Source organism: Apium graveolens, chromosome 11 (genome assembly GCF_009905375.1).
Source record: "Apium graveolens cultivar Ventura chromosome 11, ASM990537v1, whole genome shotgun sequence".
Lineage (NCBI taxonomy): Eukaryota > Viridiplantae > Streptophyta > Magnoliopsida > Apiales > Apiaceae > Apium > Apium graveolens.
In genome coordinates this window covers 85,394,262-85,466,350 of record NC_133657.1, presented here as the reverse complement: position 1 = coordinate 85,466,350, position 72,089 = coordinate 85,394,262, and the positions used below count along the sequence as shown (strand labels likewise).

Genomic DNA, 72,089 nt, shown 5'->3' with positions numbered 1-72,089 from the left:
GAAATCTGTGCTTGCTTTCCACCCTGTTTGTCTACAGATTTTGAATGTGGTTTTTGAGAAAGCCTTAGTCCTGATCCTTGAGGGGTATCAAACTTTGTTCCTTCTTTGTTTTTATAACAGATGCCTTTTGAAAGGCACTGAGGTGACATGTGTTTGGAATGCTGTTTGAGTTGTTGGGATTAGGTTAGCTACAGAGGGTTCCCAATTGTAATTTTATGTAGCTTAACTCTTTGCACATTCTGGTGTGCATAAGTCTAAGGGATCCTTGCAATGAGTAAGTCCATGGCAGAAACTGGTAGCCTTATAGGTTGAAGAACTTCCCTCTCTTTATCTTTAGAAATTAAATCAGAAAAAGCTCTCTTTGTTAGCTTAAAAACTGATATGATCTGACAAGCTGGTATGTCCATATTTGGAAAATAATGATTAAATATCAACTGAAAAAATCTAGCATAATATACTACATTAGCATCAGCTTTTAATCTATCACCTATGAAATACGGGATTATTCTACTGAAATTATAATTGCAGTTATAGATCAGAGAATACTCAATTTGTTGTAATATCATGGGCATAACATCAAAATTTGTACACTTGTTGTTGAATGCCATAGTGATGCAATCAAAAAAGAAATTCGATCCTTTCTAAGCCCTGACCTCTTTAGTTGACCTAGACTCTTTAGTTTTTTTTCATACCAAATCTGAGTTCATAAAGCAAGAAATTATCTTTTTAGTTGACCTAAACACCTGTTCTCCATAAAACAAGAATATTATCTCCAAAATTAACAACAGGGTTTGTAAGAGCATACCATAGTTCACTTACAACAAGCAAATCCTGAAAGATGTGGTAATCAGGATGGACACCAGTCTTTTCCAAGATAGCTGCATAGTTGTTAGGAACAAACTTAGCACCTTTATAAGTGAAATCCTTTGTTATAACTGGAGAAGCCATTGCAACTGTTTGAGAAAAGCTTAAAAACTAAGTTGGGTATCAGAATTTAATCGTGCGAGAAAAGAGAGTAAGAGAGTAGAGAGAGTAAGAGAGTAGAAAGAATTTGGTAAAAGATGAAGTGATAATTTTAAAATCAAAAAATGATTTTGTATAGCTCTGTATTTTTTTACTTACAAACAGTTCGACTTAGTGGGACACATGGTACAATCATATTGCTTTAATAAATAGTCATGTAACAGATAAATAGAAGTAGTAAAGACGTGCACGGTTACACAAGATAATGCTTATAATTACTGAACTGTTTATCCCTTTTCACCCGCCACTAATCACACAGTTGTAATCATTAAATTTAGCCACGAGGTGAATCCCAACCATTAATTGAAATAACAATTATTGACTTAAAAATTCCTGAATAAATTAAAAAAAAATCAGAATCTAATAGTCAACCTACATTCTTGAATCGTATCAGTATTTATTTCTATCATCAGAGCTTATTCATGCAAATACTGTAGAGAGTAAATTATTAGAATTTAACATTCTAAACATTTTTCACAGATCAAATAATATGAATTCACGGTATTAGTGTTTAAGACAGTCATCAGAATTTAAGAAATACTGAATCTAAGAAATAGATACCAAACTCTCATCATATATGCCTATTACATAAAATAATTTGTTTATCAGTATTTGATAAATATCCCGAGATCATTCCCAACTCATTCACCAGTCTTGTAAAATTAGCTTCACAAAGTGGTTTGGTGATAATATCTGCTAATTTCTGATCTGTAGGCACAAAATGCAATTACACTGTACCTTTCATTACATGTTTCATTATGAAATGATACCTAATGCAGATGTGCTTTGTCATTGAGTATTGTATTGGATTTTTTGTCATTGCAATAGTTCTTTGATTATCACAATATATAGGAATTTTAGAATACTCTAACCCATAATCCAGTAACTAATTCTTCATCCAAAGAATTTGTGCACAACAGCTTCCTGCAATAATATACTCAGCTTCTGCAGTAGAAGTGGAAATTGACTTTTGTTTCTTTCTAAACCAAGAAACCAACTTGCCTCCAAGAAATTGGCAGCTTCTTGAAGTCTTTTTCCTGTCTATTTTGCATCTTGCAAAATCAGCATCTGAGTATCCTATTAGCTTAAAGTCTGATTCTATAGAATACCATAACCCAAGATTCATAATGCCCTTAAGATATTTGAAAATTCTTTTCACAACTATAAGATGTGGTTCCCTTGGATCAGTTTGGAACCTTGCACAAAGAAATGTAGCATACATGATATCAAGCCTACTAAAAGCCAAATATAGGAGTGAGCCAATCATACTTCTATAGTTAGTTATATCAACTAATGTACCGGTATTTAAATTTAACTTGGTAGCAGTGGCCATGGGAGTTGTAGCAGTTGAGCAATCTTGTATTTCAAACCTTTTCAATAAATTTCTGGTATATTTAGCTTGAATAATTAAAATTCAATCTTCAGTCTAATTTACTTGTAATCCCATAAAATAACTCATTTTTACCAATATACTCATCAGATATCTGGATTGCATTAACTTGGCAAACCTCTCACAGAGTTTATCATTAGTAGAGCAAACATGATATCATCAACATAAATATGAATTAATGACAAGCCATTACCCTGATACTTATAAAACAAAGTTTTATCAATTGTACCTCTTTTGAAACCACTTTCCAGTAAAAACTGTGCAAGTGTTTCATAACAGGCCATTGGAGCTTTCTTTAGTCTATAGAGTGCTTTATCCAACTTGTAGACATGATTTTGATAGTTTGGATCATGAACCCTGTAGGCTGTTCAATATAAACTTCCTCATCAAGTTCACCATTAAGAAATGCACTCTTTACATCCATTTGGAACACCTTGAACTTCATGTGACCAGCATAGGCCAGAAAATTTCTAATGATCTCAAGTCTTGCAACATGAGAAAAAGTATCATCATAATCAATACCTTCTTGCTGAGAATATCCCTTTGTAACCAACCTTGCTTATTCTTTGTAATGATGCCCTCATTGTCCGTCTTGTTTCTGAACACCTATTTAGTACTGTAATGAATGTGTTGTAGTCTTGATGATAACTCACCAAAGCACTTAAGTAGATTTGTTTAGTGTATTTTGTAGCCTTCAACGGATAACCACAGTTATCTATCCGCTGAAGGAGTATCTTATATGAATAAGTATGTAGCACATTCTGTGCACTAGAATAGCTGGGGGGATTGGTAGTTTTTAGTTGTTTCTAAGTCATGTTGATTACTAGAAAAATATACAAGATATGTGGGTTAATTGTACATATAAAATGCCTTGTAATTTTGTAAAAGTAAAAGAGTATCAACTGCTATGGAAAGAATTTCAACTGCTAATCTACAAAGCATTAATGGATGACTCTACAAGCTTCAACGGATAACTCATATTGCCTCAACAGATAAGCAAGTCAAGCCATCAACGGATAACAGATAAATCTATGAACGGATGCTGTCAAGAAAGCTTCAACGGATAACACTAATATAGTGTCAATAGATAAACAATGAAGCCTCAATAGATAATCAACAAAGATAACAGTTGATAGGGACTTGACAGAAGCTGACAGGATCACATGGGTTGATAGTGCACAAAAGGAATGTGGCAGCCTGATTGCAGATATTAGAAGAAAATGAAACATTTCCATTTCCATGCAAGACAAGCTCGTTCAAAGATGTTGTATCTAACTAAAATTGCATTGGATAGAGAAATGAAGAAACATGTGAATTGGACTTAGCTGATAGGAATACTTTTGTTTATTTGCACATATAACTTGGTGATATAAACCAAGTGTAGAAAGTATTTTAAAACCAAGAATTGCAAGAAATCATCTAGAGAGTCTTTGTAAGCTATATCTTTAAGCACTTTCAATTTTAAGTTATATTACTTGTAAGCAGCTGTGTGCATTCTTGCATCACATAAATTTTCTCAATATATACATCTCTGGCGGTAATACAAATCCACCAGAAATTTTTAAACTCTTGCTTATTTATTTTGTGTTTCTTGAATACTTTCAAAGTCTTATTTGCATACTTGCATATTCCCAATATAGTTGTATATTTAAGAAAGAATTTTTCATAAGGAAAAAAGAAAACAGAATTCCATTCAACCCCCCTTCTATAATTGTGTTGTTATATAGTTAGGGAATAACAATTTGTATCAGAGCAAGCTCTTAACACACAAAGATTTTAAATATCAAAGCAATCAACAATATGAGTAGGAAGGATGTAGGCATAAAGATTCCAATTCTGGATAAAGTCAGCTATCATCACTAGAAAGTGAAGATGCAGCTTCATCTACTCTCTCAAGATAAAAGCTATGTCAAGTGCATAAAGAATGGACCTCATGTTCCGAGAAGGGTTGCAATAGATGCTGAAGATGCAACTGGAAATGAGCAAACTGTCCCAAAGCGAAAGTCATAATGGTCTAATGAAGAAATTAAATCAGTTCACAAAGACAAGAAGGCCATGTACATTTTGTTCAATGGTCTTGATCAAGACATGGTTGACAATGTCATTAACTGCAAAACTTCTAAAGATACCTGCGACACTTTTCAAGTGCTATGTGAGGGAACTAAGCAAGTAAGAGAAAACAAGATGCAACTTCTCGTACAACAATATGAACATTTTCACTTTAAAGATGGTGAGTCACTGAGTGACAATTTCAGTAGATTCCAAAAACTACTAAATGGACTAAAGCTGTTTGGGTGGGTCTACCAAACCAAGGATTCTAACCTAAAATTCTTGATGTCTTTAACAAAAAAATGGAAGCCAATGACAGTCTCTCTTCAAAATTCATAAAAGTACAAGGATTTTACTCTTGAGAGACTGTATGGAATTCTAAAGACATATGAGCTTGAAATGGAATAGGATGAACTGATGGAGAAGGGAAGAAAGAAAAATGGATTAGTGGCACTGGTAGCTGAGCAAGAAAGAGTGGTAGAGTCGAAGGTTGAAGTTGTTAAAGCTGCACCAAACATCAATGTTTGTGAAGGCAGATCTGACTTGAGGAAGGGTAAAGGGATGATGGATGAAGATGATGATTGCCCCATCCAAGATGACATGAATGAGCATTTGGAATTTCTATTAAGAAGGTTTGCAAAGCTCAAATTCAAGAAAATTTTTGAAGCTGCAAAATCCCACAGAAACATGGTTGATTAAACTAAATTCAAATGTTTCAAATGTGGGATAAATGATCATTTATAAATGAGTGCAGAAAGCCAAACTCAGAAAAGAAAAGCTTTGATCGTGTGGATTATAAGAAGAAATATTTTGAGTTGCTCAAAAAAAAGGGGAATGCCTTCATTACTCAAGAAAATGACTGGGAAGCTGATGAAGAGGATGCAGATGAAGACATGAAGTATGTCAATATAACTCTAATGTACAAGTCATATGAAATAGAAGTTAGCTCATCTAGCAAACAGGTAACCATAACAAATCTTTCACAGCTCACTAAAGATGAATACAATGATTCTATTACTGATATGTCTACTGAATTATATCATTTACATGTCACACTTAAATCACTAACTAAAGAGAACACTAGAATTAAATAAAACAATCAGTTTTTGAGTGATATAAATGCTTTGTTAGAAATTCAATTCATTTAGTTTGAGAAATTGAAAATTCAGTGTAAAGTTGCTAAAGATGAGTTAAATGAGTCTTTGAAGAAAGAGGAAATCCTGAGAAAGTAGCTTGAACGTGAGCAATAAGTCATTAAATCCTGGAAATCTTCTAGGGGGTTAGTGCATAGATTGCCAAAGTTTAAGGTATTGAATCATTTTGTGAAGTAGCCTTGACGAAAGACAAGAAGAAACTGGACCAAGAGTTAGTTGATGGTCTATCAATGGATGTTGAATCAACAAATGATGAAGCTTATCTGTTAAAAGACGAAGCTCATCCATTGAAAGATGATACTCATCCATTGATGGAGAAAAAGACTAGTAGTAAAGGAAAACTATCAAAGCTTAATGAGAAATATGGTTCAGTTACCAAGAATTTTGTCTCAAGAGAATCAAGTAAAACCAAGGATGTAAGGAAAGTAAATATAGGGCATCTGTCAATGAAGCAATTGAATGATAGGTTAGAAAAGATTAAGGTCGAAGAAAAATAAAAAAGGAAAACAAACAGGAATGGGAAAGTAGGGATTAACAAACATAACAACTAAACACCTGATAAGTATGCACCTAGAAAAACATGTATGAAATATGGTAGTGTTTATCATTTGTCTACTAATTGCAAATCTATTATGAATGCACCCATGTATGCATCGCTTTCTTTTCCTAACATGCCTATGACACCCATGCATGCCATGCCTGTTATGCCTCCACATAAATCACTTGCACATTTTGCTAATATACCATTTGCACAAAATCCTTATTATGCTGCATTCAATATGCCATAAATGCCATATAGCATGCCTATCTGGAATAACATGTTTACACAACCTATGCCATATTTTGTTAGTAACAATGTGCTTGATTAATCTCAAAATAGTCATGGTTTTCAAAGATCTACCCCCAAGATAAAGGTTGATTTTGAATTACCCGAGTCTAGTGGTGGAAAGTCTAAGAAATCTAAGAAGAAAGCTAACAAGGTAGGACCGAAGGAAACTTAGGTACATAAAGCAACTTGATTTGGTTTTGATGTGTGCATAAAAATAGAAAGAATATATGCTACTTGGACAATGGTTGCTCAAGTTATATGACTGGAGATTCTACCCTGCTCACAGAGTTCAAGGAAAGAGCCGGTCCTAGCATTACCTTTGGAGATGATAACAAAAGATATACTATGGGACATGGCTTGATTTCAAAAGAGAATGTCATCATTGATGAAGTTACACTAGTTGATAGACTCAAACACAATTTTTTGAGTGTCAGTCAACTATTTGATAAATGCAACTCGGTTACCTTTAATTCTGAAGCCTGTGTTGTAACCTGCAAAAAGGATAACAAAGTGGTTCTTACTGGAGTAAAAAAAGGGAATGTGTACTTAGCTGATTTCAACTCAACAAATACAGATTCAATCACTTGCCTTTTCAACAAAGCAAGTCAAGATGAAAGTTGGCTATGACACAAGAAGCTATCATATTTGAACTTCAAGACAATGAATGAATTAGTCAGGAAAGACCTTGTTAGAGGCATTCCTCAAGTTGATTTTTCAAAGGATGGACTGTGTGATGCTTTTCAGAAAGGAAAGCAAATAAAGTCATCATTCAAAAGGAAGCTTGAATCAACAATTGAAAAACCATTATAACTGTTGCATATGGATTCATTTGGAGCAGTCAATGTATTGTCAATTTCCAAGAAGAGGTATTGCCTAGTGATTGTAGATAATTTCTTCAAGTTCTCACAGACATATTTTCTCAGTTTAAAGGATGAAGCTAGTGAAATCATTATCAATCATATTAGGCAAGTCAACAATCATGTTGATCTCAAAGTTAGAAGAATCAGGAGTGAAAATGGAACTGAGTTCAAGAATTCTACAATAAGGTAGTTTTGTGAAGAAAATGGAATCATGCATGAGTTCTCAGCTCCAAGGACACCACAACAAAATGGAGTGATTGAGAGAAAGAACAGATCATTAATTGAAGCTACAAGAACTATGCTAGAGGAATCAAAGTTACCTACTTTTTTTTAGGCTGAAGCTGTCAAAACTGCATGCTACACTCATAATATTTCTTTGATCAATCAAGCCAAAGGCATGACTCCTTATCAGTTGTTCAAGAGAAGGAATCCAACGCTGAATTTTCTTCATATTTTTGGATGCAAATGTTATATCCTAATGAATCAAGCTGACCAACATGGAAAGTTTGATGCAAAAGCTGATGAAGGTATCTTTGTTGAATATGTTGTTGGGAAAACATATATAGTCTAAAATCTAAGAACCAATATAGTAATGGAATCTGTACATGTTGTGTTTGATGATAAAAATATTGATTGACTTAGAAATGAAGATTTCCATGCAAGCCTCAAAATTGATAATGTTGAGATGTATTTTGATGATAGTGATGATGAAAGTGATCAAGAAGGAATGGCAAAATAATATTCAAACTTGTTATCAGATGAAACAATAACAGTTGATGCACAAAATGCAACATCCGTTGAAAGACAAATGAATGCATTCGTTGAAAGACAAAGTGCATCATCCGTTGAAAGACAAAATTTAGCATCCGTTGATGATCATTCTAGATCACTGCTTGATAGAACCCCATCTTCAAAACAAAGATCCGCAAACCCAGGGGGAGTGTCAACTAGTCAACACTCTGTCACACATTAAGATACCAATGAGGCCACTTCATCTAGAACAAATCTACCACCTCAAAGAAAATGGACTAAGGATCATCCATTTGAACTGATCATTGGTGATGCAACATCTAGAGTTCAAACAAGGAAAGCAACTCAAGATGAATGTTTTGTTGTGCAAGACATGCCTGTACTATAAAAAGACTAAGTCAAATTGACAGCCCTAAGAATTAGTTGTATGATAATCTAAATTTGTATTTTGTACTGTATTACTTGAGTTTGTAAGAATGTCAAAGATTAGACTGGAGTATTTTTCTGTAAACAATCTCAAGCCTAAGAATAAACTCTGGAAGAAGAACAAGAAGATCATGCCTCAGAGAAATTGTGAAGAAGTTTGGAGTTGAATAAATCTGTTTTAGGAAAAATGTTCTAAGTCAAGATATCTACAAGTCACAGATAAAGTCATATGGAGAAGTCATTCGAGAACTCTAGAATGACTTATCGAGAAGTCCAAAACAACTTATAGAGAAGTCTCAGAGATATTGACAAGCCAAATAAAGACATGAAGATTGGAGATATCAACAAGTCAAATTATCATTAGAGATCTCAGAGATATCTACAAGTCAAAATGTATATAAAGATATCTGAGATATCGACAAGTCATTTCTGTATTAGAGAACTCAGAGATATCGATAGGTCAAATGAAGATGTGAAGATTGGAGATATCGACAAGTGAATTTTCTCATTAGAGATCTCAGAGATATCGACAAGTCAAAATGCTTATAAAGATCTCAGAGATATCGACAAGTCATTTCTACATGCAGAAGTTTGGAGACCTTGATAAGCCAAGTTCACATATAGAGAAATCAGAGACCTCAACAAGTCAATACACTTGTAGAGAACTAAGAGATCTCAATAAGCCATTATACTTATCGAGATGTCAGTTCTCTATAGAAAAAACTGGAGATCTCGATATAAACCTCAAGTACAGAATGAAGACAAGTTAAATATTCAAGATTATCAATCAACAAACAATCTAATCACTTAGATTGAAAAGTCTACAAAAGTATCTTGAAGAGTGCAAGATCAAAGGCCAAGATTAACTGACAAAGGAAAGTCACAGACCTACACGATTTGCAAAGAAACACTAAGCCAGAAATGAAAAGCTATAGAGATAACATAAAGTAGGGTTTAGTACATTCTATTGCATGCTGTGTAAACCCGTGTTTACTAATCTATGAAGTAAACACCAGTCCTTTGCTTTTAAATTGTATCAACCGATCTAGTTTTTCTTGTACACTCTCAAGGAAGAAGCTGAGTTCTTTACTTATGAAGAACCCATGATTTGTAGCAAGACACTAGGTTGATTTTAATATAAAATTAAGTGAGTTTTGAAATATTGTGTGCACTGTTTTATTTCAGCTAACATAATATTATTATATTTCTAATCTACTTTATTAACCAAGTAACAAACATTCAAAAAGCCTTAAAATTATCCAAAACACATTCACCCCCCTATGTGTTGTATTCATTACCTAACAAGTGGTATTATAGCAAAATTTGAAAGCAAACAGATTAAAGATCTTCGAAGAATGAATACATAGAAGATTAGCAGTATCAAGATACCAGCCTTTGATAAAACTAACTACACATTATGGAAGAAGAAGATGATGCTGTTTCTAAGGATGGCCAATCCCTTGTACATCCACATTCTGAAGAATGGACCTTTCACTCCTATGGAAAGGGTTGAAGAATCTACAGATGGATATATGGTTATCCCAGCTCATTATGGTCCTAAAGATACTTCAAAATACATAAACATTGAGAAGTAATAAGTTTTTATTGACATTGGTTTGTAATTAATTCTGATAGAGTCATTTGATAATTTCATGTACAATAATATTGTCAACTGTGACACAACCAAACAAATATGGGAGAATATAGAGATTCTGTGTGAAGGTATAGAGGAAGTTAGATCTAACCAAAAGGGAATACTAGTGTCTCAATATGAGGGTTTTACGGCTAAACCTAAAAAAAGTATAACTGCTGTCTTTGAAAGATTTAACAAGCTGATTAATGACTTGCAGCTTCATGACAAATACTATGAAGCTGAGGAAGTTAACTTGAAGTTTTTTCTCACCCTTCCTGACCATCCAGAACAAAATATTTCAGCTATAAGAGAAGGGAGAGACTTGAGCAGAATGATACTGGAGGTTTTGTATGGCAGACTAAAAACCTATGAACTGGAAATGATCCAAAGAAAATATTTAAGGCCTGGTCAAGGGAATATTGTAGATTAATCAAGTGCACTAGTTGTTAATGACAGCCAGTCATCTGATGATGAACTAGAAATCCAGACTCCAGTTGTTTCAAGTAATGAGCAAAAGAACAAGGAACCACAGAAGCAAGTTATTCTTGAACTTGAGGAGGATGAATTTTATACCTTAGATGAACTGGATGAGTTATATCAGTCAATGGATTACTTACCAAGGAAATTCTCTAACATTAGAGTAAAGAAGACAAATTTCTTCAAAAATAAGGCACAAATATCCAACAAGGACAACATCTGGAAGGCAAAGGCACAATACAACTCTGGCAGCAAAAATGGCTACAAAATAGGATCTGTTGACAGGTCAAAGATCAGGTGCTTTAATTGTGATGAATTGGGCCATTTTTCTACAGAATGCAGGAAGTCTAAGAAGATGAAAAAGGAAAAGAACTATCTTGAATTGGAGGCAAAGTATGAGGCTCTTCTAAGAAAGCAACAGGGTAAAGCTTATATTGCAGAAGGAAAAAGTTAGGATGATTCAGACAATGATGAGGAAGTTGGAAACTGTGTACTCATGGCCTTGGAGCAAGGAGAGTCATCCTCATAAAAAACACAGGTACCAACTTTTACCACTATTGATTTAAATGAGAGTCAATATAAGGAGACTATTGAAAAGATGAGCATAGAAATGTTCCACATCCATACTAGCATGGTTGTAACGTCTGGGAAATTTCCGTCTGTATTATATCATATTTATAATAAATTATGTGTATTAATGTGTCATTATGTGTAATTATCTGTCAAACCCTAGTTGCTACGTGTTATGTGCATTCTGTGTCATTTCGGTATTTTTAAGATATTTTTAAGATATTTTGTTTTTCATTTATCGCTTTCAATTCAAACATTTTACGACCCAAACCATGATTAAGCAAGTATTTCAAATAAAATAATGGGCCTTATTTTTCATCAAACGGCTTTTACCATCGCATTATTCTGAACATCTATGCATTTTATAAATTTTCTCGTTTTGCGAAAAATGACTTTTCCGGGCCCCATTGGGTGTTGAAAACCCCACAAAAATCACATTTTTTTATAAAATTATAGGACTTCTATTTCTACCATTTCTTTGTATTTTTGCATTATTCACAATTTTTGGGAAATTTTGGCATATATATTGCATATATAAAATAAATATAAATTAAATTTTTATACTCAAAAATTATAAAAATTAGGGCTAAATATTTTTATTAGGAGTGTAATTAGCCCCTTAATTTTATTTAGGGGTATTATTTTTCATAGTATAAATAACCTAATTATTATTTAATTATAATTAATTAATCATTAAAATTCTGCAAATTTTATGGAAATTCTCTGAAGAACAATTCGGGTCGGAATTCGGGTCAAAAATCAATCACCGATTTTGAACATTTCTGAGCATCAAATCGATCGATGTGAGTATCCAAATCGATCCGTTCTTTCAGTTTCTGGTATCAAAATCATGTTTTGATGTGTTAATTTTCAATTTCGATTTCTAGGGTTTATACCGATTTGGTACTTTTTGGTTCTGGGGTATTTTGTTGAAATTGATGTTATGAATGTTTGATGATTTCTGATTGATTGTTAATTAATTTTACTGACGATTGCTTGAGATGATTGTACTACATCTAGGGTTTATGCAAAATTTTATTTGATCGTGTTTGAATTTAGAGGTAACCGAGGTCCTGTAGAGTATGGGGCTTTGATTGTGTGTGTTGTAAGCTTTATTTTCGTATATAGAACATGAATTTTGGTGTACAAATCAGTAAGATTGGTATTTGGCCGGACTTTTGCTTGATTTGATTGGAGAAGGAGTTGTAGGAGTTATTAGGATTAGATGTTGGTATGGTTGAATTGCTGGTGTGATTTTGAATGGAATAGAGGGTCGAATCGATCCAAACAATTTCGTTTTGACTACAAATCAAGCTCGCCGAATTCTCACCGGTTTTTTTTCTGTTTCGCCGGGAAAGATGACACAGGGTTGGACGGATGAGAAGGACGACGGGGATGTTGTAACACCCCCAAATTCGGGGTCGGGGATCCAGGTTGTCACGAGTTCCATTTCCCTTAATAATACTTAATCTTAATAATCAACCAACTACTACGTACTGTGACCCCACAATATACACACACACCACAAGTTATAGTCTTAGAGATGAATACCCAAAAATAACACAAGTCATTTTATTCCACAATTATAAACCATTACACCTTAAGAGGGTTTCTGAATAAATTTACATATTCCTTGCCATTATTACAATTCATAAATATACATAAGTCTGGTACATTAAAAGTTGAAAGCCTAGCCTATTGGTAGACCCTACCTCAGCTACAACGGCATCAACGCCTACAGGAAACTGCGGAACGTTTCCAATCTGCTCGTGAATTGAGAGCTTGATCCTGTTCATCTTTTCTATCTGTTGTTGTGTGATGAAAGAAGAAAGCAAGGGTGAGCAACAAACCCACCAAAATAATATGTATAATAATTAACAATATATGAGCATTCTCATAGTACTCATGAAAGTCTTGGTCAAGTAAAAATGAACCAAGTTTGTTATCCTAACGCGACCAAGTCGCAAAATATTCGGTATATATACATATATACTTTTCACAATCTTTGAAATCCTCTGACATGTATAATATACACAGAGTTCCAGTTTATAACTGTATAAAAAAATATCGTTGCAAGGTGATCTCATATATCTAACCTTGTCTCAACATTTTTCTGAAAATCTTTGACATGCATAAGATAATCATTTACTAGATATAAGTTTAAAAGATGAAGTTACAAGATACTCCAATATACTTATATCTTTTCCGAATACTACTTGAACTACCACCGTTCAAGTTATAATTAGTTTCAGAAGTTCATCACACTGATGAGACTATAAGATAAGACTTGAATATATTCAATCTTTGAAATATCATTTGAAAGAAATGAAGTTACGAGATACTTCATTAAGTCCCGATATATATATACACCTATATATATATACATTTCATACACTCCTTGAAAACCTCTGTTATGAAAATTATAAACAGAGTTGCAATATCCAATAAATTTGGAAAGGAGAAAACCTTGGCATAAACCTGATATCTTGCTGATCAGGCAAAGATACCAATAAGTAACCTTTTCTACTAGTAGATGGACGAATTCCCCACTGGTCATCACCCTGGCCTCAATAGGACCTTATGCTGGACTGCCACTCAGCCACTTACGTATTTGATGGACTCCCACTGAGCCACTTACACTTTCATGGACGCCCACTGAGCCCATGTTGCTTATGCCGACTCAATAGATGGACTTACTTCCCGAACGTTGGGTAAGTAATCAATTCATTTATCAAAACAGAAACCTCGTTGCGAATATAAAATACACCACAGAGCCGGATCCCTCAGTTTTTGAGCGAGTATTTAAATCCCCTTTGAAAGGAAGATCTTAAATAAAAAAAAATGAGTTTTGGGATCCGCTCTAACTTTTAAAATCATTTTGAAGACTCGAAAATATTTTTAAGAATGTATGGAGTAATGCTGATTTAATGAAATAAATCAGTCCCGATATATTAGAAAATATCTGAATATTATTATTTAAATAATATTCCCATAAGGATAATCTCTATATAAATAATTTGAAGTAGAAGTTTTAAAACTCATACTTGAAACGAATAATAAATACCCAAAGGTATACTTATACGAAGTACGATCTTTATTTGAATAATCAAAAATAAGTTTGATTATCGAAATATTATTCTTTAATAAAATAAAGAATATTATTTAGTAAATAATCGGAGTCATAAGTCCTCGAATGAATATTCAAAATAATATTCATTAAGTAGAATAAACAGAGTCATAAGTCCTCGAATGAATATTCAAGATAATATTCATTAAATAAAATAAACGGAGTCATGAGTCCTCGAATGAATATTCAAAATAATATTTATTAAATAAAATAAAGTTATCGAATAAACCTTATTCATTTAATAGTTTTAAAAAATATATATATATATATATATATATATATATTATACTCGGTAACATCGACTCCCGGTTTTAGAAAATGTTCGCCTTTGGGTCCCCTATACTAAGGGTATACGCAATTACTGCTTATCTCTAGCATATGTATTATGTAACTTATACGCATTTGAATCAACAGTTAGATATCAATATTATGAAACAGGCATGCATATAAAACATATCAACATGCTCCAATATATCGCAAGATTTGCTAATAACAATCATGCATCTATCATAAGATAATGCATATACATATATACATCACCACAACAGTATAACGGGTAGAAAACTTGCCTGAGCGACTGGGGGTGATAAAAGGCCCGGGATGAGTCTGGTAACCTATAAATATCATATAAGTTGGAATTAAACCAAAGTCGCTTATGAATCTATACTTTAACCAATTAGACCCTAACGTTCGCTTTCGCGCTTAACGATTCACTTAGGTCGCTCGAGTACCCTCGGCTCCACTATTTTTAATAAATTAACCATTAGGAATTTTAAGGCGATTCTTTCGCGAGTACCCTACCAACTGCCTAATCCACTTTGCATAATTGTTTCATATCCCAATTAGTCATTTAAGGTCCTTAACCAAGGTTTTAAAGTAAGGCAAGGGGTAATGGTTCGGTCACGAAACGCCGTTACTTAAAACGGTCGTTTCTCCTAAACCATACATCGGATTCAAGCGAACCACATATCAAAACGAAGCTCGTAACATGAACTATCTAATCATGGCAATGGTCAAAACCTAACAGTGAGTTCACGGGTCCTAATGTTAAGAACAAAAGCAGTCTAGGATAAATCGGGCATTACGACGGCTATGTTTACGCGATTACCAAATTTAAACCATTCCAATCAATTCACAATTCAACCCACAATCACCACTACAACCAAACTTCATCCATTATTTACTTCAACATCCCCAACAACTCAAGATTTCCAATTTATACTACTTCTCAATCATGAACTAAGAGCTTACTTAAGTTCATTAACTAATAATCAAGATTTACCATTCCAAAAACATTACAAAACCAACCAATCTCTAAATTTTCAATAACCATGCTTCTCATGAACTATACTACTCATAACAAGCTCTAAACATGAGTACACATCCATTACACTTAACCCATCATCTAAACATTATGAAATCCAAACCAACAAAACTTAAGATTAAGGGTTTGAGAAGTTATACCTTCCTTGGAGAGTGGAGAATCACTTAGGAAACCTTAAGTAACCCCTAACTATCTCTACTAAGCTTGGATCTTGAAGAAAACATAAGAAAACACAAAGTTAGTTTCTTGAAAACACTATTCACCAAGAACTTTGATGAATTGATTAGCTTAGTAAACCTTGGAATCTTGGCTTCAAACTCAGAACATAACTAAGTCATGAATTATGGAAGCTAAGGAAACAAACCTCTTAATTTTTGAAGGTGTGTAGCTTGAGTTTTGAAAATTTCTCCTTTGCTTTTCATGGAAAAGTCAAGAGCAAAGAATGAGGGGGGAGAAGATGATGTTTGCTTGGTTGCTTTCCCTTTTTGTTTTGTTAATTAACCTTTTACCATGTTAAAAAAAATGAATGGCTTAAAATCAACCTACAATTCCTTCCCTTTTTGGTCATGCTTATGTCATCCTTCTATGTCATCTTGTTACACTTGTCCTTCTCTTGTTGGTGTGATGACATCATCATCCACTAACCCCTTTGATTAACTCCTAATCACTTGGCTAATGATCGCTGATCTGTTATACGGTTCGCTTAACTTTCGTTCTCGTTTATCGTTTGAGGGATCATACCCGGGATCTTATTACTTGGGTTCCCTTAACCTTTCTCAATACATTATATTCCTTTTTATGATCCCCTCTTATAATCCTTGAATTTAAATCCTTTTTAACCTGTTACCTTATACTCAATTCTTTCGGTATCTGGTAGATTTTCGGGAAAAAATCAAAGTGTTCGAATTTGGATTCTGACGATCTTTACATACATTTATATACCATATAGAGTACTAATAAGATCTCAGAATAACAATAAAAGAACCTCTACAAAGTGAGGCATGGAAAGTTTTCTTATTCAGCATAATCAGCAAAATCACTATTCATAAGGTTTACAAAAAGTCCAAAATTTTTTTGGGGTTATTACAGATGTGCAGCTGGAGTTGCGACAAATTGGTTGGCAGCAAAAACGGACTGAAAACACGTTATTTCGTGTAGGAATCGACCTCTCCGGAATCGAGCTTCGGTGGCCGGAACCTCGCTGGTTTCTGGGTTGTGAAGAACACCGGCGGGTTGTTCTTGCCAACCCGGTGGATCCTAATATTAACCCGGTTTTGATCCTAAAAATCCCTAATCTGAATTTCAGTTTATGTTTCTGAATTACAAATTAATTATTTATATTTTATGAAAATCAAAATTAATTTTTATAATTCTAAAAATTTAATAAAAAAATTAGGTTTAAATTCTGAAAATTATTACTAATAAATCCTAACTTATTTTACTAGTTTAGAAATTCGAATTTAGTTATTTAATTAGTTATTTAATCATTTATCTAATTATTTATCTATTTACTTATTATTTAGTAATTTAGTAATTAATTAATAATTAAGGATGAAAATTAATCGAATATTATGATTAAAGATTCGCTAATTAGTTAAATAATGCGAGTAACTCGTACTTATACGAGTAGTTGATCGTTGAGTTGGATTATGATACAAATAATAACTAATTATTCGATAAATAACGTAACAGCTAGTTGTATCGATTATTTATTTGTAAATAACCGATCTAATCGAGTGAGTAATAATAAATTATAAATATTTGTAATAAATTGTAACTAATCCTAATAATTAGGGATTAATTATTCTAAATACAATAATTATTAAATAATTACTTATTAATTATTTATTAATTATTTAAAAATGATTAATTATTTCGATAATTAATCAAATAGTTTTCAATAAATCATAACAAACTCATTTTAATTCCAAAAATTATAGAAAAATTATTTTTGACTCTGATTTTTCTTAAATAATTATTTAAAAATTATTTTAGGGTTTAAAAATTAGTAATAATTATTTATATTGAATAATAAATTGAATTATCAGTGTTTAATTGATATTAATTAGACCGTTAGTCCGATTTGGGTGAAACAAAAGCCCTTTGACTCAGAAAAATGAATTCTTTTCATTAAAAATGATATTAAAGCCTAATTTCTCTAGAAATTAGCTTACCTTGTTAGTTGTTTGATTATCAGTCGAAGTGCGTGCCGAGACGAGTCCGAAAAATTCTGAAAATGGGAAACGAGTCAGATAATGATCAATTGAGCGATCAACGAGTCGATTTTGATTCTAAAAATTATTTTAACTATAAAAATGATTATGTGCTTATGTGCTTAAGTGTATTATGTGGTTAATCGAGTCTTACTTGCTTATATGTAATATACAAGTCAGTCATAAGGGTATGGGTAGATAATAGGAACGATGTGAAGTCGATTCAAGATGCAATTGAAGTACGAAATGACTTAACCAGTCTATTTTTCTAACAGAAGCTAAGCCAACAAGGCAGGTCGAGTAGGTGATAGACGAAGGTGACTTAATTGCAGTAAGTCGCACAGAAGGCAAGTTTCTCCCTTATTCTATTTTTTAAATAATGATATTTCTTCAAATTCTATCACACTTGTACTCTTTTGATTCTCTTGTTCATATTTCATTTCGATTCTTGATTTATCCTTTTCATTTGAATTCATTATTCATATTCCAATTGTTACTCACAATTATTGATATATTCTGGTGATTAGAATATATCAAAGCATACCGATTATTTCGGTTGCTATTCCATGGACTGGATAGTGATACTTTGGGGATTAAGTTTACTTAATCCTAAGGATGGGGACATAACCGGATCCTTGAGATGGGCCGTGGTGCCTGGGTGCTCGATTGGATCTATATAGTAGGATATAGATCTGCACTGTATCCTGGTTGATCAACAGGGTATAGATGCGAACTTGTGTCCATTTTAGTTCGTTTGTATTCGCCAGTAACGGCCTTCTTTCTATTCTCGTGGGGGTGATATCTTTGCAGTTATACCCGGGTTACGGATTCATTTAAATTGCTTTAACACTATTTATCTTTTGCGGACTTGTTGAGCAATTTTTGGCTCACCCCTTTTTGTTGTTATTCACCTTATTGTTTTCAGTTAAGAAGGAATATGAAACCCATAAGGACTCGAGTGGTAAAGAAGTGGGTCAAGCCTCGGGATCCTCTCATACCCAAGGTGTTGATCCTAATCCAGGAAGAAAGCTTTGAGTTGCCCATACATGTGGAGTGTAGATAGTTAGTGTGTGTGTATGAATAAAAAAATGAACTTAGTTTAAAACTGATTAGACACTGGTTTGTAATAAAGAGAGTTCGTAAGATTTTAAATTTGGCTTGTAATAAAAGTAGTTAGTGGTTCTTGTTTTTATACTTCAACCTAAAAAGATCCTGGTTAGTGTTAAAGGGGTTTAGATTCATTTCTTTATTATTTGTTAATCAGATTGTACAGGTTTAGAGATTAGCTATTAACTCCTAGACTTATACCCCGGGTCTGGAGGGCGTTACAATGGTAGCAGCTAGTGAGGAGGTCAATAGGTTACCCAAAACTAATGAGAAACTTGAGAGTGAGAAACAGAAGTTTGAGCTACTGCTTATGGAGCTTGTGACAGTAAAGCAAGAAAATGAATATCTAAGTGTGCTAGTGAAATAGAAACTGTGTTAAGAGAAAAGATAGAGAAGAATAAGGTGAAACTGAAGTCATTCTGGAATGCATCTCAGCTAGTTGGTTAGTACTATGAGAATAATAAGCCATGTACAAACATAACTATTGGCTTGGATTATGATGCATTGAACAACAACAAAAAGGTTGAAGGTGACAGAGGAAAAACAATTATAAATGAAGATGCCCCAGTTATGCTGAGGAAAGTGGATGCACATCTGTTCAAGGCATGTGAATCAAATTTTAGTGAAGTTGAGTTGGTGATAAAGCAAGAGCTTGCTGATGAGGATAATGAGAAGAATTGCACAGAAACAACTCAAACTCCTACAGCTGAGAAGAGGCCCATGGTGAATCAAACTCCTAAGAAACCAATCAAGGAAGTTAGTACTGAAAATGCAGGAAAGAAGAAGAAAAATAGAAATGGGAAGGTTGGAATAAACAAAAGCAATAATTTTGCATTTATTGCAGATGCTCCCAGAAAACAATGTCAAAAGTGTGACTCTGTTAATCATCTAACTCAACTTTGCAAAAAGGTTGTTAGCAAGCCAGAAGTGGGAGCATGCAAGTACAATGAAACTAAGGCTAATGATCCCTACTCATTCTGTGACAAGTTTGATTGCATACCTTGCTGATGGAATTTACGGATGAGCGGAAGCGTGAAATAACATTTATTCCGTAAAAACCATATACCCCACATATAGAAAAATGTATAAAAGGGAAAAACTGAGGAATCGAAATCATACCTAGTGAATCGAAGCTTTATAAAATTGGAGTGCTAGCAGTTGCTCCTCAGTGTGTGAAGCACTCTACCGGTATCCACCAAGAACGATCCTCTTCGATAAACCTTTTTATAAAACTGAGCTTTTATAAAAATGGAGTTTTTTTGGGAGAGAGAGAGAGAAGAAGAAGATGGAGGCTAGGGTTTTCACAAAACCAAAGTTGTGTGTAATGTTTTATGAGCCATCCATCTCATTCTATTTATAGGGCTCTCCTAGGGTTTTATAATATATCTTTATATATCTTAACCCCCACATTTTATCTTCATAAAATGCTTTAATAATAATTAAAACTATTTTAATCATTATTTCTTTTCTTAACTATTTAGAAAATAATTCTCTCTCTCTCTCATTATTTCATCAAAGAAAATATTCTTTTATGGTGTGACCCTGTAGGTTCAATATTATGTCGGTAGTAGAAATAAATAATAATAAACTTTTATTAATTATTTATATGAATATTAAAATTCACTAAATATAATTAACTGATTACTTATATTTATTCTACATCGTGAGTGATGCTTCTCAACATATCGCGACTATCCGGATAATATGAATTCACTACTTAGAATACCAAGAACCTGTCAGTGAATAGTTACCGTACAATGAATTCCTTCTACCCTTATAATATCCCGATTAAATACAAGGCATGGATCTTGTGTTAAGCCTATCAAATTTAATCATATGATTTCTTATTCATAATGCAAATTTCATATTAATGCAAATTAGAAACTCTTTTATAATTTTATACACTCTGGCCAGAGATTCCAGAACTCGCATACTAAGAATAACATAGGATATTCTCTTCCTATACTGGCAGGGGTAGATCCTCTATTGACGTTAACTATCTCTATACACAAATCCCTATGCCCAGAATAGACCTAATGGATGTCCTTTGAGACTAAGGACTAAATCAAAGCACAGTTCATTATATATAAGATACCTTTAACGATCTCAAGTCTAAGGACACTTGTACAACTATCACTCAGTGAATAACTATTGACACGTGAGTAATCTCCATTAGTTGTTCAACTTATCAAGTCATGTTCAGTGAACTTATTCCCTAATAAGCACCTACATACTAGCTATAGTGTCACCACACAAATGCCTATGAGAACAGACATCCTCCTGAAGGGAGCAAGCATAGTATGTACCAATCTTTGCGGATCCACTAACATCCGATTAGTTATCCTATGATCAGGAACTGTTTAAGTCCAGAGTTATCATCTTCTAGATCTCACTATTATAATCTCATTATAATTCTAGAAGCTTTACTCTAAACTATGGAACATCTTATTTAATACACTTTAAATAGATAAAGCCCATAAAAATATAACAAGTCTTTTATTAATTTAAATGAAATCAAATAGGAATACAAGAAAGTTCTTTCTAACTCATCATACATGATTAGATTTAGGACAAACACTTTCAATCTCCCACTTGAACTAAAGCCAATCACCCTGGTATCTAATACCCATCTTCTCTTTATGACGATCAAAGTGAATCTGAGACAATGACTTTGTGAGTGGGTCTGCTAGGTTGTTATGTGTGTCAACTCTCTCAATCTTGACATCTCCTCTTTCAATGATTTCCCTAATCAAATGAAAGCGTCGCAAAACATGTTTGGAATTTTTATGAGACCTAGGTTCCTTGGCTTGTGCTATTGCTGCGTTATTATCACAATATAACACAATAGGCTCCTCAATGCTAGGAACAACTCCCAACTCAGAAACAAATTTCCTCATCCAAATGGCTTCTTTTGCAGCCTCACTTGCAGCTATATATTCTGCTTCCACTGTGGAGTCAGCCGTTGTAGACTGTTTGGAACTCTTCCAACTAATCGCACCACCGTTCAGGATAAACACGTACCCTGACATGGATTTGCTATCATCACTTTCTGATTGAAAACTAGAGTCAGTATAACCCTCTATTTTCAACTCAGATCCGCCACCAAAAACAAGAAAAATATCCTTAGTCCTTCGCAAGTACTTAAGGATGTTCTTCACTGCTTTCCAGTGGTCTTCACCTGGATTGGACTGATATCTGCTCGTCACACTGATTGAATATGCAACATCAGGCCTAGTATATAACATCGCGTACATGATAGATCCTATTGCTGAAGCATAAGGAATCTTACTCATACACTCTCTTTCCTCAGGTGTCTTAGGAGACATCTTTTCGGAAAGGGACACTCCATGGCTCATCGGTATGAGACCTCTTTTGGAGTTTTCCATGCTAAACCTTTTAAGCACTTTCTGGATGTATGTACCCTGGGTAAGACCTATCATTCTTCTAGATCTATCTCTATAGATCTTCATACCGAGAATGTAGGATGCTTCTCCCAAGTCCTTCATAGTGAAGTTCTTCGATAACCACACTTTGACTGATTGTAGCATCAGTATATAATTTCCTATAAGAAGTATGTCATCCACATACAATACAAGAAATGTTACCGCGCTTTCACTAACCTTCTTGTAGACACATGGTTCATCTATGTTTTTGATAAAACCAAACTCTTTGATTGTCTCATCAAAATGGATGTTCCATCTACGAGAAGCTTGCTTTAAACCATATATGGTTCGCAGCAGCTTACACACTAGGTGTTCATTTCCCTTAGAAAGAAAACCCTCTGGCTGTGTCATATACACTTCCTCTTCAAGTTTCCCATTGAGGAAGGCCGTTTTCACGTCCATTTGCCAGATCTCATAGTCGTAGTAAGCAGCAATCGCAAGCAAAATCCGAATTGATTTTAACAGGGCTACAGGCGAAAAAGTTTCATCAAAGTCAATCCCTTGTCTTTGTTTGAATCCTTTTGCCACGAGCCTGGCCTTATAGGTCTCTACCTGGCCATCTGCTCCAATCTTTCTTTTGTATACCCATTTGCACTCAATAGGCTTCACATCCTCAGGTGCTTCAACCAAAGTCCATATTTGGTTGGTATACATAGATTCCATTTCGGATTTCATGGCACTTTGCCATTTCTCTGAGTCAACACTACTCATAGCCTCATTATAGGTCATAGGGTCGTCATCATCAATGATTGACAACTCATTGTCATTCTCAATAACAAGGCCATAATACCTCTCAGGTTGGCGAGACACTCTCCCTGACCTACGAATGGGCTGTTCCACAGAAGGATGTTCAGTCTGAACAGGTGTTTTTACTTGATTCGTAGTAGTTTGTGCTTCTTGAACTTCATCAAGTTCAATTTTGCTCCCACTATTTTCTTCAAGGATAAACTGCTTTTCCAAGAAGGTAGCATGTCTGGAGACAAACACCCTATGATCGGTGTAAAAGTAATACCCTAAAGTCTCTTTAGGATATCCCACAAAACTACATTTTACGGATCGAGATTCCAGCTTATCTGGGTCAACTTTCTTGACATAAGCTGGACATCCCCAAATCTTAACATGTTTAAGACTCGGTTTCCTTTCTTTCCATATCTCATACGGAGTTTGAGGAACAGATTTGGAAGGCACCTTATTCAGTAAATATGCTGAGGTTTCCAATGCATAACCCCATAGGAATACTGGAAGATTCGCATAGCTCATCATGGACCGAACCATGTCTAACAAAGTTCGATTTCTCCTCTCAGATACCCCATTCAACTGTGGAGTATATGGAGGAGTCCACTGAGAGACTATACCATTTTCTTTGAGATAATCTAGAAACTCTCCATTCAAGTATTCACCACCTCGATCTGATCGAAGAGTTATAATACTATGTTTGGTTTGTTTCTCCACTTCATGCTTATATTCTTTGAACTTTTCAAAGGCTTCAGACTTGTGTTTCATCAAATACACATATCCGAATCTAGATCGATCATCTATGAAAGTAATGAAGTATGAAAATCCACCCATGGCTTGCGTAGACATTGGTCCACATACATATGTGTGTACCAATCCTAGCAAATCAGCAGCCCTCTCTCCATGTCCACTAAATGGAGATTTGGTCATTTTACTCAATAGACAAGACTCGCATGTAGGATATGATTCAAAATCAAAGGGGTCAAGTAACCCTTCCTTATGCAATGTCCGCAGTCTATTTTCACTAATATGACCAAGTCTGCAGTGCCACAAAAAGTGATATTTTCATCATCCCTTTTTCTTTTATTAGTATGTTCAATTTGTAGTAAATCATGCTCTACGTCACATACATACAAACCATTATTTAAAATACCACTTCCATAAAGAACGTTATCTCTAAGAATTGAACATTTATTATTCTGAATAACAAACGAAAATCCATCCAAGTCTAACATGGGAATAGAAATAATATTCCTCACAATCGAAGGAACAAAATAATAATTATTTAAAATAATGGTCTTGCCCGTAGGCATATGTAAATGAAATGATCCTACAGCTTCAGCAGCAACTCTTGCTCCATTTCCCATCCGTAGAATCACCTCCTCTTCCTCAAGAGTCTTACTTCTCCTTAGTCCCTGCAACGAATTGCAAATATGAGAACCACAGGCCGTATCTAATACCCAAGTAGAAATTTGATTTAATGACATATTTACTTCAATCATGAACATACCTGAAGCAGAAGTGGTAGTCTCACTACCCTTCTTCTTCTTCAATTCTGCAAGGTAAATCTTGCAGTTCCTCTTCCAGTGCCCCACCTTGTTACAGTGAAAGCAAACAGCTTTGCTCTTGGGGTCTTCAGCTTTTGGTGGAACATGCTTTTTCTCACCTACTTTCTTCTTGTTGGAAGGGTTCTTCTTCCTTTTCTTAGGATTGGAACCTTCACCAATTAGGAGAACAGAGCTCTTCTTAGGGGGAAAATTCGATTCCGCAGTCTTCAACATGTTGTGGAGTTCAGCCAGGCTGACATCCAGCTTATTCATGTGAAAGTTCACAACAAACTGCGAAAACGAACTCGGAAGTGATTGCAAGACCAAGTCTTGGCTCAGCTCCCCATCCATGGCAAAACCAAGTTGTCCAAGACGTTCAATCAAATTGATCATCTTAAGTACATGGTCATTCACGGATGATCCCTCAGACATCCTACAACCGAACAGCTCCTTCGATATCTCATATCGATCTGTCCTCCCTGCCACATCATACAACTCTTGTAGATGCATAAGGATAGTGTGAGCATCCATATGCTCATGTTGCTTCTGTAGCTCAATGTTCATGGAAGCTAGCATGATGCATTGAGCAACATTTGCATCATCTATCCACTACGATACACAACATGTTCATCATTATGTGCATCGTTAGCAGGTTCAGTAGGCTTAGGTGAGTCAAACACATATTCTAGCTTCTCCACCTTGAGAATAATTCTCAAGTTTCGAAGCCAGTCAGCAAAATTAGGACCAATCAACTTGTGAGCATCTAGTATACTCCAGAGTGATAGTGCAGAAGACATAACGAATATAGTAAATCTGTAAATGATAAACACAATAACAACACTTAGCAAATATTCAATTTTATTTTAAAACACTATATGAATTGGGTCTTTATTCATAAGTGGCTCCCAGTAGTTTATCTAATTTATAAACCCCCTAAGTGAAAATTAGGCATTCATAATGCTAGTGGGAATAGGGATCCTACATTCCATTACACAACCTCGGCTGTAGCACGAAACATCATGTGATGTTCAATAGGCAGACAACTCTTGTCAATTACATCTTATGTTATTCCCTAATATAATTTTAGCCTCTTGAATAATTGAGTCACGGCTGTAGCACGACAAACTCAATATTCTAAGTCAAGTCTAAACCAACATTTCGTACAATTGAATCAGTCTCCAACGGCCCACGACTATAGCACGTAACGACCTTTAGATTCTAATTCAATGTACACATCTCTATGTAATAGACAAGTATTTCTTATTTCGAAATCAAAGCCCTCGGCTGTAGCACGAAACGACAATGATTTAAAAATAAGAACCACTTTCTATCATGTTGGAAGGCTATGACCGACACAAGCCCGTTGTGTCATTGGCCAATTACTACTTGATATTATTTAATTTTAGAGGGATTATATTACGTTACAATCATAATCATATTATAAAGAGATTCTTCCTTTTAAATTAAATATTTCAAATCTATAATCGATAATCAGATGATTCCCAGATCGGGTGGAGCATTGTCAAGAGGCGTCACTTAATAACCCTTTCTTACAGATAGAAATCTGTTATTGACAGAATCATCCTTTCTCTCAAAATTGAAAATTCATATTTAATTACGTGTTTCATAAACACAAGAATCTCATGATTGTATTCATAATATTATTGTCAAGGCAAGAAACGATTCCTATTCTAGATTTTCTAGAGCACGCCTTATATTGATTTAAGTTCACCTAAATCTATCATCGCATGGTAAACACAGACATATATCTCATATATAAAAATAAATAAACAAGTAAGCATGCAAGTAATATCATGTCACACATTGATATAATGATGTATGGATTTATTATAGCATTTAAAAGCAATTAAAACAATTAAAACATGCTTTAAAACACTTTCGGGAATATAAACAGTTCAAAACTTTTATATAAAAAATATTTGACCACTCCATTAGATCCGTTTCGGAAAAACGAATCCAACGATATATTGCACGCCCAAAACGGAGTTACGAAACTCCCAAAAATCAAATTTTAAAAAGACAGATGGGCTGTAACGCATTACAGGATTGCGTTCCTTTTAAGCCATTAAAGGGTGTAACGCATCCCGGAAATGCGCAACAGGGTGTAACGCATTCCGGGAATGCGCAACACCCCCGCGCGTGCGCCTCACGCGCCCGTACCTGGCCGACCGTTGCTCTGCATCAGTTTTTTTTTCCTTCTGCGTGCTAACAGTCCTGCCGCTTGTCTGCCAACCGTTACAAAAAAAAATTGTAACCCCCTTTCCTTTTACTCCCTAATTAATAACGCTTTATTAATTTATTATATTAATTTTATTATTAATAAATCAATTAACATTTAATTAATAAATTAATAAAAATCAAAATAATATGATTTCTTAAATCAGGGAGTAGCAGAAAAATACCAAATCAGCCATGGGTCCTTGTGCAAATTTTAATCATAATTATTCACATGCATAATTATTCCATGAATTTTAATTAAAACAATTTTTTTAAAAATTCATAACAAATAATCTACACATCACAAAATTATGAAAAAAATACCTAGACAATCTACAACACTTGTATAACCCAGATCAGTAGTCAAAATCTCATGCAAAAATTATTTTGAATTAATTCATAATTAAATCCAAATAAACTTGCAAAAATCATAATAAATCCATACATGCATAAAAAAATCTGAATTTTTTTATATGAATCTCTATATGCAGAACCTAGCTCTGATGCCAATGATGGAATTTACGGATGAGCGGAAGTGTGAAATAATATTTATTCTGTAAAAACCATATACCGCACATATAGAAAAACGTATAAAAGGGAAAAACTGAGGAATCGAAATCATACCTCGTGAATCGAAGCTTTATAAAATTGGAGTGCTAGCAGTTGCTCCTCAGTGTGTGAAGCACTCTACCGGTATCCACCAAGAACGATCCTCTTCGATAAACCTTTTTATAAAACTGAGCTTTTATAAAAATGGAGTTTTTTTGGGAGAGAGAGAGAAGAAGAAGATGGAGGCTAGGGTTTTCACAAAACCAAAGTTGTGTGTAATGTTTTATGAGCCATCCATCTCATTCTATTTATAGGGCTCTCCTAGGGTTTTATAATATATCTTTATATATATTAACCCCCACATTTTATCTTCATAAAATGCTTTAATAATAATTAAAACTATTTTAATCATTATTTCTTTTCTTAACTATTTAGAAAGTAATTCTCTCTCTCATTATTTCATCAAAGAAAATATTCTTTTATGGTGTGATCCTATAGGTTCAATATTATGCCGATAGTAGAAATAAATAATAATAAACTTTTATTAATTATTTATATGAATATTAAAATTTACTAAATATAATTAACTGATTAATTATATTTATTCTACATCGTGAGTGATGCTTCTCAACATATCACGACTATCCGGATAATATGAATTCACTGCTTAGAATACCAAGAACCTGTCAGTGAATAGTTACCGTACAATGAATTCCTTCTACCCTTATAATATCCCGATTAAATACAAGGTATGGATCTTGTGTCAAGCCTATCAAATTTAATCATATGATTTCTTATTCATAATGCAAAGTTCATATTAATGCAAATTAGAAACTCCTTTCTAATTTCATACACTCTGGCCAGAGATTCCAGAACTCGCATACTAAGAATAACATAGGATATTCTCTTCCTATACTGGAAGGGGTAGATCCTCTATTGACGTTAACTATCTCTATACACAAATCCCTATGCCCAGAATAGACCTAATGGATGTCCTTTGAGAGTAAGGACTAAACCAAAGCACAGTTCATTATATATAAGATACCTTTAACGATCTCAAGTCTAAGGACACTTGTACAACTATCACTCAGTGAATAACTATTGACACGTGAGTAATCTCCATTAGTTGTTCAACTTATCAAGTCATGTTCAGTGAACTTATTCCCTAATAAGCACCTACATACTAGCTACAGTGTCACCACATAAATGCCTATGAGAACAGACATCCTCCTGAAGGGAGCAAGCATAGTATGTACCAATCTTTGCGGATCCACTAACATCCGATTAGTTATCCTATGATCAGGAACTGTTTAAGTCCAGAGTTATCATCTTCTAGATCTCACTATTATAATCTCATTATAATTCTAGAAGCTTTACTCTAAACTATGGAACATCTTATTTAATACACTTTAAATAGATAAAGCCCATAAAAATATAACAAGTCTTTTATTAATTTAAATGAAATCAAATAGGAATACAAGAAAGTTCTTCCTAACTCATCATACATGATTGGATTTAGGACAAACACTTTCACTTGCAACAGGAAAGTTATGACAAGTTGTCATAAGATGAGAGTAGATCTTAAGGAAGTCAATATTGAGTCCTCAACTAAAAAGGAAAATGCACATCAATCAATAAATTTTATTCTTTCTGAATCATCAAATTCTACCTCTACCAAATCTGTTAACAAGAAGAAAGTACCCAACACTGCTTGGGTTGCTAAACACACTTAATCCTCATTGTGTGCAAGGAAAAGTAAAGAAGGTTATATGGATTATAGATAGTGGATGCTGAAGATATATGACAGGTTATATGGCCCTGTTATTAAAATTTGAGGAGATGGCTGGCCCATTAGTGACGTTTGGAGACAACAATAAATGTTTCACATGGGATACGGTAAGATAATTTCTGGAAATATTGTCATTAAAGATGTAGCACTGGTAGCTGGTCTTGAGGTGAATCTCCTGAGTGTCAGCCAATTTACAGATAGAGTATTTAATTTTGTATTTGACAAAAGAGAATGCCTAATTATCAACAAGAAGAATGGTGAAAATGCTTTGAAAGGAGCAAGGAAATGAAGCTTATTTATTGCAGACCTGGACTCAACAAATGAGGATGGAATTTGTTTATTCTACTGTTAGTCGCTAAACACGCGCTAATATTACACGCAAGTATACAAGTTCGCAAGTAGTATAGAATCTTTTCTAATTCGTTCCCACAGAGACTGTATTGTTTAACTAATTAATTCATGCACTTAAGCAACAATGTATGGTTATTATTCAATGCTAAGACGATAAAAAATTGAGGTTATTTTTAACTAAGAATTACGCTAACTATTATAACTACGAGATTAAGATTGACGGAATTAATATATATGACAAACATGGGATTCTAACTTCATTAAATAGCCTTATTATTCTCAACCTTAGCATGCGATGGTGATGACACTAATCAGACAAAACGAAACTGATAAACGCCAATTTTCGTTGCACGAGTACCATACTACCAGACATCCATAAAAGAGATAGAAGCTGAATATACACCAATTATATTAAGACCCTATATGTCTATAGAATTTGACAACATAACGGTTTAAGCACAAGTTATCTATCTTGATTACACAGGGCAAGTAAGATGGGTAAAATTACCTACGAATCATGCATAACAATAACACATGAACCTATGCTAGCATGACAAGTTCTAAATCCTTAAATTCACTGTTGCTTCATTAAGAATTAAAACACTATCTTATAAGTTCGCGACGCTCATAAGACGAATACGCACAACCAATACTAGGATATCGATCAATCACCACATACTAAGGTATCAAAACAATTTAACTAAAGAAATCCATAAACAAATCTGCTAGAACCCCACGATAACGATTAGCCCATGATCGGACTCATCATCAATGTCGGTTCCGATGAAAGCATGGTATAGCAAACCTAGTCTTTATAACGAATAAATAAAACCAAGTACAAAACAATAGTAAGGTTCACAAGTAAGAAAACTAGCATCCAAATACAACTTAAAACAAAGATTCACGAGTAAAAACAAGATCTTATTCCCCTTCGTTGAATTGTGCTAAGAACGGTCTTCTTATGGCTCTCCTTGCGCTCTGGTATGTCTCCCTTTTCTTGATTTCTTATTAAAAATGACCTTATTTGAATATATATAGCAGTTCTTCGCAATCTGGAAGTCTCCCCACTTAGAATCGAATTAGAATCAGGATTCTTTAATTTCGCACCGCCGCGGGCGCTCGCTATCACAACGCGGGCGCGCTGCCTTTCTGGAATCCTGGCGCGACCGCATGCTATCACAGTGCGGGCGCGCCGTCCTTCTGGGAAAAACTTAGATTTTATCTTTTTCCTTGCTGCTTCGAACCGACTTTCTACGAGCTTTTATTCTAACACCACCTTGACACCAAATTAGCACCAAAACAATGCTAATTCACCTGATTCACAGATTAATGCCTAAAATGCAAAAATACTAGAAAACACGTTTAAACACTTAATAACTTGAGTACAAAGGCATCAATTCAAAGCTTATTAGAGCATTATAAAGTGTCATAAATGCCACTCAACATACCCCCAAACTTGAATCGATGCTTGTCCTCAAGCATAAACAAACTCAAAGAACAAGAGAATAAAAATGCATGAATGCAACTAATATGAATGCAACGATCCCAATTGAAGAAATCAACCACTCAACAAGCAATATATCAACAAATGCAGCTACTCGCATAAAGATCAACTAAATCATACAAATCAACTTACAAACTAGAGACATGCATGTGTGCAGATGCTTACAGATATACTATCACAACTAGATCGACAATCATGACTCACTACTTATCAAAAAAATCACAAGTTTATAAACAGAATAAAATCTAGACTCAAAATAACTTATAACACTTCAATTCTATATCGGAGTTTAATATGGATTCATGCTTTTATTCACAATAAAACAACACAAGTATGCTTTTTTGATCGTGCAATGAGTGAGGTTCACAAAAGACTTATACAATAGTACCCATGTAGCGAGCGTTAGGTTAGCGGATCCCAGACTATAAAAGCCTTAGGTCACTAGGCACTAAGTCCCCTAAGAACTTAATAACTCGAGTACTAAAGAGCCCACCCGTGATCAATTATACATAACAGTTATTCTTTTTTTTTGTTTTTTTTTCAAATTTCTGAATGAGTGCGTTTCGCTCCATCTCATCCAACCCTAGACTACTCATATAAATATGAGCCGGCTACTAGCCATTTGACACCTAGCCACACAACTAGCAATGAAATCCAATTTTCTCCAATTTTTAAATATCCATGTCTTTTATTATTAAGAGAATATCCTAAATTCTAAATATAAACAAGCGATTAAACCTCGAAAAACAAACATACCATGACTATGATCTAGCACTTTAGCAACCATGCTAGACTTAGTGAAATACAAGTGTCTCTAGCATGCAAATCAACTTAATACGACTTAACATCTCTAAACACGACATCACTACTCTAGCATCAATATCACAAGTCAATCAGAAAATCATCTAAGGGATCATGTTATAATGTAAATGCATGAAAACTATATGAACAAAATAACATAAAACTACCAAAAATAAAAAAAACAAAAAAAACTATATGGCAAAATATACAAACTATATGAACTAAACTATCATGAACATGCAACTATATGAGACTCACACAAAAACATATTCCTTCAACTACTACCCCCAAAATTAAAATATTCACTGTCCTCAGTGAAGGTAATAGTAAGGAATCAGACATACCTAATCAGAATCAGAATCCTCACCCTCGGCGGGTGGAGTGTCGGGTGTATCTTGGAGGTGGATACACGGAATCCTCACCAAACACTGGCCACTGGACATCAACTCCGGTGGCTCTAAAAGCTGTCCCAAGTGCCTGGGTGAGATCACGTACAAACCTGCTGTGGATGTCATACATCGCATCCATCCTCCATTCCAGACGCCTGTACTGCGTCGAACTCATGTTCGCTTCCATATTAGCTCCTTCCTCCTCCTCATGCGCCTGCTGAGATGGCCCTGCCTATCTCCTAGTTAAGATCTCCATGTAGTGTTGCTCGCCTGAGTGGCTCCAGCAGCCGGCCTCCTACCAGGTAGGTGGTCAAAAGTATAACCAAACCTCTTCAAATCGGGCTTGCCTCCATCCCATTGTTGCATCGTAGCCAAAGTAGTGCTGTCACTAGGAGCACTCGGAATCTCCAACTGCTCGTGTGCGGGCCAATGAAAAACCAACTGCCACGCACAACTTTGTCACCACAGACGCATATTGAATAGACCCCGTAGTACTCACCCTCAAGAACTTCAGAATCCCATGATAAACCACATCCCCAAATCTATATAATTGCCCTGAAGAATGCCCCATAACAACTGTGCACGCTCCACAGTAATCTCATGCACATGTGAAGATGGCATGATGTTAGCACATATAAAAGCGTTCCATGCATGGGAAAATCTGTTCATTCTGGAAGCCGGGAACATAGAATACTCATTCGTTCCCCTCTTGATCTTCCAGTGAGTATCGGGCTGGCACATAGTAGCAACAATAAGATCCAGATCAAAGTCCTCTGGAGTCTTATCGTTTCAGGTATCCTTCCCCATCTTCCTCATGGGATGCTCAATCACAGTCCTAATAGCCTCTTCACTATACTCCACGGTCCTCCCTCGCTCCACCGTGAAGCCACTCTTCTCGACCTTGGCGTTCGCATAGAACTCGGGAACAACACTCATGGGCACAACAGCGGGTGCCTCGCAAATGGGAACCCAGCCCATCTCAAGAATCATCTCCAACAGCTGACCATCCTTCTTTGATGGTAGAAAACCTCGCTCCTTGATGATTGGCTTCGAAAGAAGCTTAGTATACTCTGCTTCAACCTCGGGAGTAGAGAACCTTGGCCTTACACCACCCATATTTGATGAATCGGTGGTGCTGCTATCAACTTGTGTTCTTTGTCTCTTGGGTGCCAATGGAAGTGAGTAGAGAGAATAAGAGTTGTGTTTGGTAGAGAATTTGTGTTTGAGAATTTGTGAATTGGTGAAGAAGTTGTGTATGAGGTGTATGTATATATAGGTGGTGAAAAGAGAATTATATATGGAATAGAAGTGGGATTTGATTATGGGAATAATGGGAGTCATGGGTTTAATTTGGAGAGGGAATTATGGGATGTGGGAGAGTAAAAATCGGTTTGGAATTGATTTTTGGCTAAAAATCCCGATTTTCTCTTGAAACTGCTGTTTTATTTTTTCAGTCGGGACACGGCGCGGCCTCGCACTGTGACAGCGCGGGCGCGTGCTACTTCTGCCAAATCGGTGCGGGCGCGCGCTGTAACAGCACGGGCGCGCCATGTTTCTATGAAATCAGCGTGGGCGCGCGCTGTAACAGCGCGGGCGCGCCAAGCTTCTGAAGTGAGCCCTGAATTTTTTTTCTTTTTTTGATTTTTTTTTGTGATTTTCTCTTTTCTTCTTGCTTCCTCTACTTACTAATGTACAACAAACTTGAGTTGCCTCCCAAGAAGCGCTTGTTTTACATCGCTAGCTCGACGTAGAACCTTGAGATCAAACAGAAAATACAACGGCACTAACCAACTCGCGGTTTGCCGTGTCACCTTAGTAATGCTTTAACCTCTGACCATTTACCTTGAATGCCTGGCCCAGATCATTCTTAAAAATTTCCACCGCTCCATGTGGAAACACAGTTTTGATAATAAACGACCCTGACCATCTTGACTTCAACTTTCTGGGAAAAAGACAGAGACGAGAGTTGAACAAAAGAACTTGTTGCACCGGCACAAATGATTTGAGAACTAAACCCCGATCGTGCCACCTCTTGACTTTCTCCTTATACATTTTATTGTTCTCATAAGCTTGAAGTTGAAACTCGTCAAGTTCATTCAATTGAAGCATCCTCTTCTTTCCAGCCACATCTAAGTCCAGATTCAACTTATTCAAAGCCCAATATGCCTTATGCTCGAGCTCCACAGACAAATGACACCCATTACCATAAACCAATTGAAACGACGACATTCCCAATGGAGTCTTATATGCTGTTCTATAAGCCCAAACAGCTTCATCATGCTTCAAAGACCAATCTTTCCTTGATGGACACACAACCTTCTCTAAAATGCGCTTGATTTCTTTGTTAGACACCTCAGCTTGACCATTCATCTGAGGATGATAAGCTGTAGCAATGCGATGATTCACATTATACCTTTTCATCATAGCAGTGAACTTGCGATTGCAAAAATGTGACCCCTCAGCACTGATTATGACTCTTGGAGTTCCTAACCTTGTGAATATCTGCTTGTGAAGAAAATTAAGCACCACTTTCACATCGTTCATTGGCAACGCCTTAACTTCAACCCATTTTGACACGTAATCAACTGCCAACAAGATATACTGATTGTTACAAGATGAGACAAATGGCCCCATGAAGTCAATTCCCCAAACATCGAAGACCTCAACCTCGAGAAGCACATTAAGAGGCATCTCATCCCTCTTAGACATATTACCAACACGTTGACATCGATCAAATTTCAAAACGAACTGGTGAACATCTTTAAACAATGTCGACCAAAAGAAATTTGCTTGAAGAACACGAGCTGCTGTCTTTTCTCCACCATAATGTCCTTCATAAGTCGTTGAGTGGCAATCTCGCAAGATTCCCCCCGTTTCGCTGTAAGGAATACATCTCTTGATGATTTGGTAAGCTCCTTGACGAAAAAGAAATGGCTCATCCCACATATACCACTTTACTTCATGTAGAAACTTCTTCCTTTGAGCATAAGATAAGTCGGGAGGCATGATATTACTCACAAGGTAGTTCACAATGTCTGCGAACCACGGTTCTTTTTCTTGCACTCCAAACAACTGCTCATTGGGAAAAGATTCATTTATCAATGTCTTATCCAATGAAGTAGCATTAGGATTTTCTAAACGCGAGAGATGATCAACAACTTGATTTTCAGTCCCCTTTCTATCCTTGATCTCTAGTTCAAATCCTTGAAGCAAAAGAACCCATCTAATCAATCTAGGCTTCGAGTCCTTCTTTGAGACTAGATATTGAATTGCAGCGTGATCAGTGAAAACTGTCACCTTAGTCCCAAGTAGATAATATCGAAATTTCTCAAAACCATAGACAATAGCCCAAAGTTCTTTCTCCATAGTAGTATAATTCAGTTGAGCACCATTTAGGGTCTTACTAGCATAGTAGACCATATAAAATATGTTGTTTTTCCTCTGCCCAAGAACTGCTCCAACTGCATAGTCACTTGCATCGCACATCATCTCAAAAGATTCACTCCAATCAGGTCCAATTATGACTGCTGCCATGATTAAACTCTTCTTTAATGTCTCAAAAGCTGTAAGGAACTCGTCATCAAACTTGAAATGAACATCTTTCTCTAGCAAACTGCACAATGGCTTTGAAATTTTCGAGAAGTCTTTGATGAAATGCCTGTAGAAACCCGCATGACCAAGAAAACTGCGAATTCCCTTAACAGAAATGGGTGGAGGAAGATTTTCAATGACCCCCATCTTATCCTTGTCCATCTCAAGACCTTTACTAGAAACCTTGTACCCAAGAATAATACCTTGACGTACCATAAAGTGACATTTCTCGCAATTGAGAACCAGATTGGTCTCAACACACCTCTTGAGAACGTGTCTAAGATTTTGCAAGCATTCATCAAAAGAATTTCCAAAGACTGAGAAGTCATACATGAACACCTCCACATTTTGGCCAATTATATCAGAAAAGATGGCCATCATGCATCTCTGAAATGTGGCTGGTGCACCCCACAGACCAAAAGAAACTCGTCTGAAGGCGAAAGTACCAAATGGACAAGTGAATGTAGTTTTCTTCTGATCTTCTGGAGTGATACAAATCTGATTGTAACCTGAATAACCATCAAGAAGATAATAGTACTCATGACCAGCTAACCTGTTGAGCATCTGATCAATGAAGGGCAAAGGGAAGTGATCCTTCCTAGTGGCTTTGTTCAGCTTCATGTAGTCCATGCAAACTCTCCACCCCGTGACTGTTCTAGTAGGAATAAACTCATTCTTCTCATTTGCTACCACAGTAATTCCACCTTTCTTTGGCACACATTGAACTGGGCTTACCCATGAACTGTCAGAAATAGGGTAGATAATCCCTGTATCTAGCCACTTAAGAATTTCCTTCTTCACTACCTCCTTCATGATTGAATTGAGTCTTTTTTGCTGCTCGACTGTAGGCTTGCTACCTTCCTCTAGCAGAATTTTATGCATGTAGTCAGAAGGGTTGATTCCCTTGATATCTGCTATAGTCCATCCAATTTCCGATTTGAACTCTCTCAGAATCCTCAAAAGCTTTTCCTCATCACTACCTGAAAGGTCAGATGCAACAATAACAGGCAGAGTAGATGCATCACCTAAAAATGCATACCTCAAATGCTCAGGTAAAGGCTTAAGCTCAAGAGTGGGAGCTCCTCAATAGATGGCTTGAGGCGTTTAGGAGCTTTGTTCAATTCCTCCATTCCAAGTTATTCAAAAGGCTTATCTATCTTCCTCTTCCAGGGAGAAGAATTCAAATACTGCAATTGTTCTTCACCTTCATCATCTTCACTATCCGAATTCCTCAACAAGGTTTTTTGTAAGGGATCGAACTTTAGCAATTGATCAAGTTCCGATGTGACTACCGAATTGACCAACTCCACTTTTAAGCACTCCTCATTATCAGTAGGAAATTTCATAGCATTGAACACATTAAAAGTCACATCCTGATCCAGAACTCGCATTGTGAGCTCACCCTTCTGCACATCTATCAAGGTTCTTCCAGTCGCCAAGAAAGGTCTCCCCAAGATTATGGGAATCTTCTTATCCTCCTCGAAATCAAGAATGATGAAATCAACAGGGAAGATGAGTTTTCAACCTTGACCAAGACATCCTCCACAATACCTCGTGGATATATAATAGAACGGTCAGCTAACTGCAAGGTCATATAAGTCGGTTCGGGATCAGGCAAGTTCAACTGCTTGAAGATTGACAAAGGCATCAGATTTATGCTAGCTCCCAAGTCACATAAGCATCTGTCAAAAGACACTTTTCCAATAGTACACAGAATAGTGAAGCTTCCTGGATCCTTAAGCTTCAGAGGCAACTTCTATTACAGCACAACACTGCATTCCTCCGTGAGAGTGACAGTCTGTAAATTATCTAGCTTCACTTTTTGAGAGAGAATACCTTTCATAAACTTTGCATAACTAGGCATCTGCTCAAGAGCCTCAGCGAAAGGTATGTTGATATGAAGTTTCTTGAACACCTCCAAAAACTTCTCAAATTGCTTGTCCAACTTTTTCTTCTGCAGCCGCTTGGGAAAAGGCGGTGGAAGATAGATTTGCTTCTCCCCTGTATTACTTTCAGGATTAGTGCTCAATAGTAGTCTTCCTTGGTTCCATTTCTACTTCCTGCTGCTCTACTTCTTTCTCAGCCTCAGCTTCTTCAGTCAATACTTGAGTTTGTTCGGGATTCGTAACCTTTCCAGACCTTAAAGTGATTGCCTTTACCTGCTCCTTAGCTTCCCTCTTTCCTGGCACTTCAGTGTCACTATGTAGTGTACCAGGCTGTCGATTTAGCAAGTGTAACATCCCCAAATCCGGGGTCGGGGATTCGGGTTGTCACGAGTTCCATTTCCCTTAATAACACCCAATCTTAGTAAACAATCAACTACTCTGCACTGTGACCCCACAATAAACACACAAACCACAAGTTATAGTCTCAGAGATGAATATCCAAAAATAATCACAAGTCGTTTTATTCCACAATTATAAGCCAATACACCTTAAAAGGGTTTCTGAATAAATTTACATTTCTTTGCCATTATTACAATTGATAAAGATACATAAGTCTGGTACATCAAAAGTTGAAAGCCTAGCCTATTAGTAGTTCCTACCTCAGCTACAGCGACATCAACACCTATAGGAAACTGCGGAACGTTTCCTGATCACTTGCGAATCGGGAGCTTGGTCCTGTTCATCTTTTCTATCTGTTGTTGTGTGATGAAAGAAGAAAGCAACGGTGAGCAACAAGCCCACCAGAATAATATGTATAATGATTTACAATATATGAGCATTCTCATAGTACTCATGAAAGTCTTGGTCAAGAAGAAATGAACCAAGTTTGATATCTTAATGCGATGGAGTCGCAAAATATTCAGTATATATACATATATACTTTTCAAAATCTTGGAAGTCCTCTTCCATGCATAATATACACAGAGTTCCAGTTTATAACTGTATAAAACTATCGTTGCAAGGTGATCTCATATATCTAACCTTGTCTCAACGTTTTTCTGAAAATCTTTGACATGCATAAGATAATCATTTACTAGATATAAGTTTAAAAGATGAAGTTACAAGATACTCCAATATACTTATATCTTTTCCAAATACTACTTGAACTACCACCGTTCAAGTTATAATTAGTTCAAAAGTTCACCACATAGATGAGACTACACGATAATACTTGAATAGATTCAATCTTTAAAATATCATCAAAATAAAATGAAGTTATGAGATACTTCATTTGATGTAAACATCATTTTGAAAACTTGACCCTGCCAACACTCAACAATCGCCCAACCGTAGCCTTTCTATCGAAGTGCTCTGGGTAGTGTTGCAGAAATATCCAATTGGATGATGAACTCATTACGGGAGTTTGCCGCGCCAGGAAGACCACTTACGATGATCAGTCGTAGTAGTACAACCCCACCATTTTCTACATGTAGAGGAGAACCTGTCGGATTTACTTGTCAACCGAACACTGGACTCCTAAGGAATGGACCGTCTTAGCGGAACTTCCAGGCCATTTTGGGCCAATATAATAAGGCTGGGCCGGCGCCACTCGACCATTTACGCCACTCCTAGTTCAGATGAAATCCATGACTCTGAAACTTAAAGCTCGTCCCCCCTTTCCCCAAGTAGAAACTTGTTGATACGGCTCCACCAAGAAGTCGTATCTAGTTGGAAAGGAATACTCACCGATATTTCCCAGGCGATGCCTGTTAATGGATTAACTTGTTCCAAGAATTTTACTTCCCGAGTGTTGGGTAAGTAATCAAAATTTTTTTATCAAGACAGCAACCTTGTTGCGAATATAAAACACACCACAGAGCCGGATCCCTCAGGTTTTGAGCGAGTATTTAAATCCCCTTCGAAAGGAGGATCTTAAATATAAAAATGAGTTTTGGGATCCGCTCTAACTTTTAAAAATCATTTTGAAGACTCGCAAAACATTTTTAAGAATGTTTGGAGTGATGCTGATTTAACAAAATAAATCAGTCCCAATATATTAGAAAATATCTGAATATTATTATTTAAATAATATTCCCATAAAGAATAATCTTTATATAAAAAATAATTGAAGTAGATGTTGTAAAACTTATACTTGAAATGAGTATTAAATAACCAAAGATATACTTATACGAAAGTACTATCTTTATTTGAATCATCAAAGATAAGTTTGATTATCGACACCTTATTCTTTAATAAAATAAAGAATATATCTCAGCAAATAATCGGAGTCATAGATCCTCAAATGAATATTCAAATAATATTCAATAAATAAAATAAGCTGAGTCATAAGCCCTCGAATGAATATTCGAAATAATATTCAATAAATAAATAAGCTGAGTCATAAGCCCTCGAATGAATATTCAAAATAATATTCAATAAATAAATAAGCTGAGTCATAAGCCCTCGAATGAATATTCGAAATAATATTCATTAAATAATATAAAGTTATCGAATAAACCTTATTCGATTAATAGTTTTGAAAACTATAGCCATATATATATATATATATATATAAAATCTACTCGGGATCCTCGACTTCCGGTTTTAGAATTTTCACCTTTGGGTCCCTATACTAAGGGTATACACAACTACTACTTATCTCTAGCATAGGTATTATGCAACTTTATAAGCAATTGAACCAACAGATATATAAATCAAGAATATGAAACAGGCATGCGTATATACCATATCACATGCTACAATATATAGCAAGAATTTGCTAATAACAAATATGCATTTATCGCAAGATCATGCATATACACATATACATCACAACAACAGTATAACAGGTAGAAAACTTGTCTGAGTGCTCCCGGATAGACTTAAGCTTAGAGTGGGTCCTGATAACCTATGAACAACAACATAAGTCGGAATTAGACCCCGGTCGCTTAAGAAACTAGACTTTAACCATTTAGAGTCCTAATGTTCGCTTTCGCGCTTAACGATTTACTTAAGTCACTCGAGTACCCCCGGCTCCACCATTTTTAATAAATTAACCATTACGAGTTTTAAGGCGATTCTTTCGCGAGCACCTTACCAACTGCCTAATAAACTTTAAATAAATGATTCATACTCCAATTAGTCCTTTAAGGTCTTTAACCTATGTTTCAAAGTAAGACGAGGGGTAATGGTTCGGTCGCGAAACGTCGTTATTTAAAACGGTCGTTTCTCCTAAACCGTACATCGGAATCAAACGAACTACATATCAAAACGAAGCTCGTAACATGAACTATCTAATCATGGCAATGGTCAAAACCTAGCAGGGAGTTCTAGGGTCCTAATGTTATGAACAAAAGCAGTCTAAAGTAAATCGGGCATTACGACGGCTATGTTTACGCGATTTCCCAATTTTATACCATTCCAGAACAACCACCAATCAATCCCAATTCATTTATACAACCAACATCCATCCAAAACACACTACAACAGTCCCAACACCTCAAGTTCTTCCAATTTATGTTATTCTCATAATGAATTTAAACTATACTTAATTCCTTTAACAAATCAACAAGATTCAACATTCATTTCACTACCACTCCAACCCAAACTCTAAACAAACAAGCTTCATACTTCACATATACTATATCAATCATAACCATTCCTAAATCTCAAAACTAAAGCTAGGGTTTGGAGTTTATACCTTCTTGAAGCTTCTTAACACAACACAAGAGCTTTGAATGCCTAAAGAACCTTGATCCTTGCTTGTATAACCTTAACCTTTCATAAAATTCAAGAAAACTAAAGTTATTTCTTTGAAAGTTACTATTCACCATCTTCTTCCTTGAATTATTGGAAGAGATTGTGAAGGAATTTGAAGCTTAAACTCATGGAATGGCTATATCTATGCATAAGGAGTACTAGAAAATTATCTTACCAATTAAGGAAGCTTGGAACTTGAACTTTGAAAATCTTCTTCTTGAAAATGGGGAAAAGCCGAGAGCAAGCTTGGAAGAAAGAGAGATTTTTGTGTTTTTTGCTTTGATTTGTTTTTGGTTGGTTGTTTTTGTTTAGATTTTGGTTAATTACCTTAATAACCTTATATTTGTGTGGTTATAAACCAACCACACCTCCTCCTTCCCTATGTCATGCTTGCATCACCTTATTGTGTCATCATCTCTTACTTGCCCTCTTCTCATTGGTTGGATGACCTCATCATCCCTAACCTCCTTGATTAACTTCCTAATTGTTTGCCTAATGACCGCTGATCTGTTATAGGGTTCGCTTAACTTTCGTTCTCATTTCTCGTTTGAGGGATCATACCCGGGATCTTATTACTTGGGTTTCCTTAACCTTTTTCAATACATTATATTCCATTTATGATCCTCTCTTATAATCCTTTAATTTAAATCCTTTTTATCCTGTTACCTTATACTCAATTCTTTCCGTATCTAGTGGATTTCCGGGAAAAATCAAAGTGTTCGGAATTGGATTCTGACGATCTTTACATACACTTATATACCATATAGAATACTAATAAAATCTCAGAATATCAATAACAGAACCCCTACATAGTGCGGCATGAAAAGTTTTCTTATTCAGCATAATCTGCAAAATCACTATTCATAAGGGTTTCAAAAATTTCCAAAAATTAGGGTTATTACAGTCTCCCCTTTAAAAGGATTCCGTCCTGGAATCAGATAGAAAACAAATGGGGGTACTTTTCTAGCATTGCACTTTCTAACTCTCAAGTAAATTTTCCCACATTGTGGTTCTACCATCAAACTCTGACTAGTTTGATAACCCTTCTCCTAAGCACTTGTTCCTTTTCAATCTATAACCCTTCCTGGTTGCTCCATATAGGTTACGTCTGGTTGCATGTCTAAGCACTCATATGCCCCTATTTATCTGGCATCCAAATTACACTTCCTTAACATTAATACGTGGAACACGTTATGAACTTGATACAGGTTTGGGGGTAGGGCTAGCTTGTATGCTAACTTCCCAATACGTCTTACTATATCCAAGGGTCCAACAATTCGTGGGCCTAGCTTTCCTTTCTTTCCGAACCTCATCCATCTTTTCCAAGGGAATACCTATAACAGCACTAGGTCCCCTACTTCCTATTCCTTGTCCTTTCGTGTCAAATCAACATATTTATCATGTCCATCTTGGGCTACTACCAGCCGTCCTCTGATTAGATCTATCATATCCTTGGTCCTTTGGACCACTGCTGGTCCGAGCATCTTGCGCTCTACAACTTCATCCTAACATAAGGGAGATCGACATTGTCTTCCCTCAAGGATCTCATAAGGCGATATCTCAATACTGACATATGATCTATTGTCGTAAGAAAACTCAATTTGTGTTAAGTGATCATTCCAATTTCTTTCAAGTCTATTGCACAGACTCTCATCATAACTTCTAGCACTATGGCTTTTGCTTCTCAATACCCATTCTTTTCCATTTTGTAGTCATTACTATCTTTTTTTTTGCTAAATTATGTATATATCAGCAGAACCAAAAAAAGGCACAAAGGGATCGACCCTATGCTCTATGACAAGCCATAGAGAGAACTATCTCTAACCAATCTAAGAATAAAAAGATTGGAGAGAGAAAGAAAACAAAAGGGAAAACCTACTACATGCTAATACAGTGAATAAGATCAGGCCTAACATCAAGCATCTTAGTAAACCAAGCTGAGCTATTAAGTCTAGCAACAAAATCCTTTTTGATTCCTGTTAGAAGCTTTCTCGGACCAAAAATACCCAAGTCATGGGCTCGAGCGTTGCGCTCACGCCAAATATGGTAGCAAAATATTTGTGCATAACAGAGAGCCAAGATGCTCGTAGTCTTATCCGGGAGATGCAGAAGGGAGATGATGAAACTGTTCCAGGACTCTCCTCGAATGTCAATACCGAAAGGAGACATAATATTGCCAAGGATCCAGCTGCTATATGAACAATGAAGAAATATATGCGAGGTTGTCTCTCGGCCACAGATGCACAGAAAGCATTGCTGAGAAGTAGCCAAACCGAATCTGTGAAGGTGAGTTAGAGTGTGTAGTCTGCCATGGCAAGCAACCCACTGGTGGTGGGCATATCTATTCACACGGAGTTTATGCCAGACTCCTGAGTGCCAGGGAACCAAATCAGCCTTAAAACGGATAGATTCCCAAATATCCCAAGTTTTAGCCTTTGAAGCATCAATACCATTCCATAATAAAACATCACGTCCTGCATGCAGAGTTGGATGATCAAAATTTGCAAGCCAGTGCACCAGCAATGGATCGAGATGGTGACTTCGAGTGTTGCCTGTTGGGAGACACCACACCCCATTACAAATAATAGCATCAAGCTTGTCCCTGTGATGTAAACCAGTCTGGGAAATAATAGGAGAGACCACAGTTGAAGCTAGACAAGAATGTTGCCACCAAGGGTCGAACCAAATGGAGATGGAGGAGCCATTACCAATTTTGTAAGAGACAAATCGCATAGCTAACGAACGAAGCTTAAGCACTTTTTTCCAGATCCACGAACAATCTGAAGGGATTTTAGTTGTCCAAAAATTCTTGCCTTTGAGAACTGTTTTGTTCACCCAGGAAGCCCACAGGGTTTTTGATTTCGTGATGACCTTCAGCAAATGACAGATGATTTGAGATTTATTCCACTCAATCATATTTCGCAAGCCAAGTCCTCCCTCTTCTCTGGGAAGGCACACAGTTTGCCATGAAATTTTTGCACCTCCCTTATGGTTAGTATTTCCACGCCATAAGAACCTGGTTAACGGGGATTGGATGTTAGCATGGATTGAACTTGGCAGGAGAAAGTGATTACTCCAAAAAGCTTGGAGAGCACAAATAACTGACTTCAGAAGTAAAGCTCTCCCAGCCAGAGAAAGCAGCAACGAAGTCCATGAGTTAAGCCTGGCCGTGATTTTATTGATGAGAGGAATGCAGTCATTAACACAGAGCTGAGCTGTGATTAAAGGAACTCCAAGAAAACGAACTGGTAAGCTACCTCGACGTATAAGCAGCGTATCAAACCAAGTAATAAAGTTGCTATCACAATTACAAAGATAGCTGTTACTTTTGTGGATATTCGGAGTTAAACCACTCCAAGAAGAAAACTGATGAATGGAGTTCATTATATGCATGACAGACTCTTGAGATCCATGACTAAAAAAAAGAACATCATCCGCAAAAAACAGGTGGGTCAGACCCATTTCTTTGCAACGCCAGTGGTATCGAAAACCAGGAGGAATCCTGTTAAGAAGGCTAGAAAGAACTTGCATGCAAAGAGCGAAAATATAAGGTGACAAGGGGTCCCCTTGACGGATGCCCTTTGTCCCTCTAAAATAACCATGAATGATGCCATTTAACTTCACAGAGAATTTGGTTGTAAACAAGCAGGCTTTGATCCACTTGATCACAATGTCAGGGAATTGAAAACGAACTAAGACAACCAAAATGAAGTCCCATTTTAGAGAATCAAAAGCCTTATGAAGATCTATCTTTAAAGCACATTTAGGTGTTCCAGTTTCCCTCTCATACCCACGGAATAACTCCTGAGCAAGCAATATGTTGTCTGAGATGGATCGTCCAGTAATAAAAGCTGACTGGGCAATATCTATGACTGTAGGCATAATAGATTTTAACCGAGCTGCTAATATCTTAGAGATACATTTATACATGACCGTGCAGAGGGATATAGGGCAAAAATCAGCCATTATAGTAGAAGAATTCACTTTGGGAATAAGAGATATTAGAGTTGAGTTTATTCCTGAAGGAAGAATCCCTGAATCAAAAAATGACTTGATAGAATCACAGAAATCCGGACCTGTAGTACTCCAAGTAGCAAGGAAAAATTCTACATTAACTCCGTCAGGACCTGGCGATTTGTTTTTCTTCATTTTCTTCAGAGTGTTGAAAATCAGAGCATCATTTACAGCAGCAGTAAGCATAGAAGCCTGAGTATCAGTTAAAGCTGGACAGTCAACCGAAGATAAATCAATGGCTGATGGAGCAACCTCAGGCCCAAGCAGACTTTCAAAGTACTGAACAGCTACATTAGCACAAAGTTGTTGACCATAAACCAAGTTTCCCAGATCATTTTCAAGAACCAAAATTTTATTACGATTCCAATTGGCTTTGCACTGCTGATGGAAAAAAGAATTGTTGCCATCTCCAAGGCCCATCCATTTAACCCTTGATTTTTGCAGATAAAAAGATTCATCCTCAGCCAAGGTCAAGTTAAGAGCATTGATCAAATCTTTTTCTACAGCTAGTAGAGAAGGATCCTCGTTGTTAAGCATAGACACTTGGTGTTCTTCAAGATTAGCACGAGCTAGTAACACATTTGCTGAGACATTACCATGATTTTTGTTGAGTTGACGAAGCAACACTTTCACTTCCTTAAGCTTTCTAGCATATCTCGAAAAACATGACCCTGAGCACTGTAGAGACCAAGCTTTTTTGACTGTGGTTTGAAAATCTGGAACATCGATCATATAGTTAAAAAACTGGAAAGGTTTTCCAATTTTTTGAATTTGCATAGGTTCCTCAAAAAGGAGAGCATTGTGATCCATAATACTACGAGGTTTAACAAACACATTCCTTCAGAAAAAACATTAAACCAAGCCCCATTCGCAACCATCTTGTCCAAACATTTAAACACCGGGTTAACAATTCGTTTATTCGTCCATGTAAAATTGTCTCCCACTGTACGAACCCTGCTCAGACCACAATTGGCTAGACAGTCCTGAAAAATCTGCATAGCTGGAGTAAAATGTTCCCTTCCCCCAGATATTTCACTCAGATCAACAACACAATTAAAATCACCAAGCATGCACCATGGAGAGGTAGCAGAACTTAAATTCAAACAATAGTTCCAGAGGGGAACTCGATCAACAGCGTCGTTGTGGGCATAAACAAAAGAAATCAACATAGTAAGGTTCTTTCCAAGAAAATAGCATTATAAGTTATAACTTGACTAGTCATGGAATGCACTGAAACATTCCAAATAGCAGGATTCCATCCTACCCAAACCCACCCATTATAATGGTGATCATAATTAAAAATCCATTGCCACTCTCTATTTATTTTCTTCGAAATAGCTAGAGCTTTGTCACTTTTTACCTTTGTTTCCAGAATACCCATAAAATGTAATTTATTAACAGAAATGAAGTTTTGCAACTCTTTTTGATGAGGGGCTTTGTTGAGGCCCCTAACATTCCATGCTGCGAAATTCATTGCAATCTACGAAGACTAACTGGATGAACTGCTAGTTTTGGGCTTCTTTTATGAGCAGGACTTTTCCTATTAACGACCAGTGTGAAACCATCTTCATCAACCAAATCTGCCTTAGGAGCTTTGAGAGCAATCACCACAGGATGAGTCTGCTGTTTAGGTGCTGTAGTAATCACTGATGCAGCCATGCGAGTTTGCACACGAATTGCATCTTTACTACGACCCCGCCGGCGTTTCTGACCTGGAGATTTAGCCAAACTAGTCTCAACCATTGTGTCAATTGACTGTGTAGGTTTCAAAACCTGAGTTTCTTGAATTGTCAAGTCATGAGCTGCATTTATTGACTCCACATCGGCGTCAACAACTGTGCTAAGAGGTTTTAACACATCTGTATTTTGCACCAACCCAGAACCCTGAACACCCTGAATACCTGTCTCAAAGGTCAAATCATCCGATGCAAGATTGTCTATGCCTCCATTATCCAAAATATCAGTATCATCCGGTTGAACATCACCAATGGTTTGGTCATCATCAAGAACAATATCGCATCCCAGAAATTCCCCAACAACCATTGGAGGCACATCAGAGTCCTTATCTTCCTGAACCTGATTTTCATTTGCCGGAGCTTTTTCTTTGCCATTTAAGTTTATCTTTGTAGTCTTTGTAGCTCTAGAATTTACCCCTCCGGGCCTGTGTCTAGGTGCTGGTTTAACTGCATCAGGGTTATGGATACATCTAGAATATGAATGCCCAAAGGCACAACAATGACTACAGGAGTAAGGCAATTATGGGTAAATAACGGAAACTTTCACAAGTTCCTCATTCCCATCATCATCCAAGACTGGAACCCAAACAAAATCAGGTCTTGGACTAGAGTACGAGAGCAATACTTGAACAGATGCAAATTTTGTTGGTTCGAATTTGGCTGTGAATTCATCAAATTTCAGGGGCACTCTAACTGCTTTAGCCAAAAAAGTAAGGCCTTCCCTCGACCAATAAGAGTGGGGCACTTCTTCGAATTTAATCCAACATGGTACAGTCTCAATCACATTCCTTTTGAACTTATTTGCTTCCATCCATGGAACTAAATACAGGGTTCTACCACCAATCTAAACAGAGTTGAGGGCCAAAACCTCATCCTTCTCGCTGATCGAAGCAAATTTAAGAGTAAAATAGCCTTTAGAGCTGTAAAAAACTCTTGTCAATCCTTTGTTTTTCCACATTCTGAAGGCAAAATCTCGGACATATTTAAAGTCAAAACTGCCACCAATAAAATGACCCAAAATACTAGTGTCCCACATTTTCCTTGCATTTTGAAGAAACTCCTTTGGAGGTTTTAAAGTTGCAGAACCATCTTCATTAAATAAAATTTGGACATTATGACTGCTACTAGGACCAACAACAGGGATATTTTTTGTTATAATTGAACTCCAATTACGCAACACAGGGGGGTTGGTTTTCTCAGGTAAAGGTTCTGTGTTTGTGTTAGTAGTAACATTTTCAGCAGTTTCAACATTCATCCCAGAATCATTAGGGACGAATACAGTCAATACCCCATTTTGCACATGAAAACTATCTTGTAAATCCTCAAGAACAGGGGAGGATGAGTTATCTTTCTTTGTGACAGAATCTAGAGATTGGGTCTGAGATTGCTTAGATGAGTAAGAATTTGCACCTTGGCTAGGTCCTTGTTCCCGTCTCGCAGACCCCCCTGCGACAATAAGACTCATATCTTCTTGAATACGTCTGAGTGTATCCGGTGAAAATGGAATGGGGTTAGCCACTTCTTCGAACAACAAGTCCCTGTGAGGTGCAGGCAAAGCTAGCAAAGGGGGAGCAACATAATTATGCCCAATAAAATTCAAAAACTCATCAGAATTCATACTACCCGAATGTTCTGAGTTCCAAGATGCCATATATAAGAAGAAAACGAGCTTGGTGTAAGTAGTAATGGCGGAACAGATTTGAGAAGATGAAGTAAATATACTAAATAAGGTAAGAAATAAACAGGGGGAAAAGAAAAGTGATGGGCGGGAGACAGAAATGGTAAGAAAGTGTATATCTGCTGGGTATTAGATCCGGATAATACTATACTGGTTACACTTTTGCTCGTTAGCGTTCTATAACCTTTTAACAACCACGTCAACCTTAGTATCACGAACGCGTTAGAATCGGAATACCACCGTACTGATACTACTTCCTTTAGCTGCTTCCATCTTCGAAAGCTTGGTCCTTCATATAGAAGTAAAAGAATTTATTGAGAGATCACTATGATCATGAACACTTGTTATATCGCATAGTTAGTACGGAAGGTGGCCAGCCTTTAGTACTTGACAAGCAATTAAACAATAGATGGTATCCTACTAGGCTTCTATCACACAGATAGATAGTCATTCGGCAATACCTCCCCTTCTGGAAGGGTTGTTCTTCTCAGCTTATATGAAATGAAAAGGAGAGAAAAGAACGAATTGAAGAGAATTGTATATATGTAAAAATATACTGCCACAAAATATCTGGCTTGGAATCTACCTCTGAACTATAGAGGTTTGTCATAGGAGAACAAAACATATATATATTTATATCAACATCAAGTATTATAGCATCGTATTTCACATGCCTAAATATTTTTGCTATTCCATCCATCATTCTATGGACCCATGCTCTTCCTCGAGCTTATACACAATCACCTTTGAAACTCCCTCGATATCGAAAATCGAATCTGGGATCTCATTCTAGACATCATCGTTACTAGAATTCTATGCTTGCACCGCAGCCTTCCTCATATAGTAATACGACTCTCTTTTCATAAGAGGGAATAAATATTCAATAGGTAGATACTCTACTTAATTAGTCTATCAATGATAACTTATACACTACCACGACCCGATTAGTGGTACTCAATCTCAACATCCATTCCAATACAACTCTCACGGTTGTAATCAGCTCATTACTCGCAGAATCATTGTTGCATTACTATGGTCCACCACTGACCTACTGTCGTCATTCACTTTCCATGAAATCTTAATATCTAACCATACGGAGTCCATACATGTCGTATAGAATACTTCTAAGGAGTTAACATAATCACCAATCATAATTCATGAAGAACACTCCAAACTCTGACGTACTTTCATGACATGAAGTAGATAAAATTGCAGAACAGTTTCAGTCAAAACAACGATAGCAGGTTAATACCATTCTTAATCGTATGCCCTAAATAGAAGACTTAACTCAAGGGTTCATATAGTACTTTTTGAAACATGGTCCTGGCTTATCTCAAGATAGTATCTTCTGAGATAGATAGCCCGCTCATGGCGATTACACGAATGAAACCTTTACCAACTACTATTACGGTTGGGTATTGCACAGTCATCATAAGGAATGCCAATCTTCCAAACCATAATACAACCTTCATAGCTTTAACCATCATCAATGTATTCTTTTGGCACAAGCGCCTATAATTATCCTTTTACCTTTAAAGTATCGGCCACCTCTTTGGCCTTTCCTGATAGTTAAATTTCCTTACAGTCAATGTCATTTTAACCACCTCCAAATAATTTTCTACCTCATTTCAATCACAGCTTATGTGAAGATGTTTTCCTTAAAGTCTGATGAGTAAAAAAAATATCACCATTTTTCCATAAGTTATTGCCTCAGTCTTTAGAGGTTAATCACTTCACGACTGACTCTCAATCATACTTAGAACATCTTTTATCTTAGGTCCTAATTGCCCTGAACAATTTTGACCTTTACTGGTTCGATCCATACTTTCTCGTGGTTTAACACGTGCCCCACTTGGCATTATTATAATTACGTCATATTTCCTTTATCAACATTTCTATTCTTGAGAATTTTGAATATTACCTTTCTCCTTGTAAAACCTCTAAGGTTATCCTTGAATTGTTCCTCCTGTATTCCCTAGATACAGGGCATATCAAGATACCATTTATTAATACCAAAATCATTGTCTATATACTTCTGAAAATTTCTCCACTGATTCTTAAAGGTTGTTATTACCTTAATCCTTTCCAATTCATACTGTCAAAACTCATACTATCCCTATTAAGGGTGAAATGCCAACCTTTATGCATTCCCCTAGGATTCGTTTTAAGTTACCGATGTTCTATCCTTAATTCCACCTTTAAAAAGGTACATGCATCCTTCCATGGATAATTCAAGTCATATATCCCTGATAAGGGTGTCTTAATCAATCATTCCCACCTCGATAGTATATGCCTAATTTCACAATAACATCTGTATTCAAAATGAGGTTAATCAATATAGCCTCCAAAAGATAACAACGGTTATCCGCTTTTCTTGCCTAATCTGGTAACGATAACAAGGATGTTCTGGAAGATATTGGTCGTGTTCAACATGAACCTCTTCTTAATAATTCCTAATTTACTTTTGCTGTTTATCTCAACAGTCACCTCAATGTTGGGATATCTTTCATACCTGGCGTCTCCCTTTCTGGGTATCGAGCCACCGATCTTACACTTCACATTCTTGAAGGTCACTTCCTTCATCCAATTTTCCTAATTTCTTACTTCCTTGTCTCCTCAGTCTATCCGCGTCTCATTATTTATCCTTCGAACTATCTCAAGGTTTCCTCGAATCCTCCCAACTTACAGGGGATAAAATATATGTATCTCTTATGCCTTCAACCATCAATTTTAACCCATGGTGAATCACCCTCATCCTGACGAATGCATACTTTTCTATTTCTATTGCTACGAGTCTTTAGGGTTTCCTCATACCCAACTCCCTTATCATACCTCAAACTCTATTGCCTTTATATTCCTTTCCACTTCAGTTTCTTTTTATTTTCCTTTCTCTTATCATTATTTCATGAACCAACCCAACATAAGCATCGATTTCAAACATCCCGTCATTCTGGATTCGTGTCCTCAGAACGAATCTTGACAACTTTTACCACTTAGATTCATAATTCATCATACTCTTCTGCCTTTGTTCTGTCTCTAAAGCTTTTACACTATCTCCATAACCTTGGGAAGTACTTTCCTAAAAACAATTGACTGAACTTAAATCAGTTTATTATAATCTCTTGCTCCGTGCCTTCTTTGGTTTTTCACCAGTGGGTGGTCTCTCTCTTAGGAGGGTAAGTGACAAAAACACTCTTTTGTGATTCGTCAATCATTCAGAATCTCAAATGATTCCTGTATTTCCTTTAGCCAGGCTCTTGCCTCGACTAGGTCAGCTTGTTCCTTGGAACTCTGAGAGCTTAGCGACTTAAAGAACCTGAAAGAATTTCTCGCCGCATTGTTTCCTCAGGGTGGTGGTTGGGGATAATAGTCTAAGTTCTGTTTAGGCAGGTCCATGAATTGCCCAATAGGAGTACCATCCTGATTCTCCCTATCTTGTTCAACTTCTGTTTTCTCAGTATGAAATGTTCCAACCTTCTCCCATAATCGGGGTTATCTTATACGTTAAAAATCCTTGTTTTCCACTTCATTATATTATGGGTTCCTTCTATCTTGATGTCAACCTCCCTGACTATCACGTTCAGGGTTTGCTCTAAATCTTATTATCAAATTAGCTTTCATCTAAGATCTCATCTTTAAGCTCTTGAACATTTGGAACCCAAATTCTGTAGGAATACCTCATTGTTCCCTTATCATCTTTCTCGGTATTAATCTCATATCTATTTGTTGACTTTCTGCCTTCATTCATCACTTTTTCTGGCACAATATGTTCTTTTCCGAAAATTCGGTCTGTATTGCAATCTCAAACAACTTTTCGGTACCGGCTCCGGTTACCTTCACTTCTATTTCCATTTTCTCAAAATCTCTTATAAAATCTCCCAAAGACATTATTATCTTGAGTCTCTCCTTTTTACTAAGGGCATCAGCCACCACATTGGCTTTCCCTGAATGATAAAGAATCTCCCAATCATAATTCTTGATTAGCTCTAACCACCTCATTTGGCACATGTTGAGCTCTTTCTACGTGAAAATGTACTAGAGCACTTATGGCTTGTGTAAATCTCGCACTTTTCTCCATACAAGTAGTGCCTCCAATCTTTAGGGCAAAACTATTGCCACGAGCCCAAGCTCATGGGTGGGGATATCGAATTTTATATTTCCTTAATTGTCTTGACGCGTACACGATTACCTTGCTGTGCTGTATAAGAAGCACCCTAATTCCTTATGCGAAGCGTCACTACACTTCACAAAATCTCATTTTCCATCCGGCAACGCCAACATAGGGAACGTCACCAACCTTTGCTTCGGTTCTTAAAAGTTGTTCTCGCATTTCTCTGTCCATTCGAACTTCTCAGTCTTACGAGTAAGCCGCGTTAAAGGGGCTACTATCTTTACAAACTTGAATGAACCTCTGGTAGTGACCGACCAATCCTACCTCTGGGAGTTGCCTCAACCATGGTCATCGATTTCTCAGTGGTCCTTTATTCATTCTTGTCAGGATCCTTCACGGGATCCTCCTCAGCAACAATCTCTTCTAGGACAACATCCTCAATATCAACATCATCCGGTCCTGCCTTAGGACGCTCTATCGGATCCACAATCCGATCTCCAATTAGTAATAAAACATCATCGCGCTGTTGCTCCTCAACCTCAGGGTTCGGAGTCCCGCTACCATATATGATAACGAACTACGCTTCTATCACGATATTTATAAGGGTTCCCCTAAGGGTTTTAACTGTCAGTACTACATTAGGTAGTCCGACTATGAACTTGGCAAGAGTTCTTATTTATCTTAGTGAACTTATTATCTTAACGTCACTTCATCTCTGAGGTTTATAATGCTTAGCTCTGATACCATTTCTGTAACACCCCCAAATCCAGGGTCGGGGATTCGGGTTGTCACGAATTCCATTTCCCTTAATAACACCCAATCTTAGTAAACAATCAACTACTCTGCACTGTGACCCCACAATAAACACACACACCACAAGTTATAGTCTCAGAGATGAATATCCAAAAATAATCACAAGTCGTTTTATTCTACAATTATAAGCCAATACACCTTAAAAGGGTTTCTGAATAAATTTACATTTCTTTTCCATTATTACAATTGATAAAGATACATAAGTCTGGTACATCAAAAGTTGAAAGCCTAGCCTATTGGTAGTTCCTACCTCAGCTATAGCGACATCAACACCTATAGGAAACTGCGGAACGTTTCCTGATCGCTTGCGAATCGGGAGCTTGGTCCTGTTCATCTTTTCTATCTGTTATTGTGTGATGAAAGAAGAAAGCAAGGGTGAGCAACAAGCCCACCAAAATAATATGTATAATGATTTACAATATATGAGCATTCTCATAGTACTCATGAAAGTCTTGGTCAAGAAGAAATGAACCAAGTTTGATATCTTAATGCGATGAAGTCACAAAATATTCAGTATATATACATATATACTTTTCAAAATCTTGGAAGTCCTCTTCCATGCATAATATACACAGAGTTCCAGTTTATAACTGTATAAAACTATCGTTGCAAGGTGATCTCATATATCTAACCTTGTCTCAACGTTTTTCTGAAAATCTTTGACATGCATAAGATAATCATTTACTAGATATAAGTTTAAAAGATGAAGTTACAAGATACTCCAATATACTTATATCTTTTCCAAATACTACTTGAACTACCACCGTTCAAGTTATAATTAGTTCAAAAGTTCACCACATAGATGAGACTACACGATATTACTTGAATAGATTCAATCTTTAAAATATCATCAAAATAAAATGAAGTTATGAGATACTTCATTTGATGCAAACATCATTTTGAAAACTTGACCCTGCCAACACTCAACAATCGCCCAACTGTAGCCTTTCTATCGAAGTGCTCTGGGTAGTGTTGCAGAAATATCCAATTGGATGATGAACTCATTACGGGAGTTTGCCGCGCCAGGAAGACCACTTACGATGATCAGTCGTAGTAGTACAACCCCACCATTTTCTACATGTAGAGGAGAACCTGTCGGATTTACTTGTCAACCGAACACTGGACTCCTAAGGAATGGACCGTCTTAGCGGAACTTCCAGGCCATTTTGGGCCAATTAAATAACCAAAGATATACTTATACGAAAGTACTATCTTTATTTGAATCATCAAAGATAAGTTTGATTATCGACACCTTATTCTTTAATAAAATAAAGAATATATCTCAGCAAATAATCGGAGTCATAGATCCTCAAATGAATATTCAAATAATATTCAATAAATAAAATAAGCTGAGTCATAAGCCCTCGAATAAATATTCGAAATAATATTCAATAAATAAATAAGCTGAGTCATAAGCCCTCGAATGAATATTAGAAATAATATTCAATAAATAAATAAGCTGAGTCATAAGCCCTCGAATGAATATTCGAAATAATATTCATTAAATAATATAAAGTTATCGAATAAACCTTATTCGATTAATAGTTTTGAAAACTATAGCCATATATATATAAATATATATATATATATATATATAAAATCTACTCGGGATCCTCGACTCCCGGTTTTAGAAAATATTTTCACCTTTGGGTCCCTATACTAAGGGTATACACAACTACTGCTTATCTCTAGCATAGGTATTATGCAACTTTATAAGCAATTGAACCAACAGATATATAAATCAAGAATATGAAACATGCATGCATATATACCATATCACATGCTACAATATATCGCAAGAATTTGCTAATAATAAATATGCACTTATCGCAAGATCATGCATATACACATATACATCACAACAACAGTATAACGGGTAGAAAACTTGCCTGAGTGCTCCCGGATAGACTTAAGCTTAGAGTGGGTCCTGATAACCTATGAACAACAACATAAGTAGGAATTAGACCCCGGTCGCTTAAGAAACTAGACTTTAATCATTTAGAGTCCTAATGTTCGCTTTCGCGCTTAACGATTTACTTAAGTCACTCGAGTACCCCCGGCTCCACCATTTTTAATAAATTAACCATTACGAGTTTTAAGGCGATTCTTTCGCGAGCACCTTACCAACTGCCTAATCCACTTTACATAAATGATTCATACTCCAATTAGTCCTTTAAGGTCTTTAACCTATGTTTCAAAGTAAGGCGAGGGGTAATGGTTCGGTCGCAAAACGCCGTTACTTAAAACGGTCGTTTCTCCTAAACCGTACATCGGAATCAAACGAACTACATATTAAAACGAAGCTCGTAACATGAACTATCTAATAATGGCAATGGTCAAAACCTAGCAGGGAGTTCTCGGGTCCTAATGTTATGAACAAAAGCAGTCTAAAGTAAATCGGGCATTACGACGGCTATGTTTATGCAATTTCCCAATTTTATACCATTCCAAAACAACCACCAATCAATCCCAATTCATTCATACAACCAACATCCATCCAAAATACACTACAAAAGTCCCAACACCTCAAGTTCTTCCAATTTATGTTATTCTCATAATGAATTTAAACTATACTTAATTCCTTTAACAAATCAACAAGATTCAACATTCATTTCACTACCACTCCAACCCAAACTCTAAACAAACAAGCTTCATACTTCACATATACTATATCAATCATAACCATTCCTAAATCTCAAAACTAAAGCTAGGGTTTGGAGTTTATACCTTCTTGAAGCTTCTTAACACAACACAAGAGCTTTGAATGCCTAAAGAACCTTGATCCTTGCTTGTATAACCTTAACCTTTCATAAAATTCAAGAAAACTAAAGTTATTTCTTTGAAAGTTACTATTCACCATCTTCTTCCTTGAATTATTGGAAGAGATTGTGAAGAAATTTGAAGCTTAAACTCATGGAATGGCTATATCTATGCATAAGGAGTACTAGACAATTATCTTACCAATTAAGGAAGCTTGGAACTTGAACTTTGAAAATCTTCTTCTTGAAAATGGGAAAAAGCCGAGAGCAAGCTTGGAAGAAAAAGAGATTTTTGTGTTTTTTGCTTTGATTTGTTTTTGGTTGGTTGTTTTTGTTTAGATTTTGGTTAATTACCTTAATAACCTTATATTTGTGTGGTTATAAACCAACCACACCTCCTCCTTCCCTATGTCATGCTTGCATCACCTTATTGTGTCATCATCTCTTACTTGCCCTCTTCTCATTGGTTGGATGACCTCATCATCCCTAACCTCCTTGATTAACTTCCTAATTGTTTGCCTAATGACCGCTGATCTGTTATACGGTTCGCTTAACTTTCGTTCTCGTTTCTCGTTTGAGGGATCATACCCGGGATCTTATTACTTGGGTTTCCTTAACCTTTCTCAATACATTATATTCCTTTTATGATCCTCTCTTATAATCCTTTAATTTAAATCCTTTTTATCCTGTTACCTTATACTAAATTCTTTCCGTATCTAGTGGATTTCCGGGAAAAATCAAAATGTTCGGAATTGGATTCTGACGATCTTTACATACACTTATATACCATATAGAGCACTAATAAAATCTCAGAATATCAATAACAGAACCCCTACATAGTGTGGCATGAAAAGTTTTCTTATTTAGCATAATCTGCAAAATCACTATTCATAATGGTTTCAAAAATTTCCAAAAATTGGGGTTATTACAGCAAGGCAATGACAATTTGCCCAATTTGATTTTCCAAGGTCTTGATAGAAACATCTTGACTCTTGCACATAAGCTTCAACTCCTCTAATTCAGATTTTTCATTGGCTTGTTGTAGTTGGAGTTGTTGTCTTGGTGCATATTGCGGTTGCTGAAAACCAGGGGGTTGTACTGCTTAGCTGGATATTGCTGATAAGGTTGTTGAACTGTATTCTGAGTGTTGCTCCAGCTGAAATTAGGATGACTGCGGTTGTTGGGATAATAGGTGGCTGGCACTGGTTACTGCGTTCCCTAGAAGTTGCTCACAAACAGAGCTGATTCACTAGAAATTGCGCACTGATCAGTCTCGTGGGCTCCAGCACAAAGCTCACAAACACTAGTGATTTGATTAACTCCATAATTAGCCAAAGTGTCCACCTTCATCGTCAAAGCCTTAAGTTGGGCAGCGATAGCAGTTGCTGCGTCCAACTCCAGAATTCCTGCGAATTTTCCCTGAGTCAGCCTCTGGGAAGGATTCTGGTACTCATTAGCAACCATCGGTTCAATAAGTTCATAAGCTTCATCATAGCTTTTAGCCCACAAGGCTCCTCCTGATGCTGCATCAAGCATGGGTCTAGAAGTAGCACCCAATCCATTATAGAAACAGTTGATAATCATCCAATCAGGCATGCTATGGTGTGTGCACTCCCTTAGCATCTCCTTATATCGATCCCAAGCCTCACACAGAGATTCTACAGTTTGCTGAGCAAACTGAGTAAGAGCATTCCTGATTACAGCAGTCTTCGCCAAAGGGAATAATTTAATGAGAAACTTTTGCACAAGATCCTCCAAAGTGGTGATAGACCCTGATGGTAGAGAGAGTAACCAACACTTAGCTTTGTCCCTTAAAGAGAATGGGAAGATGCATAGCTTGATAGCATCTTCAGTCACATCCTTGAACTTGAAAGTATCGCAGATCTCGATAAAATTCCTTATATGCATATTGGGGTCTTCGGTAGGAGAACCCCCAAACTGAACTGAGTTATGTATCATCTGGATCGTGCTTGAATTGATCTCAAAAGTGTTAGCCCTAATGGCTGGTCTGATGATGCTTGACTGAATGTCATTAATCTTAGGCAGAGAATAATCCATCAAAGCCTTCGGATTTTCAGCTTGATCACCCATCTCTACTAAAGCTGGTTCTTCAACTTTATCTTCTTCTTTTACCTTCTTTTCTTCCTCAAAAACTTCCTTATGAACTACCAAAAGTTCTTCCTTGGCTTTATTTAGTGTTCTCTTACGAGTACGCGAATGCGTATGCATACACCCTCGCTAGAGTACCTGAAATAAAACAAGGAACAAATAAGTAACAATGTTCGAATCAATGAACTTTAACGACCACTGATGGAATGCACATAAACTATAAATTAACATTGCAGTCCCCGGCAGCGGCGCCAAAAACTAGTTAGTCGCTAAACACGCGCTAATATTACACGCAAGTATACGAGTTCACAAGTAGTATAGAATCTCTTCTAGTTCATTCCCACAGAGACTGTATTGGTTAACTAATTAATTCATGCACTTAAGCAACAATGTATGGTTATTATTCTATGCTAAGATGATGTTAGGAATATGTTGTGAACTTGATGATAAATTGAAATAACAAAACACCTTAGTAGATTTAACTTAGTGAATTTTGTAGCACTCGACAGATGATCAAATATAATCCTGACGGATGAACCTTACAGTCCCGACGGATGACCAATTGACATCCATTGAGTGAGTAGCTTATGTAATAAATAAGTATTGTAGCATATTTCTATAAACAACTTTGTATAGATTCTGTAGGAGCATATGAGTCATGTTGACTACTAGTGGATATGCAGAATAGGTTGATTAATTGTAAATATGAGATTTCTTGTAATTCTGTATAAGTGAAATGGAGTCAAGTGTCAAATAGCTACCCGACGGATGATCAACAAAGCCACTCGACGGATGACAAGCATGTACCCGACGGATGATCAAATTCAAATATCTGTTGATAGTGACAACACAGTCACATGCGTTGGGTGTTTGCAAAATGAATGTGGCAGCCTGTTAAGCAGGGATTTGAGAACAAAGAAGCATTACCATTTCCATGCTATTGTGAAGATATTCAAAGATGCTGGAATAGAGTAGTGAAGCAGCATGGAGTTAGACTAGATATGTTTTGTTTTATTATCTTGTCTTATTCTCATGTAAACTTGGTGATATATAAACTAAGTGTATCTAGTAGAACAATTAACTAAGCACACACATTTCAGATAAACGTTTTCAAGCTGTATTCTGTAGCATTTCTCTGTAAGTTTAGTTGTTCAAACTTGTAAGCAGCTGTGAGCTATTCAAGCTTCACAGGGTTCTCATTGGATATATATATATATCTTTGGTGGATACTTTCAAATCCACCATAAAGTTTTAAAAACTTGTGTTTTTATTACTTTGTGTTTGATTCACTTAACTCAGACATTCCGCACCCTGCAAATCAAACACTTATATATTTATCAAGGAAGAACTGTTTTAGAATCTTGAAAAAGTATCCAGAATTACATTCAACCACCCTTATGTAATTCTTGTTGTATTGTTAGGGAATAACAATTGGTATCAGAGCAAGCTCTTGAAGTACAAAGAGTATAAAGATCACAATAAACAGCAAGATGAACAAGAAGGATGTTGGAGTTAAAATTCCTTTTCAGGACAAAAATAATTATCACCACTGGAAGGTGAAGATACACCTACGTCTTCTTTCCCAAGATGAGGCCTATGTGGATTTCCTTGAGAGAAGTCTTCATGTACCAATGGGAGCTGCAACTGGCAATGAGCCATCTGTTCCAAAACCAAGGCATGAATGGCCAGACCCTGATGTTGAGCAAGTCAGGAAAGATAAGAAGGCCATGAATATACTGTTCAATGGAGTTGATGGTGATATGTTTGATAACATCATTAACTGCAAAACAGCCAAAGAGGTTTGGGACACAATCTAGATTATCTGTGATGGTACTGAGCAAGTAAGGGAGAATAAGATGCAGCTGCTAATTCAGCAATATGAGCACTTCCACTGTGAAGATAGTGAGTCTCTCACTGATATATTTAGTAGATTTCAAAAGCTACTAAATGCTCTCAAGTTGCATGGAAAAGTATATCAAACAAAAGACTCTAACCTCAAGTTCCTGAGATCTCTTCCAAAGGAATGGAAACCAATGACAGTCTCATTGAGAAATTCAAAGGATTACAAGGAGTTCACCTTGGAGAGACTGTATGGCATCCTGAAAACATATGAGCTTGAAATAGAGCAAGATGAGAGGATGGAGAAAGGAAGGAAGAAAGGAGGGTCCATAACACTGGTTGCTGAGTTAGAGAAAGAGAAAAAGATGAAAATAGAAGCTGTTGAGTCTACATCAAAGGTCTGTAAAGGCAAAGGTAAAGGGATGGTAGCTGAAAATGAAGATCATTTGAGCCAAGATGACATGGATGATATTAATGAACATCTAGCATTCCTATCCAGAAGATTTTTCAAGCTCAAATTCAAAAAGAATTTTGGAGCAGCCAAGCCAAGTAGAAACATGGTCGATAAATCCAAATTCAAATGTTTCAAATATGGCTTGGCAGGGCATTTTGTAATTGAATATAGATAGTCTGATTCTAGCAAGAAGAAGTTTGAGCCTGTTGATTATAAACAGAAATACTTTGAGTTTCTCAAACAAAAGGAAAGGGCTTTCATCACACAGGAGAATGACTGGGCTGCAGATGGTTTGGATGAAGATGAAGAAACAAACTATGTCAATCTAGCCCTGATGGCCAAGTCTGATGAAACAGAAACAAGTTCTTCAAGTAATCAGGTAATCACCACTAACCTAGCACATTTATCTAAAGCTGAGTGTAATGATGCAATCAATGACATGTCCACAGAATTATATCGCTTGCGTGTTACACTTAAGTCCCTCACTAAGGAAAATGCTAAAATTAAAGAAAACAATTTGTTTTTAAGTGAGAGGAATAATGTGCTAGAGTCTCAGTTTATTAAATTTGAAAAACTGAGAATTGAATGTAAGATTGCTAAGGATGAATTAACTGAGTCCTTGAAAAAAGAAGAGATTTTAAAGAGGCAGCTTGAACGAGAACATGAAGTGATTAAAGCATGGAAATCATCCAGAGATGTCCATGCTCAAATCACTAAAGTTCAAGGTATTGAGTCCTTTTGTGATGCAGCCTGGAAGAAGAGTAATGAGAAGCTAGAATCCAATTTGGTTGAAGGATTGTTGACAGATGTGGACTCAACGGATGATGAAAATCATCCGTCGGATAATCAAAAGGATTATCCGTCGAGTGACAAAGAGCCACATCCGTCGATTGTGAGTAAACCTGTGAGCAAAGCTAAGCTTGCCAAGTTGAATGAGAAATATGGATCAGTTTCCAAAAACTTTGTTCCATGAGAATCAAGTCAAGTGAAGAAGGAGAAGAAAGTTAATGTTGGTCATCTGTCCATCAAGCAATTAAATGACAGATTGGAAAAGATTGAGGTTAAAGCAAAAGCTAAAAAGAAAAACAATAGAAATGGGAAAGTAGAAATTAACAAGCATAACAACTACACACCTGATAAATATGCACCAAGAAAAATCTGTGTTAAGTGTGGTAGTTTTAATCACCTGTCTGTTAATTGCAAACTTGCCATACCTACTCATATGTATGTACTTCCCTCTTTTCCCAACATGTGATATGCCTACCATGCCTATGAATGCCATGTCTACTCAGAATATGAATGCACAATTTGCTAATATTCCATTTGTACTTAATCCTTATTATGCTGTATTTAGTATGCTACAAATGCCATTTAGCATGCCTTATTGGAATAACATATTTTCAAATAGCATTACTTTTCCTGATAATCAAAATGTGCATGATAATTCTGTTTTAATGACTGGTTTCAAAGGTCAAACTCAAATGACTGAGGATGAATCAGAAATTCCCAAGTCAAATTAGATCAAACCTAATAAACCAAAGAAGAAAGCTACCAAGGCAGGACCCAAGGAAACTTGGGTACCAAAATCAACTTGATTTGATTTTGATGTGTACAGGGAAATAGAAAGAATCTTTGGTATCTGGATAGTGGTTGCTCAAGGCACATGACTGGAGATTCTACCTTACTCACTGAGTTCAAGGAAAGATCTGGCACAAGTATTACTTTTAGAGATGACAACAAAGGTTATACTGTGGGATATGGCTTGATTTCAAAAGATAATGTCATCATTGAAGAGGTTGCCCTAGTGGATGGTCTCAAGCAAAATTTGTTGAGTATCAGCCAGCTTTGTGATAAGGGCAATTCAGTAACCTTCAATTCAGAAGCCTGTGTTGTGACAAATAAAAGAAGCAACAAAGTGGTTTCATTGGAGTGAGAAAAGGAAATGTGTATCAAGCTGACTTCAACTCATCAAATGCAGAATCTGTTACTTGTCTTCTAAGTAAAGCAAGTCAAGATGAAAGTTGGCTGTGGCACAAGAAGCTGTCCCATCTAAACTTCAAGACCATGAATGATCTTGTCAAGAAAGAACTAGTAAGAGGTATTCCTTAAGTGGAGTTTACTAAGGATGGATTGTGTGATGCCTGCTAGAAAGGAAAGCAGATCAAAGCATCATTCAGAAAGAAGCTTGATTCAATAATTTAAGAACCTTTGCAATTGTTACACGTGGATTTATTTGGACTAGTCAATATGTTGTCCATCTCAAGGAAAAGATTTTGCCTAGAAATTGTTGATGATTTCTCAAAGTTCTCTTGGACATATTTCCTAAAATCTAAAGATGAAGCTAGTGAAATCATCATCAATCACATAAGGCAAGTCAACAATCATCCCGATTTTAAAGTAAGAAGAATCAAGAATGACAATGGAACTGAGTTCAAGAATTCTGTGATGAGATCATTTTGTGAAGAAAATGGGATTATGCATGAGTTTTCTGCAACAAGAACTCCACAACAAAATAGAGTAGTGGAAAGAAAGAACAGATGTCTTATTGAAACTACAAGGACAATGCTTGAAGAATCAAAGTTACCAACATATTTTTGGGCTGAAGCTGTGAATACTGCCTGCTACACTCAAAATATTTCTTTGGTTAATCAAGCAAAGTGCATGACACCCTACCAATTGTTCAAGAATAGGAAGTCAACTCTAAATTTTCTTCATGTCTTTGGCTGCAAATGTTATATCTTAAGGAATCAAACTGATCAACATGGAAAGTTTGATGCTAAAGCAGATGAAGGAATTTTTGTTGGATATGCTGTGGGAAAGGCATACAGAGTCTACAATCTAAGAACCAACATTGTTATGGAATCAATACATGTTGTGTTTGATGATAAAAAGATTGAAGGACTGCAAGATGGAGATTTCCATGAAAGCCTCACGTTTGATAATGTGGAGATGGTTAGTGATGACAGTGATGATAAAAGTGATCAAGAAATAGTGAATAAGGATAATGCAGAAAAATCTACAACCAATGGAGCACATAATTCAATATCTGTCGAGTTACAAAATGCTTCATCTGTCGAAAGACAATATGCCTTATCCGTCGGGAGACAATCAACATCATCCGTCGGGACACAAAGTTTTTTCATCCGTCAGAATATTATTTTTTAATAAAAATCAATTACTTTTCTGGGTTATTTTATAACCCGATGGATAATTGATTTATCCTCATCCGTCGAATTGTCTCAATCTTAGCCGTTAAAACTCTGAACATTATCCATCGAGTATACTTACAGTTTGTAAGCATGACACAACAGATAAGTGACATAATTTTTACAGTTTATTTTTTTTAAACGGCTATTTTGGGCTATTTTGATTGGTCACTTTTTTTCATTTTATTATTTTTGACAATTTATTTCTAAGATAGTATAAAAGCAGAATTCATTTTTATTCTACTCTTTTATCATTCTCAAGAATCAATTGCTCTAACTTCTTTCTTCCTCAAAAGCAAATTCTCTCTCTGCAAATCTTTAAGCAATGGCACCTGTAGTAAAAATCATGTCTCAAACTGGATATATCTATGAAAAGAACAACTTCACAGCTCTAGTGAACAAGGAGATTCAACAGTCTGGAGATTATCACAAAATGATGGATTTTGTAAAAGGCTGTAAACTCAACTATGCGATGCTGGAATCTCCCATAATCGACTGTGTGGTTGTAGAAGAGATATGGACATCTTCTGTGTACAACTCAACTGATAAGACTATAACTTTCACTCTCAAAGGTAAACAGTTTTGCATTAATAGTGACATTGTCAAAGCATGCTTTAAAATTCCTGATAATACTTCTACTGTTCCACACACAGACACTGATATAGTTAACATGCTAAATTCCATGGGCTATGCACTTTCTACTTCTAAATTAAGTGAAATTAGAAGGTTAGGTCTTAGAAATGAATGAAGCTTTTTATGTGATGTGGTAACTAAGGCATTTCTGGTAAGATTTGTAACTTTGATTCTGTTAACATTTCCATGCTTAACATGCTTTATATGCTAGTTACTGATAAGTACTTTAACTTCAGTGATTTAATCATATTTGAGTTAGGTTTTAAGTTAGGAGAACTCAATAAGAGAGGTAAAAGTGTCTATTATGCTAGATTCTTTATGATGCTTGCTAACCATCTTATTGAGGACATTATAATTGAGAACCCAACCAACAAGCTGAATTATTGGGTTCAAGAAATAAGAATTATTGCAGATCTTAATAGAGCAAATCACCACAAAGAGGTGCCCTTATTCTATTTTCCAGTAATGGAGGGACCTCAGGTAAGTGAGGTAAGTATTACTGTCTCCACTCTTCCAACCTCACACATTTCTTTGCCTTCTAGTGTAGCTATGACATCTGTGTTAATGACCCAACAGATGCCTACCCAAGCTACCAAACCAATAATTTAAAAATCCAGAGCTAAGAAATCCCCCTCTGGTTTCTCTCAAAAGAAACCAGTTGCAAAATCTACTAAACACAAAGAGGGGAGTGTGAAGGTGAGTAAGCAAGGTGAGGGACATGATGAAAATTAAAGAAACCCTAAGGATAAGGATGGTGAGATGAGTGTACCTAAGCCTAGTCACACCACAGTTTCCCAACAAATTATGGTTGTTAATAAGGAAATTAGCTCATTTCTAGTTTCATCCTCCCAAAAGGATGTTACTATTGAAAAAGCTCCCAACCAGAAGCACATGCCAATAGGGTAGGGACACTAGTTCACCACAAACTTATGCTAGAAAGAAAAGATCAAAAACCCTTGGGGATGCACAGGGAACATAAAAAGTGCAAACTGGTGCTAAAGACATAGACACTGCACCTTCTCAAAGTCAGATTTATGTGGCTCCAATAAATATGGAGTCATAGCCAAAATCCTTAACAATTGAAGCACCTGAAACACCAAATTCACCCACATACTCACTGGATGTTGACATGATCAATACATCACTTCCGAATTCTCCATCTTTAACTCTCTTGGAGAATCCAAAAATCCAAGCAAGTGAGCATCATCTTTTGGATGATTTGTTGGCTCACTTGCCATTTCTTTCTGAGTCTGTTGAGACATCTGTGCCCAAATTTTCATCAATCTACAGAGAGTCTACAATAGTCTCCACTCCAAACTCATTCATTTCTTCTATCCCGATGGATATTCATCATCCGTCGAGTAGTGATTGTATCCCGACGGATAAGCCTAACTGCAGTCATCTGTCGGATAGATATACTACTGTCCCGATGGATATTCATCATCTGTCGGGATCTCTGCACAACTTCAAATTTCTTCAATTCTTACAAGTATAGAAGACTTAGTGGTAGTACAATCACTCTTATGACTGAGGGAAGGGAGTGAATTGAGTAAAAGTCTGGGTTGCTCCCAGGAAAAAGGAGAGAAAATAAGTAAGCAAATGCAGACCATTTCTTCAGGTCTGGAAAAAGTAAGTGAGAGGAGTCCCACCTTAGATGGTGAAGGTGAGGGTGTGAGGGTGGGAAGCCAAGGGGAGCCCTTGATGTAAGAACAGAGAGATCATGAGAGAAATACAGGTACAGGAGAAATAAGGGTGAACATCATTATTAGTGAGTCAATGAATGTCAATGAAGCAAACACAGAGGGACTATCTCAGCATAGTCAAGTTGTTATAAATTCCACCTCTTTGGATGCTGAGACATTTACTCATCCTGTTCCAGCATATCAACTTTTGGCTGGACAGGGCAATGAAAATGCAGAGAGGATGCTAAATTTGGTACAAACCACTCAATCCATGCAAAGAGCTAAGGATGCCATCACAACTATGCCTTCTACAGCTGGTGATGACATAGATTATGAGGCTGGTGGGTCAGAAGAATTCTTTGGTGATAAGAGTGATGATAGTGAAGAGGAGTCACTGGACATAGGGGGAGAAGTAGGCCCTAGTTCCAGATCTGGTATGCCAGCTTGGACATTTTCAAAGAAATGTGATGAACATTATTTCAAGACCACCCTCATACAACTCATCAGTCAGACACAATCTGCTCATCAATTAACAACAAATACCAGCACCAAGAAGCTAGTACAAGCACACCTTGCTTCTCTTCAGTTACAACAAATCCAAGGCTTTCAACACAGTCAGAATGTCACTTCTATCAAAAATGAGGTTGATCAAATGAAGAAGGACAATTCTGAAAGATTGGATGCTAAACTTCCAGAAGCAACAATGATTGATATTAAGAGACAACTAAGGAAGAACTCTGATCTTGCTACTCAAGTGGATTCCTTGGATAAAAAGATGATTGCTATGGAAGCTTCTTTAACAGCTATTCATCTACATCAAGCACAATAAACAGACTTGCTTCAAAAGCTAGTGGCAGCACAAACCTCTTCCTCTACCCAACTTGCTGATAACAAAAAGGGGGAGAAAGAAGGCGCTATTGTCCCAATCAGTCAAGAGGGATCAAGGAGTGAGGGGGAGTAGAAAGTGCTAAACATACAAGTAAGCAAAACAATTATGCCAGCAATTGTCTACACAAAGCCATCTGCTATAGATAACATTGACCTTATCAATCAAGCAGCAGCCAAACTGAAAGCAGTAACTGAGAAGAAGCTAGTGAGCCCATCAGATTGGAAGAAAATTGATGATGACATTCAAAGGAAATTTGGTCCAATTCAGAAGCCAGACAAAACATTCATTCATCACTCTCAAGTCAAGAACATTTCTGTGAATGAAATGAGTATGAATTATCTGGAAAAAGGCCAAACATCTTGTATCAAATCTCTAAAGGCAAATCTGATCATGAAGCCTAAAAGGAACTACTCAAAGTTCTCAGATAAAAATCCTTTGGATACTATGTATGAGACACCTAGTCCAGATAAGAAGAAACTGTTGGCTAGGTCAATTGCATTTTACAAAGATCCAGCTGATTCAACACTGAAAAGAAGAATTGCCAAAGTTTACAGAAATGGTAAAGAAATCTGTGTGGTAGCTGGACACCCCCAGTTTGTAGAAGCTAAAAAGGAGGAGAAAGAAAGAATCAGGAAAGAAAAGAAGCAAGCTACCTTAGATGCTAAGAAGCTCAAACAAAAGAAGGAGCAAGCTGCTATCTTTGCCAAGCTTCAAGCTGTGAAAACCACAAAAGAAATTTCTACACAACCATCTGTAATTGCTGAACCTCAAGATCAGAAAGTGCAAGATGCACCTCAACAGATAAAGAAACCAAGGTACAAGCAAAGAATTAAGAAGAAATTTGACTTCAATGATGAGGAAATGGAAGACTATTTTCCTAAAAAGTCTACTACTACAACTTAGACATCCATGCCCTCTGTGGTACATGAGGAATTCAAGGTAGATCCATTCAAGAAATTTCATGGTGAACCTATCATTCCAAAGGATAAGCCAATAGACTGGGATAGTCTACCAATTCCTGAATTAAATCTACCTCTATTTAAGAAGCCAAGGAAAACAAAGATTAGAGCAATCAAGAAAGTGAAGCCTGTGACTCTCAGAACTAAGACACTAGCCAAAGTTAAACCCAAAGTCAACAAGGGAGATCTCTTATCTATATGTGATATCAAGGAATTTTCTGATTTAAATCTCTATTTGGATGAACTGGAAGAAGTAAGAGGGATTGATGCTTACAGACATCTTCCTGAAAGGCTAGTGTTCAAGTACAAGAGAGGAAAAAAGATCACATGGCCACTTTACAGGATTCTTCAAGAAAGCCAATCTGTACTGATAAAGGTCTATTCATCCTTCAAGAAGAACTTTGGATTCAATATGACTGCAAGAAGACTAGTTCTAAAGAAGATTGAAGAGCTGAGGAGTAATAGAGCTAAAGATGCACTCCCAAAGACTTTAACTATTCCTTACAGAGGAAGTAGAGTGCATCTGAGGCCTTATTGGCTGATGGAATTCATGGATGATAAGGGAGTCAGAAGATTCTTCAGACTGGATGATCAACTGAGCATCTCTAGCAATGAGACTCTTTTGGAAATGCAAGGAATGTTGAATACATCTGAAACGGATGAGCTTGAATTCCAGAGACAACTCCAGAATTAAATAGAAGAGAACAATAGGAAGCTTGGGAAGAAATCCAGACAACCAAGGAAATAGATTTATCTACTCAGACTAGAGGAGCACCTTGATAATGATTGTGAGCAACTTCTTTGTATACTTTGCTTTATTCAATTCTCAGTAAATAAAGTAGCACTTATCAGTTTTTATCTACTACATTTTAATCTGTATATTAGATTGTTTTGTTATCATCAAGTTTCTCTTAATTTATGGCTACAATTCCAGTAGACATAAATTGAGGGAGATTGTTAGGTATATGTTGTGAACTTGATGATAAATTGAAATAACAAAACCCCTTAGTAGATTTAACTTAGTGAATTTTGTAGCACTCGACGGATGATCAAATATAGTCCCGACGGATGAACCTTACAGTTCCGACGGATGACCAATTGACATCCATCGAGTGAGTAGCTTATGTAACAAATAAGTATTGTAGCACATTTCTGCAAACAACTTTGTGTAGATTCTATAGGAGCATATGAGTCATGTTGACTACTAGTGGATATGCATAATAGGTTGATTAATTATAAATATGAGATGTCTTGTAATTCTGTATAAGTAAAATGGAGTCAAGTGTCAAATAGCTACCCGACGGATGATCAACAAAACCACTCGACATATGACAAGCATGTACCCGATGGATGATCAAATTCAAATATCTGTTGACAGTGACAACACAGTCACATGCGTTGGGTGTTTGTAAAAGGAATGTGGCAGCCTGTTAAGCAGGGATTTGAGAACAAAAAAGCATTACCATTTCCATGCTATTGTAAAGATATTCAAAGATGCTGGAATAGAGTAGTGAAACAGCATAGAGTTAGACTAGATATGTTTTATTTTATTATCTTGTCCTATTATCATGTAAACTTGGTGATATATAAACCAAGTGTAGCTAGTCAAACAATTAACTTAGCACACATATTTCAGAGAAACATTTTCAAGCTGTATTCTGTAGCAATTTTCTGTAAGTTTAGTTGTTCAAACTTGTAAGCATCTGTGAGGTATTCAAGCGTTACAGGGTTCTCATTCGATATATATATATATATATATATATATATATATATATATATATATATATATATATATCTGGTGGATACTTTCAAATCCATCAGAAAGTTTTAAAAGCTTGTGTTTTTATTACTTTGTGTTTGATTCACTTAACTCATACATTCCGCACCCTGCAAATCAAACACTTATATATTTATTAAGGAAGAACTGTTTTAGAATCTTGAAAAAGTAGCCAGAATTACATTCAACCCCCTTCTGTAATTCTTATTTTATTGTTAGGGAATAATAGACGATAACAAATTGAGGTTGTTTTTAACTAAAGAATTATGCTAGCTATTATAACTACGAGATTAAGATTGACGAAATTAATATATATGAAAAACATGAGATTCTAACTTCATTAAATAGCCTTATTGTTCTCAACCTTAACATGCAATGGTGATGACACTAATCGGACAACACGAAACTGATAAACGTCAACTTTCGTTGCACGAGTACCATACTACCAGACATCCACAAAAGAGATAGAAGCTGAATAGACACCAATTATATTGAGACCCTATATGTCTATAGAATTTGACAACATAACGGTTTAAGCACAAGTTATCTATCTTGATTACACAGGGCAAGTAAGATGGGTAAAATTATCTATGAATCATGCATAACAATAACACATGAACCTAAGCTAGCATGGCAAGTTCTAAATCCTTAAATTCATTGTCGCTTCATTAAGAATTAACACACTATCTTATAAGTTCGCGATGCTCATAAGATGAATACGCACAACCAATACTAGGATATCGATCAATCACCACATACTAAGGTATCAAAACAATTAAACTAAATAAATCTATAAATAAATCCGCTAGAACCCCACGATAACGATTAGCCCATGATCAGACTCATCATCAACGTGGGTTCCGATGAAAGCATGGTATAACAAATGTAGTCTTTATAACGAATAAATAAAACCAAGTACAAAACAAGAGTAAGGTTCACAAGTAAGAAAACTAGCATCCAAATACAACTTAAAACAAAGATTCACGAGTAAAAACAAGATCTTCTTCGCCTTCATTGAATTGTGCTAAGAACGGTCTTCTTACGGCTCTCTTTGCGCTCTGGTATGTCTCATTTTTCTTGATTTATTATTAAAAATGACCTTATTTGAATATATATAGAAACCCTTTGCAATCTGGAAGTCTCCCCACTTAGAATTGAATTAGAATCAGGACTCTTTAATTTTGCACCGGCGCGGCCGCGCGCTATCACAGCGCGGGCACGCCGTCCTTCTGGGAAAAACTCAGATTTCATATTTTTCCTTGCTGCTTCGATCCGGCTTTTCATGACCTTATATTCCAACACCACCTTGACACCAAATTAGCACAAAAACAATGCTAATTCACCTGATTCACAGATTAATGTCTGAAATGCAAAAAAACTAGAAAACACATTAAAACACTTAACAACTTGAGTACAAAGGCATCAATTCAAAGCTTATTAGAGCATTATAAAGTGTCATAAATGCCACTCAACATCTACACCAAGGCATTTGAAGAATAAAGCAAGCTGTGGCATAAAAAGTTTTCTCACTTAAATTATAAGGCAATCAATACTCTAGTAAAAAAGGAGTTAGTGAGAGACATGCCAAATCTGGAGTTTGCTCAAAATAAGGTCTGTGAGTCTTGTCAAAAAGCAAAAATGAAGAAATCAAGTCACAAGAGTAAAACTGTGAATTCTAAAAGTGCACCTTTATAACTTATTCACATGGACTTATTTGGACCAGTAAATGTCTTATCAATTTCAAGGAAGAAATATGCACTTGTAATGGTGGATGACTACTCAAGATACACATGGGTAGAATTTATACATTCTAAGGATGAGACTCCACACATCGTAGTTGAACACATCAAGAAGATTGAGAAGCAGGCCGAAGATCGAGAATGTGAGAAAAGATTGAGGAGTGACAATGGAACAGA

At 36.3% G+C, this 72,089-nt stretch overlaps 1 protein-coding gene and 1 non-coding gene across 2 annotated transcripts; one reads left to right on the top strand and one right to left on the bottom strand.

The window, feature by feature from the left end:
* Positions 1-43,392: 43,392 nt before the first annotated feature.
* On the bottom strand, positions 43,393-47,002 carry LOC141695658 (uncharacterized). Its single transcript, XM_074499888.1, has 3 exons — positions 46,793-47,002; positions 46,361-46,706; positions 43,393-46,244 (listed from the first exon to the last, which is right to left on the bottom strand). Exons 1-3 carry the CDS (start codon positions 47,000-47,002, stop codon positions 43,393-43,395), a joined length of 3,408 nt encoding a protein of 1,135 aa, XP_074355989.1.
* An 11,217-nt stretch (positions 47,003-58,219) lies between these two features.
* Positions 58,220-58,326, top strand: LOC141699558 (small nucleolar RNA R71). Its single transcript, XR_012566008.1, has one exon. It is a non-coding gene; the product is annotated as a small nucleolar RNA R71 (small nucleolar RNA).
* The last annotated feature ends 13,763 nt before the right edge of the window (positions 58,327-72,089 follow it).

Bases quoted from the DNA above. Each gene is read 5' to 3' on its own strand.
- LOC141695658 (XM_074499888.1), bottom strand. From the start codon at position 47,002: ATGAATTTCGCAGCATGGAATGTTAGGGGCCTCAACAAAGCCCCTCAT. The intron at 46,707-46,792 runs GTAGGATGGAAT...TTTCTTGGAAAG, and splicing joins ATTATAATGGGTGGGTTTGG to AACCTTACTATGTTGATTTC. The intron at 46,245-46,360 runs GTTTGTTAAACC...TCGATGTTCCAG, and splicing joins TGTTTTTTCTGAAGGAATGT to ATTTTCAAACCACAGTCAAA.